At 33.9% G+C, this 72,089-nt stretch overlaps 1 protein-coding gene and 1 non-coding gene across 2 annotated transcripts; one reads left to right on the plus strand and one right to left on the minus strand.

The window, feature by feature from the left end:
• Window positions 1–5,786: 5,786 nt before the first annotated feature.
• TRNAD-GUC (transfer RNA aspartic acid (anticodon GUC)) lies at window positions 5,787–5,858 on the minus strand. Its single transcript has one exon. It is a non-coding gene; the product is annotated as a tRNA-Asp (tRNA).
• Window positions 5,859–12,111: 6,253 nt separating this feature from the next.
• HGTX (HGTX homeodomain transcription factor) lies at window positions 12,112–56,867 on the plus strand. The gene is made up of 3 exons (XM_085190022.1): window positions 12,112–12,546; window positions 24,519–24,714; window positions 55,426–56,867. The coding sequence occupies exons 1-3, from the start codon at window positions 12,236–12,238 to the stop codon at window positions 55,624–55,626; spliced, it is 708 nt and encodes a 235-aa protein (XP_085046148.1). The 5' UTR covers window positions 12,112–12,235; the 3' UTR covers window positions 55,627–56,867.
• Window positions 56,868–72,089: the final 15,222 nt, after the last annotated feature.

The raw sequence follows: 72,089 nt of genomic DNA on the forward strand, positions 1-72,089 counted from the left end.
TAAATGAATGATCTGTTAATAAGATATGTGAAAATTCGGTAATCTAAATTAATAAATCAATTCAGCTTCACGTTAGGTAGACTACCTTTAATTTAACAAAATTAACAAATTTACATTAAATAAACAAATCCATATATATAAAATTATTACTTTTCACCCTAAACCCACACAACAGGATAGGCAGAGGGAACCCAGTGTTAAGATATTATACTGTTTTCTATTTTCCGCCGAATTCTTGAGGCATTGCGTGTCGAGTGGCGGAACTCAACGCCACGCTTTTCCTCGAGTACAGAGCGAAGAAAATAGAAATTTTAAATATTTCATTACCTCGAATTGGAATTGAACCCACAACCTGTCGCCCCTGCGCCACCACTGACTGGCCTTAGTATTCCACTCGACTATTAATTTTTAAATCAAGTATACTCATATAACACCGACCTGATCCTACACTTTGGTACATGAATACAGATTAAAGTTATAAAATTCAGGCACAATCAAACGAGGCGGGTTCATGGCTCTATTATTATTATTATTTTTATATCTTTTATTATTATTCGTTCCTTTATAGCGCGCCGTGTTGCCATATTTAAATTTTATTCGCCTTAATGTTGCCACACACGCTACTCCATGCAATCTCGTAACTATAATCCTGCCAATTTCGAAAGACAGTCTCTAGGTGCTTCTCACTAAGCGATAGAGTCGCATTTTGCATTGAGCAAGGTTATATTAATTTGGTATCTTATACAGATGTTGGTAAAATAGAAACATTTCGGAAGCTATGTTTTTATTTAGAACGAGGCCATTCCGCCATGAAACCCTCCAGCGTTTGATATTTACCTGTGTTTTGATTCGATCGCCATCAGCGACTTTGTGGTTGTTATTCTTTTAGTTACAAAGGATTTGGTGGGTTGTGATTTTGTATGAGGTTTCTTTTGATATGGGAAAGATACTTAAGTTAAGTATAGTAATATTTGTGCTAATATTGTCTGTGCAGAGCGAGAAAATGAAAATAGTAAATATTTCATTTCGATTGGGACTCGAAACTACAATTAGTCGCGTTTTGCAGTGATACGCTTAAGTTCCTGCGCTACGACTAGTGAATGAATGAACTGACGGAATGAAACAATCTGTTATAAAAAAAAAATAATACATATAAAAGAAAATAAATTAGCCATAATAAAATAAAAAAATATTGAACGAGCCGTCAAAACGACAGCAATAGTTAAATGAGATGCTAATTATCCATATCGTTAAGATGACATCCAGAGGTGTTTAAGGCGTATTTTTTCTCTCTAATTAAGGGGGGGAGCGCCGCGTGCGGCTGGCGGCGAATAAATCATCTCCACTTATTAAAACTACGCGACGAATCGAAGACCTAAGAAACCCACCTCCGGATCCGGGCACTGGGTACCACCAAAAAGAACTCTACAGCTATAAGGTAGAGTCGACTCTACGTTTCACAAGAGAGAATTCAACCAATTGTTTGTAATAAGATTGAAAAAATAATTCTTTTTAATACAATCTGTAGGTGCGACTGTGAATGATCGTCGTCGGTGGTAATTTACGGCTTTCGAGGTACTTTTCAATATTAATTTTTCTTTGGCGATGAAACGTTATGACTTGTTCACTTTAGTTATATTTTTTTATTGTTTTCTCGTTTTATGTTTAATATAAATCTAAAACGAAAGATGAACGAGACATATTTCATGGATCATGACGATTGTGGGTTTAAATTCAACCCGGACTAATATTTATATGAATAAACTAGAAAAATTAAGCTTTTAGGCACACTAAAAATTGGCTTATCGAAACGTTAATTAATGAAATGAATAAATTAAACAAAAAAAAAGTTCTAATATTTTATCGTTTTGCTCTTGCTCTTTTAAAAGAAAAGCAAAACTTTAATATAAGACAATTGCTTCATCAAATTAGTTTATTAATTTTAACTTAGTTATGTTTTTAAAGGCCAAACAAATAAATAAATAAGTTATGTTTATTTCTTTGATTACCAAATGAACATAAGGTACCCCTAGCATATAGTAGCAAATCTAAATAACTGCTCTACAAGTATATAAGTGATTACAATTATTAAGGAGTAGTAATGAGAGGGGGTGGGAGGGGTCGTCGAACATTATTAGCCACCCTGTATAAATTACTGCTTCTGATCGGAAACAATCGTTTTGTACAGGGTGTACATTTTAGAAAAACATGATTTTTCTCTACCTCTGTAGAAAAATCATACGTTCTCAGCAAGCAACGTCAAAATTGCCTATTGTAAGTTGTTAGCATTTGTAGACTGTATTATAGGTATATATATGTTTATTATTCCTACAGAGATGCTAACAACAGACATACTTGTAACAATCGTATAAGAATATCGACGTAGCTTGAAGAGAACGTATGGATTAGTTATCAAAGCGCTTGAATCGTTTCTAAGAGGAGCAGGTTCAAATTTTACGTTGAAATTTTAAAAAATTTCCTAAATAAATATTATAGTATTTAATATTTTAATTAAATTACGATTTTTATCATGCCCCTTTACTTACTTATGGCCTTTTGTTTACCCAGTTCTAAAATAAAATGCAATAATAATTATATTATTAAATTATAGATTACGAAATCAAAAAATCTTCTAATATTACAAACATGAAAAAATTGTGAGTATGGATGTTTGTGGGGTTCTAATATACAATTATAAAAAAAATACTCTTATCCACACCAAGTAGGTACATAGAGTGTTACTTTTCTCTAAATTATATGAGCCGCAACTGTAGTAGTTACTAGTAGATAAAGCATAGCACCCTGTATAAGCCAATCGCCGACCCTCATTCGAGCATATTTTCATAAATGCAAACATTCAAAAAGAATTTCCTTCGAAAGCTCATAAATATTTCCCACTTTTACTACAACTTTGCAATTTACACGCGACAAATTATACTTTATTGTGTAATAAATACGGTCGAAATTAGCTTTTTGCGTGTAAGTTATAAGCGCTTTAAAACAGAGCGGAGAGGAGGGAGAATTAAAGATTAATCTGAATCCCCAATAAATATCGGAACGAATTCGTTTTGGAATTGGTTTTGAAGAATTGGAACTTATTCTGCATCCATTTGGTAGATGAGGTGTTTTTTTTTCTGTTCTCCGATTTCAACGGCGGACTAACTGACTATATTTTACTAATTGCCGTTGTGAAGTATCAATTTTGTAAATAGCCCTATTTTTTACTAAGATTTAACTCTTTTATCGCGATTAGTTTAAGATTTTGGTAAAAAAAATGCTAATTTTGTTGAGAGCCTTTTTTCTGAAGTTAAAAGAATGGATGTTATTTTGGCGCCAGTTCGATTAATGATTTCTGTAATTAATTGGTTATTGGATTTGTTATTTATCATCTGTTACTGACATTAGAAAAAAAGTGACATTTTTTTCATAATACTAAGATTATACTACATAAGATATTCGAAAGTCGTGCCAATACAAACACTAACCGTAAACGCGACGGATTGTGGGTTCGATTCTCACTCGAAGAAATGAAATATTTAACATTTTCATTTTCTCGCTGATGAAGAGGCAAAACGCGGCTTTAAATTCTGCCATTCAACACACAAAGCCTCTAGAATTCGGGGGAAAATGGGGAACAGAAGTGTTTTAATGAGAACGGAGTGTCTTAACACTAGGTACTCAAATACCCTCTGTCTACCCTACTATGTGCAGGTATATACTAGATACAGGTGTCCGGTGTCAGGTGCATTTTAGAAGTGGAGATGTCCTTGACAAAGAGATGGACTAACTATGGATGGATGGAGCCAGTGTTTGGGAAATAAAATAAATTTATTTTCTCAAAAAAATATTTTTCCCTCAAAATGATTTTGGTGGCTGTACAAATTTATCGTATAAATGCTTCATAATATACGGGTAGGTCTATAGGTTGACGGTGCGGAAAGATAAAATATTTACAAACTTCGATTTCGTCTCTAGAAATATTTCAAAAAGAACAAACACGTCATTGTTGCACCAAACCAGCGATATGTCACAAATTAGACTACCCGCAAAAACACTTGTAATTTAGTAATAACACGAAAATAGGATAAAGTGAAGTTTGCACAAACAAGCCGTGAGTTATGGCGACCGCTGCATTCACGGTAATCAAAAAATATGTTCCCTACTTCCATTAAATGTGGATTTGGTACCATTTCCGCAACCGCAAGCTTGGAACACTTAGCTCTGTAAATTGGGTTAGAGCTGGTGGTGAGTGGTGTGGTAGTGTCGACAGGCGACGGCGCCGAACGTGCGCGCGGACGTAAATCCCAATTTGCGCCTAGACATCGACGTGGGGTTTATAGTGTTGTAGAGGTACAGAAGTGGCGTTGGAGTACAAATATTACCTAAAATATATTTTAATAAGATTTAGCATTTTATAATATACCTATTAATGTCTTTCGAGGCCGTTGTGCTGTAGTGGCACAGCTCCTGACTGTAAACGCGACGATTGTGGGTTTGATTCTCACTCGGGTGAAAAAAATATAATTACATTTCCTCACCCTATGCAAAGTACACTAATGAAGAAAGATTTAAAATAACATTTTATTTCAGGCGCAAGTGAGACCTAACTTGTTAGGATCCATTTGGCCTCTTCCTGATTATGTATGAAGTTCTTCTTTTTGTTTCGGTGATAATTCTACGATGAAATCAAAATAATAATGTTCCTAATGCTACTACATTTGGCAAGGAAGATAGAGATAATCTTAAGTCAACCCTATCGAATATGCGTGTGAAATAAAATTAGATTAAAAAATAAATATAATAATTTGATAGCAACAATACATTCGCTCGAATGGAAATGGTACCTACGGCTGTCTATATTGTGTCTAATAATAAAATTACTTTAAATCAATACTTTACAATTAAAAATTATGATAATACTGGCATAAAAGGAGATATTATTTGAAAAAGTCAATAAAGTAGTAGTAGTGTAGTTTGGGAGAAAAAAATAATTTAGCATAGTACTTTTTCATCTCTTTCATAGCTGTAGAATAACGCTTTATAAAAATGAAAATATATAAAAAGAATTATGTACTTATATGCTATTCTGTAAGTTCATAACTCTATGCTATCGGCTTTTAACGCTTCCGGCCACTTAGAAAACTCGAGGCTTACAATATTGCTAATCGTAGATTTTCACCATAGTCGAGGGGAAAAGGGGGATTTCTCCGAAGTACTGTGCGCGAGCTTTTTAAATTGTGCCAATATTTTTTAAATGTTACACATTCTTCAAATGATTAATTTAAAATTTTAAGAGCATGGAGCATTCAGGCCATCATGACGCAAGGGCACAAGGATGCGACTGTATCGCGACGGTTGTGGATTCGATCCTCACTTAACTAACTAACTAAAAGCCCGGCGTTGAGTTCCACCACTGAATACGCAATGCCTCGAAAAATTCGGTGAAAAGTGGGGAACGAAGTGTCGTTAAATTAACACTAGGGTCCCCTACCTTGCTATATGCAGGGTACAGCATAAACCTGATTTAGACCATGGAATTTATGTACCAGTAGTATTTAGCCTCTGACTGTACGGTCGATGGTGAATGGTTCGATTTCTACTCGGAGGAAATAATTATGTTACTGCCACAAACTGACACCAAGGCGACGCGCAGCGTTGAGTTCCGCCATTAAACACACAATGTCTCGAAAATTAAGTGATGCGTGGAAGTGTCTTAATACGATAAAATAAATGTAATAATAGTAATAAAAATATTATATTTTAATCATAAAAAATAAAAAGAAATCCTCCCCGGCGGGGAATCGAACCCCGGTCTCCCGCGTGACAGGCGGGGATACTTACCACTATACTACCGAGGATGGTGACTGACATTGTAAAAATTTACTTCAGTTGATATTAATTTTTATATTAATACTTATTAATTTTAAAGACAATATTATTATAATATTTTAAAATTGATATAATCTATCATGCAAATAAAGTTATATACATAATATACGTTATACAAACATAGCTTTTTGGTGTTTGGAATAAAGACAAGTATCGGTCCATTCGATAGTTGCCCGATAAGAAAATATCATATAAATAGGAAAGAAACCCGTATGATTGAATTTACACTCTATTTTTTATTTTCTGCCAGAAGTTGTGTCTGTGTCTTGACAGGCGGATCTCAACCCCGTGCCATGTTTTGCCAGGACAAAGAAATTGAAATAGCATATTTAATATTTACCATTTCCCCATGTAGGCTCTGTTATTTCAACCATAATAATATCACGCATTCATAGGACAAATTTCAATTCTATGCATTATTTGCATAATTTCCTTAAAATATTACTTACACGTACCTATAAAATAACAACCACACTATACAATAGAAAAAGGTCGTCAATTGCATTCCCGCTTGAAGCAATTATCCTAATTGACTGTGTAAAAGGGTGCGATTCATACGCGAATGTGAAGGGTCCCTAACTAAGGGTGCTACAGGGACCCTTTTGACTATTTATTATAATACTATTAATAAATTGACCTCCATTTAAACTCTGATTACGAAATTCTGTTTCCGTTAAGCAGAGTGTTTTGAGTTGTCACGGAACGTCGTTAACGAACTGGCGACCACCGTAATGTAACCGAGGTACATTAACACTATTGAACTGTGTTTAAGCGAACAAACAGACGATAAACTGTAGATTTCGGGACGAATGCTCCGTAATTACGGGTCTTGGGTGTGTTGAGGAAGTTATTCCTTGCTAATTACTTTGGTGTTTACAAGGAAACTTAATTTTAATGTTATGTTTCTTATTCTTTATTATGTGTTTTATTTATTTTTATTACTATGTAGCTGGGTAGGATGAGAGAACCTAATTTTAAGACAGTGTGCTCGCCCTTTCATCGATAATACGGGTATAGTGGCGGAACTCAATGATGCGCTTCATCTTCTAGCCAGTGCGAGGAAACGAAGATATTTCATTCTCCTGAGTGGGAATTGAACCCACAACGGTTGCGTTTACACTCGGATACTATCCCACACCGCTACGACGGCCTCTAATATATATGTATCTATTACTTGTTACAATATTTTCTGTGTATTTTTGCAGAGTGATTGTGTACTTGCGATTCAAATTCTATTACCTAAGAGAAATGTGTGTGTGTTTTGGCTCTAGATACTGTGTCTAAGTTAGAGAACAACGGAAGATAAGTGAAGGTAAAAAATAGTCCATATTTTTAATATAGATAGTTTTTCTAGGAAACATAGTAGGTGCCTACAGGGTTCCGTAGCACTGCCCAGAAAGCAATGTTATAAAATAGATCAAGAGATTTATTAACATCTTGTTTAAGGCGATTTTAGTAAATAAAAATTTTGTTAAAAACTTCGTCTCCCCTAAACAATAAATAACAAAAATCCAATAACCAAATATAGCGCTTACAATACACAAATATAATCTAAGTCTTTTCTTCCAGCACCCACCATATTTATGAATATATAAATTTTCCATAAATAAAAATACTTTTGTAAGTTTTTTAATTCGCGTTAAGTTTCTCCCAAGAGCAAGAGGCGAGAGGGGCCCTACCTCTTGGATATAATATTTATTGTTTTTCATTAACCAATACCTGCGATTGTAACTTGTGCTGCGATCATTTGCTACTACGATATAAGTGCTGGCTTTCGACACCTGTACAATAGTGATGGAGAACTGACTAATCGATTTTTGTTTTTTTTTAATCTGTCACGCAGTTTAAAATACCGCAGTGGCTTGTGGGTTGGATCTTCAATCAATATTTCTATTTATCTGCAAAGCAGATAGATTGAAATGGTTTAAATATAATTATGAGATAGTAGACATAGTCTTCTAATTTGGGCAAAACGTGGAGAACAGAGTGCGCTGGGTTTTCTCTATTCACCTTGTAATGCAGAAAAATGCGTGAAACCGTAAAAATATGATATTTAAATAAAACGACAATATCGACAAATATAGTGTCGGACCACTCAAACTCCGCGGTGTCCATTCGTTAATTGTGCAAGTTTTCCAATACCGTAGCACCTGCGTCCCCGAGCCCACACACCCCCGCACCTCTGTACCCCTGGGGGTACCTACCGGGGGTACCTACATCAACGCCAAGGTAACCTGACTGTTTATTGTTTCGACAACTCATAGTTAGAAATAAATGTGAATTATACTTTATGTTTGTTGGTTTTGAAGATTTTTTCCCCTTTAGTATAATTATGGCGGGATGGGTGAGGAAAATGAGTATTAAGGTACACCTAGGTGGAGTGACACAAGGTGTGACTGTCAACGCCGCGGTTGTGGTTCGATCCTCATTTTAGGGAAAGAATTATCATTACATTTTTTCGCCCCAACCATAAACAAATACAATCTAAAAATTAAATATATAGGTAACATAAATAATAAATCTAGAAAAAACTTGTTTATACTATAACTTCCAATTCAAGGCACATCTAAATCCATTTCATTACCGATGTTACCGAGTTTAATCGGGTGGAACAATTTCATTTGATATTATAACTCAATAATGTTGGTAATGTCGTTATAGCCCTCCCCCTCTGCCCTCAGCCCTCAACCCTCGGAGAGGGACCAGTCAGTTTTGACTCCCAACTCCTGACTAAGTGACGGTATCTCGATGTAATTAAAAATTAATAGAATAGAAAATATAATGGCTTTCACTTATTTATGTTTTAATGGTATTGTTTTGTAATTGTGTTTGTTTTTAATGTAGTTATAATATGTTATTATAGCTGTAAGTATTTTAGATGATTAAATGTAAAAATAGTGGTGCAGCGTCCGATTGTAAGCTTGACGGTCGTGGGTTCGATTCCCACTCGGAGGGGAGAGTCAATAGTGAACGTTACAATGAAGTAGTCGATAAAGAGTCCACCTCAAGTAAAGGAAAAATATTCAACCTATATTTTTTTTAAATTATTGAAATTAAAACAACATCGTTACCTTCTTGTACTTTTTTATAGGTATTGTGGTAAAACGAAACAATTATCTTGCTCTACATGTTTACAGTTTAATAAATAAAATAATAGAATAAAACGTTTAAAAAGCTTTATCATACAAAAAAAAGCTCTTTTCGTTGATTATAATTTATATAATGAGAGTCACCATGTTGATGACCGTAATTTATTATAAATATTACGTGTGAAATTTTCTTTAATGTTATTTCGAAATTTCTGTAAACGTTAAAAGTATCATCACAAATTACATCATTCAACAGCACGTCCTCTCCGTTTCACAGCTGAAATTCATCTGAGCGCAACAAAAACATGCGGGTGACTCTACGGGGGAGGGCGGGGTTTATTCACAAATCTTACCAATCACAGCAAGGAATTGTAGTCCATCTCGCTCGCACATTTTGTGTCTCTCTCCAATACGTAGATTGGCGTAGTCGATTCCTCATATCTGTGAAGTTGATATTTTTTTATTTTTAAAAGTTTGAGCGCTGGCGTCTACTGTATTGTATTGTATTGAAAAATATTAACATGTATGAAATTTTATATTTTAGGTTTGTAATGTGTTTTAAAGTAGCCTCGTACTTTCTTTTATAACTATATTCTTTATAGTGTGTAGTTATAACATAAGGTTTGGGAAACGAATTTAGCTTTGAGGAATGGTTAATATTGAAAAATCATGTTTTTTTAAAATTTTAAGTCTCATATTTTATTCCTCTAAATAAGCAATATCTTTTCGTGACTAAGTAGACTATTTGTTAATGTAACACAAAGTTCTTTAAATTGCTAGAATATTCGTAAATAAATATTTCATAAATATAACAATTCTTACATGAAATATACTAAAATATTTCATATTTCTTATTTAAACAATAAACTCACAAAAAAACCGAGTGTATTTCTTATTAGTGTCCTAAGAACATTGCATAGTGACTAATAACTTTAGTATTTCCGAATCCTTCCTTCAATATTTTATACAAACAATCTCAAAAATATTTTTACATGATAAGAGTCAAATATTAATTGAGTCTCGTATATTTATTAATTATTTTAAAAAAATGTGCTAGCAAGCGTTGTGGGCGCGACCGACGAGCATCAATATTATATTTAAATTTAAAATAAGAAAAATAAAATGATAATCAGGCTTGTTTAAATTTTTGTCCGGGTGATACAAATAGGACATATATAAGCTGGATCCATGTCCCCTTGATCCCCCCATGATCCCTTGTCACTAGTTCCTGTACGTAAAATCTGTCTACGTAAAATATTTAAAATACGATTTCTTGATTCATAGTGGTAAAAATGATTGTAAAGTTCACAGTAATCCAAATGTAGAGTAGCACATTAAGAATAGAAATTAAACTCTGCAGAGAAAAATATTCTCGGGATACATCATTTTATAGATACTTTACTGTAACAACCACTATTCCGGTACAACTGCCCCACCGGCCCCGCACCACACCGCGGCCGCACACTTCCGGCGCAACAATACCTGTCGGCTTCATTGACTCCACTTTGTAAAGCCACTCGTGTCCTTGACCGGTTGTTAGCTTTGAAGATATTACGCATTGTACTCTTATATCTTTGCTGTTGAAAAAACGTTATTTCTATTTTATTGGGAGAAATTCTATTTTATGAGGTGATCAGTGACTCTGCTTTCGTTAGGTAATGAAGCAAAAGATCGTCTAACCAGACTAACGAAGAAGATATTACACATACCTTTATTATATTTTTGTTAGTGAAACTGAACCCAAAACAACACAACTGTAATACAGTCAATAAATATATTTTTTTCACTGTTGAAAAAAAATATTTACAAAAGAAAAACAAAGATATCTCGCCGAACTTTTTAAATAATTTTTAATTAAATACTTAACACGTTTCATTGATAGTAGGTATAAATATATTTTTTTAATTATACGTGTAATGACAACAAAGTAAATACTCTACGGTTGTACTAAATTTCCAATTAGATAAATATAACTACATTTCACGCTCAAATTATATTCTTTACATACTTTTATAGAAACCACCCTTAGCATTTACAGTATAAATTAATACTTATTAATCCTATTTCAATGGTTTTGTTATCTTTATTTACGCCGCCATTTTTGTATGGGGAGTATGTTTTTAATTTTGGTTTATATCACCCATTAAGGGATTAAAAGGGGCTTAAAATCGACTCTATTATTGTAACATTTTTTGTCTCGCCTCTGCGATGTGAGACGGATGTGGTCATACTTTTTAATTTGATATTAGAGCTTTGATAATGTCTGTTCTGCTTTGTAATTTATTTATATGTAAAAGTTTTAAACTAAAATAAGGCAAATTTACATATATTTTTTGTAAATGAGACCTGAAATGAGCATATTACTATATTCTAATGCTTCACGATTTAGATGCAATAAAAAATATACATCAATATAATAGTGGTTTCTTTATTATAATAAAATAAAATAAGCCTTTATTCACTTTTTTTCTTTATTATATATAGCTTCAAATTTGAATGAATGCGTCATACTAATTGCTAATAATCAGTTGTAAAATGAAAATTCTCACAATCACAAAGGTGCAAAATGCAATAAAAGCATCAACAACGCTCGTGTCTGCGCTCTCCGCCCTGAGCAGATGTAGAGTTAATGCTCTGGGTGTTTTATTTCCACGCATCGAGTGTCAATTAATAAAATATTTGTCACATAAATTATCACGACAAATAGATCCTTCCGGTATTTAGCGAGGACCATAAAATAAACTGCTCTATTCACTTCGGGACTTATTATTCCGTACAATAGTATGTAGCGGGGGGGGCCGCGGGAGGGGAGGGGGGGTACAGCTACGGGCCGGGAGGGGAGGGGGGCGCACCGCAAAAACTGCACCCGACTTAATTATAAAGAGACAAGAAGCGCCATTAAATAGCGATTCGTTAAATCTACGCTCTCGTGTTAACACTACGTATCCTCTATCCCGCTCTGACGTATGCGGGCTAGAGCGGGAAGGGGACAGTTTGTGCGCGCGTCTACGAGGAGGCGGGGTCCGGATATAAGGTTTAGATTGACTGGGCGTTCTCTATTCAACGTTTTTTTTGTTTGGTCCCAGCTTTTGAAGCTTTTCATTTGGTGTCGGTCCGCGCGCGCGGTCACACGCCTGCCGCGAGCACTGCTCCTCGAGCTGATAGCTGATATGTGCGTGTGTATCTCAAACTAAATCACTTATTGTGTATAGACTATGTTTTAAAATTTCCATTTTGCCTGTGAGTGAACTTTAAGTATGTCGGAACTTCGTGGTTCTCCACCTCTATCTCGGGCTTTGGAAGGAGGATTTGGAGCTCCCTTGGCAGCTCTGAGTTCATTGGCCGAGGCACCTCCTCCAGCTCCCAACCCTCACGGGATTGACCACATACTCTCCCGTCCGTCAGTTGGATCTCACATGGGAACTGGTCTGCTTACCCCGAGGTTGTCACTTGCAGCAGCGGCGGCGGGCATGGCCCATTATTTGCAACATAAGCCACTCTACTGGCCTGGCTTCCAAGGCTTAGTTTCTAACCCCATGGCGTGGAGGGAACGATTACAATCAAGTAAGTAGCTGTTATTGCTCTATAAACAAATAATGGTTTTTAGAATGCGCATAGAAAAGACATCAACGAAATCTGTACTAGATATCTGGAGGACTATAATTGTTTGCGATATATGTGTGTCCACATACATATTGTTTGATGTAATAGTTGTTAGTTATTTACGATTATTTAGTGAGTAGGAATTACAAGAAACAAGGAAACTTTCACATAAAATCCCATTAAGTAATTAATAATAGTAAGATTTTGTTATCAATTCAGAAGAATTCAAACTTTTGAAGAATACCTACATAGTTACTATAATATTTAATATTTTTATATATATATATATATATATATATATATATATATATATATATATATATATATATGTATTACATGTGCACCTTTTGCAATGCTAATAATTAATAATATTAGTATAGAAAATTGACTCAATTATCCTTTTGCAGATTTGAAATTGTTTTAACAGTGAATAGTGATATTTTAAGCTTATTACATTTAATTAAAAATATTTCCTATAATAAGGCTAGGCGCCTTATTATAGGAAATATTGTTCTTATTTATATTTTTGTTACAATTTAAATTTACTTAATCCTCCTAATGGTTATTATAATGAAATGTATGTTATTAGAACTAGTCCATTTGATGTTTTTATTAGGTCAATCAATGTTTCTAAATCTTTAGTAGTATCATTATAAATATTAAAAGTCTACTTACTTAATATTTAAAGTTCAAGTTGGATCGCTAAATTATAATATTTATTATTTCTGATGTCCTCGTATTATAAAAAAGGTGACATAATAAATTATATTATAATAATTTGTTCTATTATTATGAGCGTCGTTCATGTTACAAATAGTTTCGTAAAATACATAAGTATACTTAAAAGATCTATTATAATAAAATTTAATTTTCTAATTTCATATTTTATGGATGAATACAGAATAAAATTGTGTTTCTTGTGTATTTTATAATAAAAAAGTTTTTTATATCCCATCCTATATACAGCCCTTCTAAATGGAAGATTAGAATTCAATGAAAGCTTATATTTTTCATATAAAATAAAGTTTCTAAATAACAAAAGAACCTAAAGGCTCTATATATGAGCGTCGTTGTTGTCCGTCGGCCGCGTTTAACGTTCGCACGTCGCTTCCGGTGTACCGTCGCGTCGCGTCGGGAACTATTACATGCCTATTATATAAAATAATTTATTATTCTGTATATATTTTATACCTTTATATTATCGTTAAATATGTTACGTATAATTATAATATGTTATTCTATATATTCATTACTTTTTATATATGACGATTCAAAAGTGCTTACAAAAGTCTATTAGAATAAAAAATATTTTTATTTTGAATTTAAACTTAAAACTTTAACTTTAACACCAGGTTTACTATGCGTATATAAAAATATGAAGTTGCTTTACTTTTTATAAAATTATGAGTATACCATAACTAGTTGTAGTAGTAGTATTTTAATAAAGACAATATATAAAGTAAGTAGTTGCTATGTAAGAAGGTAAGCTGTTTTAATAATGAATCGTGCCAATCTGGAGTATTTATTATTAATAAATTAACAGTATTCTCTGAAACATGCCACTGCCGATATAGATTTTTGTTTCAGTATATGCATATGCATAGGTAGATGTCAGAATATGATATTAGATTTTTAGTTTTTAGTACAGAGTCCATTAAATATTAACAATAAAAATTATGTATTTGTATAATTTTGAAAAACATTTTAGTAGCAGAGTTTTATCACTCTTTTAGTATCTGTTATATTAAATTTTGGTGTTTGGTGAAAAAACAATTGTTAAATATCATTTACATACTAGAGTAGAGTAGATAAGTATCAATGAATATTAATAAAAAAATATTAGTATAGTTATTAGCTTTTGTATAAAAAAATAACATTGAAAAACGTTTTAGGTACCTACATAAAATAATATTAGTATTTTGAATCGAACTAAATAAGTTAAGTAGCCATCAAAACTTAGGAAGCCTGAAGGTGAAAAATTATTTTAAGCTCAATTATCATTAAAGACAATAGTAATGTTAAAATCTGATGCTTTTTATTCAGTTAGAGTACCTACCTAATTGTGGCTTTACGTAAATAAGATGAAATCGTGAGGTTAAATATTTTACTGACTAAAAAATGGACGTATCGGCTTGGACTTGCGGCGGACAACGCCGTGTCGCAGCGGCAGTAGCGGACAAAATGTCTTGAAAATTAGATGTAGATCTCACATTACCTACTACGTGATGTATATAAAAATATAATAAAAAATATATACTATTGCTTGACTAACTTGGTAATTGCAGAAACTATTGGTTCGAATTAAAAAGTATGTGTTCTATAGTCATTTATTGAGGGAGGCCTTAGTCTAGTAGTTTAATATTACATTACCTAACTGATTCGAACCTTCCTGCGATAAGAATTACTTCAGACACTTGGAATGTGTCATGACATGATATGACATGACACACAACTATGAAATATTTCCATTTGATCAAGCGGTGAAAACTTCCCGCACATTGCTGGCGAGGCAGAGGGAACCTGACAACCAAATATCCAAATATACCAAGACACTCCCACAATCTGTCGCGCTTACAGTCGCAGGTTTGTGGCCGCATGTGGTGCCATGAAGGCGTGAGGCTTTCATTTCTTTTTGCTATTTTTGACCTGCCTCTGTAACTAGCTCTAACATAATATTATTTAGAAATAAAAATGATATAATAATTTCATTTACACACACAACTAGGGTCACGGGTCTAACTGGACGCGCGCCAACGAGCGACGCCGCGTTATTAATAATGTAAATGCGTTTAGAAACAGCCATAAGATACATGATAGACGAAAATGTAGCAAAAAATATTATGTGTTTTTTTTCTGCTTCACGCTGTATCCATTATGTAACAGGGTAAGCAGAGGGAGCCTAGTCTTAATACTCCACTCCTGACTTTCCGCCGGACACTGGAGGAATTGCGTGTTGAGTGGCGGAACTCTACGCCGCGCTTTGCCTAGACACTTAAGCGAAGAAATGAAAATATTAAATATTTCATTTCAGTTTTCTGAACAGGATTCGAACTAACAATTGTAGTATGTACAGTTGCACTACTGTGCCTCTGCACCATGACGGCTTCATTTATTTGGTATAACATTTTTAATTTACAATTAGCTGCACGCTACATATAGCATATTAGCACAGTAGAATATCTTTTGAATATAATATGTAAAAATGTATGTCTAATATAAGTGTATAATAGTTGTAAAGTAACAAAATTGTAAAAAAAATTGTCTTTTAAATAGGAAGAATCTGTGCACATATTACTGCACCAAAATAAACATTAATGTTTTAAATGCTAAAGCTAAGAATCAAAATCTATATGTGATAGTTGAAGGTTCGAATTCTTTCGGGGGTTCCAGATATAAGTTTTTATTTTCATTTACATTCAACAACAAAAATCATACAAGTCTAGTTTTAACTCAACAATAATATTAAAAAACTCAACAAACACAAAGTAATTATACGTAATACTATAATTAGAATCAGTATGGAATATGAATCCCTACCACCCATAGTGACCGTCGCCGCCACTGCGCCACGAGTACATACTCGTAGGTAATATAAGCTTTTCTAATTAATATCTATGAAGCTTATCGGCATATTACAATATTACAGCCGTAATGCGTGTAGTCTCTCCTAATCTCCCCACTCGAGATATAGTTAATTGCGTCGCGGAATAATACCTTATCAGTTATCAGTTCGATTCCCGCGTCGCGGCGGGCTAATAGGACAGGTGTTTTGTATGTTTGTTGTGTTATTGATTTTTTTCAATAAATATTTATTGCTGGGGAATATTGGCTTCACACTGTATCTCGTGTATAGCAGGGTAGGCAGAAGGAACTTAGTATTAGTACACTCCGTTCTTATTATTTTCCGTCAAATGCACGTTGCGTGTTGAGTAGCAGAGCTCAACGCCACGCTTTGTCTTGCTTCCAGAGTGAGAAAATGAAAATGATTCCTTCTCCTGAATGCGAATGAAACTTACAAGCATCGCGTTGACAGTCACAGTCTGTTAAGATTCGTTGTTTTTATTATTATTAATTATTAATATAATACTGAGACACTATATTCTCCTTTCACTATGATTTGTACCTATAATTTACATATATTGGTAGGTGCATTGTGTATCTTGTTCTCTTATATTGACACGTTTTAATTAACTCGTCTATTTATGTATCTTAAGCAAATTTATATGATAACAAATGTTTGTTACTATATAAAAACGGCGTTAAGTTACGCAATTTAACATGCATTACATTTAAAAATAGTGGTGGGTGTGGAACGGAATTTTCTTTGGTTACCTTGCTAATATATGTTAAAAAAAAACTAAAGAGGCTTAATAAACCTCTACATCATGAAAAGCCAGCCATTACAGCTAGTCAATGAGCCATTTCCACGCTACAATAGGAAATTTAATTAGCTTTATAAAAGCTTACAGTCACGTTTGATAACAAGATTGTGAGCTCCATCGCACGCAATACACTGATAACAGATATCTGTTATCACACAATAATGTTCTAATATTATATTTTTCATTATATACATAATATATAGGTTTATCTTAATTAGTTAAAGGATTCGGGTTTATAACACCATAGCTACCGCCTTATCGCTTATGTTGGTGTTCATACACTATGTATAGAGGTGTTTTGGATTAATTAAAACATTATAATATACTTTTATTTGTTACTTGTGGCCTCCACCTGGCTTCGACCGCCACAGGTAAATACCGCAATTAAAACGGTTAACGGTTGTGAACGCACAGATAAACACACAAAAATTTTAAAAATCATGTTTTGGGATCTATTTCGTTAATAAAGGCTCCTAGTATTTTCTTTTTTATATATTTTCCATAATAATCACATAATTGTAAAAACTGGAAAAATGAATATTAAAACAAATCTATTCATTTCCCTACAATATTCAAAGATAATAAAATTATATGAAATGATACTTGAAACAGAAACGAACGTATAATAACGTTGGATAATCTGCGATCCCGTAACGGCGCTCCTGTAACGTCGCTCTCGTGACGGCGCTCTCGTAACGGCGCTGAAGGAAACATTTGATGTTTATTAAAATCACAAAACCTTCACAGAGCATTTTATTGGGAGCCCTGTCGTCCACTCTAAGCTATAGCTTTATGAGAATCATTTAATGTCATTTTTTACAACAGTAGGCTTGGGGAACTTGGGAACGTAATTTTAAGATACATTTCATTGGTATAGGCATTTTAGTTTCAAGTTGCGTATTAAGTGGCGGAATTCAACGCCACACTGCGCTTCGCCTAATTAAGAAAAAAAAAGAAAATTATAATTTCAAGTATCATTTCCCCGAGTGGGAATCGAATCCACAACCGTCGCGCTGACACTCTCACATGTTATGATTATTATATAATCACATTTAAAATTGAATTATTTCATTTAAAGTTATAAAAGCAGACATATAGATTATTATTTTTTTGTATATGTAGATTAATTACTAAGAAAATATCGTATATCCCGTATATTTTTCATTTTGACTACATATATGAATAAACATTATTAATTTCTTATCTCAGCTGTTCTGTTTAAAATGATCTAAAATAACACTTATCAGTATAGTTATTTATTATAGAGACATCTAAGCACCTAAGTTCGACTCCAGCTTAAGCATGTTACAGTAAAGACGTTTAGCTTTTTAAATAGATAAAGAACTACTTACAATTACTCTTTTATGTGTTTAATAACATACTAACAAATTACTTAGTTAATGTGCAATTAAAAATACAAACAAATTTACTTTTTTGTAAGTATTAGATGTAGTAGTTGACAACACAGTTAAAATGTCTGTCTCTACATATTTCCGCATATCCCAGCTTAGAGTGTATGTAGATTTTATTCCGTCGGGTCGGATATTAATTAGTGCTGGGGGCGGGCTGGGGGCTGCGGTCGTCGTTTGGATGAAGTGGGACACATTTTTTTAATTACCCGACCCGGCCCCCGGCCCCCAACCCCCCACTCCCCCCCTCAGCAGCATATGTCCCGCACTGCACGTTGAACTCGTATGCTCTTTTGGAGGGTGAGTTTTGACGGACAATTTGGCTCTAGAACTTTTATGTGGATAGAAACAAATGATATAGATATTCAATTTAATTGATTTGTAGAGAAAAAGAAGGTTGTAATCTATTCATTTGTGTTTAAAGTTTTGATTGTTTTTGCTCTATAGTTCATTAATATTTTGCTTTTCACGGAGTAAATATAGACATTGTTAGTTGAATGACCTAATATTATACATATTTGAGGCCAGGGAACGGGATAATTGTGACTTGGATTATCACTTGGGGAAATATGCTTTTTTCCATTTTTTCACAGAATTGAGTTCCGTCGTTCAACACTTTTTAAGAAAGATTTTGGCGTAAAGTCTACCTATTGTGCTATATGGTCTATATACTATACATCATGAAGCTAAAAAAATAGCACATAGAGACCATAATATTTTTAAATAATATCATTCTCTAAAATGAGATTTGAATTTACAAGACAGATATTTGTATATATGTTATCTATGGTTAGGACATTTGAGTTTAATTACATTTAAAGATAATAAAGAATATTTATTTGCAACACATTCTTTACTTGATATAAGTTGCCTGCTATCCTTCTGGCATAAGACATTCCGTTCTCCACTTTCCACCATTTTTTTTGAGGAATTGCGTGTTGAATGGCGGATATCAACGCCGTGCTGTACGTCGAAATCAGAGCGAAGAAATGAAAATCAATTGAAAGTTCATTCCTCGAGTGGGAATCGAAGCCCCAACCTATCGCGCTTACAGTCACACCTTGTGCCGCTGGGTCATGACTAGTCTCAAAGTTCATATCTATTTTCAATTAATTAAAGAAAAAGCTCTTACAAAAGCTTCATTTCAACTTTTCAAATGTAAGTATTTAAAGTTATTTAACAGTAGTAACACAAGTGTTTAAACCGAGTCGTAACGCTTTCAATGGGGTGTCTGATTGTTCGCAATAAATATTATAATTAAATCGCTCCCACAGCGCCGCGCCACACCTCAGGGAACCCCGGGGACGGTCTCGGGGACGGTCGGCCCCCAGTGGTAGATACTTTGTTTGAAAACTTGGATTATTAGATGATTTGATAAAATTATTGATATTTATGTTTTTTTTATTTGTTTTTGTAATAGAGTTCTATTACAAAACAAAAACAAAAGAACAAGAATATATAATATGCCGTTATACAGTATTTGAGAAACCTCTGCACTCTATATTATGCTGTGAACCTGTCTGAATCAAGTCTGAGCCCGTTCAGATGATGACATAGGAATAGAATTTAAAGCATGGTTATTTTTTACTTACATTCTGGTTACTGATCAACCAAAGTAAAAATTGATAATTGTGGTAGATGATTATCTGTTTCAATTCTACATATAAGCTTTGGGGAACAGAGAGGGGAACGGAATGGATCAAAGTGTGTTAACACTAGGTTTCCAGATTCTGTGAAGCTAAAAAAAAACAAAGTATATATATAATTTATATTGATGTGACAAGGAGCCATTACAAATAATGTTCTTGATGGATTAATTTTCGATAAATTATTATACTTCTTTAATTGAATTTTCAGTTTCAATATTAAAACTTGTACTATTTTCCTATTGTGTAATTAAAACAATGATTCATAACAGTAACTCTCTATGTAACACCCAGCTACATTCAAAAGTTTGGAATAATAAACATTTTGTCACACTCATCTACCCTTCAGTAGATCAGAGCTATCTCGACGACGACGAGCTCTCAAACCTTTGTCGCTTGAGTGGCCAATAACAATTATAACCGGCACGTTATCCCGCATTGTTATCCCGGGATAATTATTCGAGACGATTATCCCGGTACAATTATCCCGGTAAATCTGTGCCGTCCCGTGGGATAGCAATTTGTATCTAACGAGGAGCCAACGAAGGTTCTCTCGAAGGTATATGTAGGTACGTATGTAGCCCTATGTAGAGACGGGGGTGGGGTGCGCGAGGGCGTCGCGTCGGTGAAAATTATGTGCGTATGTTACGACTGTTTTCTATGTTTAAGTATGTTATTCTACGTTTTCCTTTTTGTTTTTATTTGCTTATTTAGTGTTGTTATATATTTATACTATTGTTGAGCAGTCGAGATGTATTTTACTTATTATTTATTTTATTTATTCTATGTTTAAAATACATACAATATTATGCTTAAAATACTTTTTATTAACTTTTTTCTATCTTCTCGGCCACGTGATAAAAATAATTATAAATTGATTTGAGTTTGCCCATTTAATATTTGATATCAAAATCCACTATATATTTCTGAAATATACTTGAAATACAATAAAATAATAATTTTCGACATTATTTTGTCCTAAAACACTTTTCCATACACACACAATAATACATAAAAGCTCATTTTACTCATCAAAACTTCCATGAATTAATAAACATAAGAGGCGAGAGTGATTTCAATAATTTGTATAATCCCTCTGAAGTGCCCAAGTTTTATTATCCAAATACAAAACAAAAGTTGTGACAAAGCCCTCTGCCGAGGAAACCGCGACACGCCGGGACAATTAAAGCTGCTGCTACTTTATTCTAACCCTTTACGATTACGAGCAACTTGCTATTCTCAAGACCACGACCCTCGAGGGTAGCGGGTGGGAGTGGTGGAGATTCTGGGAGTCTTTGGGGTGTTTCGGGAGGTATTTGGGGTGAATACATGATGTAGCGCAGATTTCGCGAACGCATGTTTCCTTGTCGACAACGTGAATCTTGAACGTACTACGTGTTTCATTATGTTGTTATAATCGTTTGTGTTGATTTCATATTCTTATTTATATTTACTTGTGTTGTGTTGTGTTGACTCTTATTATTTTTATGTGCTATGTTATAATATGTTAGAAGTGCTCATGATTGTATGTTTTATATGATGACTCCTTTATGTAATAAGCTTTCAGTTTTAATTTATAAGTTTGGGGAGTTATAGCAAAGCTTTGATCTTTTTTCTGACTGACTCTTTGATTTTTTGTGACTGTTTTTTTTACATAATTTCTTTCTAATAAGTAACTTGGGAAAATCGATAGAAAACAAGAAAAATCATATTAACCATAATATAATTTAAAAGCCTTACAGAAGATTATATAGGTACTGTAACAACAACACAATTTCATGATATCTAACACCAATAGCTGACCCAATATATAAACAGCCTACGCTGCATCCCTCACGCAATAACTTACCAAACAAAATAGTTAAATTAAATTAAGCCTTATTCAACAATAATAAAGTAAAAAATGGCAAAGCAAAATATGTAGAGTGAACTGTCAAATTAATTGCAACCATACGTTAAGCGGGTAGAGTTGATGCTCGGTCGCGTGCTGCGGCTCCGAGTGAATCGATGTTGTGCGGGGCCTACGTACAGCGGAAATGAACAAGCTTTATACATAGAGCTTTCATTTAGTATGGGAAATGGGTGGTTTTTATAAGGAAGTCGCCTAAAATACATTGGATTTTTTGAAATTTTATTGTAGAAAGTAATAGATGTTTATTTATAAGTAATGGTTGGTGGTAATAGATTTTTAAGGCTTTCATTTTCATGGCTATTATTTTGGAATAGATGGAAAGTATGCGTTTGTTCAAGCTAGAGCCAGAAATAAATAAGCTTGGATCATGAATCCTTGTTGGATCATGAACTGGTTTACCTAAATTACTTATTAATGATAATACATTAAAAAACGCCATATTTAATTTGTGTTAAATAACTCAAAATGATCGAATATAGAATTCCGCAACCAAATAATTAAACCGATGCTAATAAAACACTAATAATTTGCTAAGTAAAGTTACATACTCGTAACAAATACCACAAAGCTATTCCGTTATCACATAAAGCATGTGAGTATAAATCGCCGTCCATAACTCACAAGACGGCGATACAGACCGGCCGTCCGTACATTTGTAGTACATTCCGCATAAACAAACTATCTCTGCGCAAAATTATATTAATATTAATGCAGCATTCGATTAACCCTGTCTTGAATTAAATTAATATCTGTATTTGGTCTATGGAGGGGTTACTTTTAAGAGATAAATATTTTTCTCTTGATTTATCTTTTTATGAATAACACAATATTTTGTGGAATTGAATATTATTATAACTGGAATATATAATATACTAGCGGACGCGCGCAGCTTCGCTTGCGTATTTAGGGGGTGAATTCTAAAAAACCATGAAACACATGTTCAATTAAATATTTTTAAATTTTTTTATAATAATCGGTGGCGTTTTAAAGATTTTTCCATACAAACTTTCAACCCCTATTTCTCCCCTTTAGGGTTAAAATTTTCCAAAATCCCTTCTTAGTGGATGTCCAGATTACGAAAGTTAACATCTGTCCAAATTCCACGTTTCTATGCACAGCGGTTACGGCTGTGCGTGCGTCTTACCTCAGTCAGTGAGGACAAGTCCTTTTATATATATAGATAAACATAATGTAGCAAAGAGTGTCGCGTTTGTATTTTAATTAATTTAGTTGTTAGAGGGTAGCTTCACCATTAACATTTGTACTGCCTGAATAATATTAACATGATGAAATATGTGCGTTTTTTGAAGAAGAAAAAAAGAGTTAACGGTGTCATGAAAAACTTGATACCAATTCTGTATCTAAAGTAAGTCAAAGTACAGTATGTCACATAGAATATATACTATATTAAACAATATGTAATTTAAAAATGTAATTTTAAATTATTCAACGATATAAAATAGAAAATTTATTGGTCAATACTAAATTTAATTAACATTCAACCATAATTTCCTCCTCTGATTGTAATATTGTCACAAACAGTATCATAGCGTCGTATAAAAGAACAATAACGGAGGCTGCAGGGCAAACAAAAAGCGTATCACATTCAATTGTTATATTTTTCATCGCGTACAAACATTTTGATGAAGCCGGGAGCGAAGTCCCGGGGGTCTGGGCGGGCGGCCTGGGGCGGAGGGCCAGGGCGAGGGCGGGAGCGCGGTCGCAGGGAAATGAAATGAAAATAATGATAAAAACGTCGACACTGCTGAGGGATCGAATAACTATACATATAAATGCCTTTGTTTTTGCCATTTGTCATAATTATCTCTCTTTTTATTTTTAGGCGTCATTCATAACTTATCGTTCTCCACTTTCTATTCATTGTAGTAACATTGCATCGATTCCGTAATTCTTTTATGAGACAATGTGTATGTACACTTTAACAATATGTTACCAGAAGACGTCCGAGAATGAACGGAGTGTCGTAGCACTATTTTTCATCAACCTAAACAGCTATATGCTGAATACAGCGAAAAGCTAAAAAAAATAATGTATTGCAATAAAAAAACAAAAAATACACCATCATATTACGTTACAATATTTATAATATTAATTATTATTATTCCAATTTTTATATATTTTAATTTATTAATATTTCAATAATACAATAATGAAGTAGTAGCACGGTATATAAGAACAAGCGTTGAAATAACTTCAACTTAAGCAGCTGCCTCTGTAACGAAATACAAGGTATTGGTAGGTATAGAGTTCCTATGTAATAAATAACCTGAAACCATCTCGTCACGTATGTAATTAGCACGCTGGCGGGATTGAGAGGACATGTAATCATGTTGGTGATAAATTAATGATTGGCGATGTGCGATTTAATCAATGATTATTTGGTTTATATAAAAGTTTTTAGGTTCCATTACTAAACATGCCATGCCTTGCAAACTGTGCGGTGCGTAGGAAATGGAATGTTATAAAAGTTCCCTGGCTACCTTGCTATATAAGGAACACAGTGTGAAACTTGAAATTTGAACAAATGAAAAATTTATTAAGATACAAAATCGTGTTGTTCCAGTGAGCAATGGCGCACTAAGTGCGTGCGCGGCGCAAGCGGGCGGCATGGACAAGGACGGGAAGAAAAAGCACACGAGGCCCACGTTCAGCGGGCAGCAGATATTCGCCCTCGAGAAAACCTTTGAACAGACCAAATACCTCGCCGGCCCTGAACGAGCCAAGCTCGCGTACGCCCTCGGCATGACAGAATCACAAGTTAAAGTAAGTGACTCTATTTTTTTTTTTATAAATGATATATAATTAATCATGTAATTATTTCAATATTGAAATATTATCCTTTATTATTCAATTATTTTATATTTTTTTGTATTATTCAATGACTAGTGATGTGTACACAAAATAGACTCTTTCAGTTTTCTAACATTAGTAGTGAATAGAAATATTAATATGTGATCATCATACCGTCCTCCAGATACTCTCACACACAATATATAGTACTAATATGAATATCTGATCCCTCGATTGTTTCAAACAATTAATGCAAACAATGTACCAACATTGTGCGCGATAAAGTTTGAAGATTATCTAACGGCCGCTCTAATGGGCAACACCTATGCGGCCTTCACCCCTCGCACCATATGGGCATCTACGTACCCGGGATAATACACACTAGTTGTATGTAAATAGGGGTGAAAACTGTGTAAAATGAAATGTAGAGCCGGCCGTGTCCATAATCGGATTACAGAGATTGAAAAGTCAATCACTTAGTCGGCGCTATCAAACGTTTCTCTATAACGGGGGATTAAACATAACATGTGGACGCGCTCGTGTCGCTGCAGGCCGCGCCGACTCTACAAATATTTATTAAATATGCACTTTTATGTTTTATACACATGTACTAGTACAATGTGGATTTGTTGATAATACACATATCTACATACAACATATTTATCTTGTGTTATTCGTATATATATCCATTTCGTATTATTTATTGCTATTATGTTGCTTTTGTTATTATAGTCCATTGAATAGTCTCTAGTAGAGTAATGTAAAAACTAATTACATATTTAAAACTTAAAATTTTATACTTATACTTGTTAAACGTCTAAGAGCAAAGTGGATATCTTCCTTTCAAATTTTTATAAAATATGATGAAAAAGAAAATATATAAAATAGTAAACAGCTTCACGTTGTATCCCGCACACAGCAGGGTAGGCAGAGGGAACCTAGTGTTAAGACACTCCGTTCCCCACTTTCTGCCAAATTCTGGAGGCATTGCGTGTTGAGTGATAGAACTCAACGCCGCGCTTTGCCTCGACACCAAAGCGAAGAAATGGAAATGTAAACGTTAATAAATATTTCACTTCCTTGAGTGGGGATCGAATCCACAACCGTCGCGTTACAGTTAGTCCCTTGTGCCACTGCGCCGCGACGGCCTCTAGAAAATATATCAAAATATTATATCCACCAGATTTAATAAAGACCAACCCCGACATTATTACACAAAATATACGATAAACAAAAAATAAAATATACACACACACGTGATATAAGACAATTAGATTAAACAATAAAAAGGGGGCGAAAAAGCACCATTTGATTTTAAAGTAATTAGGCAACCCCTCCCGTAACGATCGCTAAACGCCGGCGACATTAGCTCTACATTAAGTATTATTATGAACGGTAAACACAATTGAGAGCGAGAGATTCACACATACGACTCTTACATTGCTGAAAATGTATACAAAAGCTAACAAAGACTCTTGTTAAAGCTGCAATGGATGCTGCGGGTCTCATTCATTCGAGATAGAGTGAAGTGACGAGGGTAGAGTCGGCGCTGCGGTCACGCACGTTTGCTGCAATAAGGGTCGCTTATTGAAACGTCGCCGGCCGCTGTTTTGTGTATCGTTTAAATTATATTTTCGTTTCATTTGGATATATTTTTGTTATATTTGGTGTGATTTTGCTGTTTTGAATTAGATTATCAAAATAGGACTATAAACGTGACTAGTTGTGGGTTCGACTACTACTCGTGGAAATGATACACTTAATATTTTCATTCCTTCGCTCTGGAGTCGAAGCGAAGCGCGGCGTTGAGTTCCGCCTCTCATCGACTTAATGGGATCTCAGTGCCTTAACATTAGTTCTACTATTTCCATGTAAGTCTTGTGTTCTTTTTCGAGGATCGAAATGTTCCCAAATATGTGTTTTGTATGACAAAACCATAAGACAATGTTTCTTTTTTAACAATCATAATTGGTATACGTTTATTTTTATCTACTTATTAATGTAACAGTCTTGTACTTACTGTCTTTTTATAGAACTACGCCCAGACGAAACTACTGATATACAGAGTTGAAATTTGGCATGTAGGTAAGTAAGTTAGGAAATGTAGGAGACACCAACAGAGGGTTTACCGAAATTCTAAATGAAAATCGAAAAAAAAAAGATTTTCCATTTTACTCATTAAAATCCACCCAAACAAAGTTAGTCGCGACGATTAGTAAGATATAAAATAATAGTTTTCATAATCATCACAAGTGTAAGTGTAGAGTGTCACTTTAGTTACGAATACCATTACTCTCGTGCATTCGTAAGTGTACAATAAATAACCCGAGGGTTCCCGCGGACGTCGCGTCTCGTCATCGCGAGCAGTTAGCGTTTAATTCCAGGGGGTGAATCGCGTTACACTAAGTGGTACGCTCCATTTGGGGGGCTCTTTATTAGTGACAGGATTCTGTTGTTGCCATTGACTTTTATTCGTTCATATAATTATTTTTTGTTATATTAAAATGTAGTTGTTGAAATTTTATATAATTTTAGTTTTAAATCCGCTATTTTTTAAATTTAAAACTTTATTTTCCCATCCAACTCCAGTCAATCAATAAATAAAACACTAATATAAAAATCACAAGAAAAGGACAGACTCAAAGTCCACATCTTGAACATTCATTCGTTTGTCCATTACAACAGCAAACAACAACAAAATCGAACCCGCTATATTCCTTTTATATTGACATCTGCAATACTCTCAGAACTCTCTTTAGAACTATAAGAGTAATAAATTCCAATTTCAATACAATATTTATCGTCAACTGCGTGAACGCAGCGCGCAATGGACCGTGTAACTAGATTAATGTATCGCTTCGGAACTGCGATCTGTTACGTCGCGTTGTGCTATAATGTTATTATATTTGCTTTCATTGTACTACGTCACTACTTTGAGGAATTATATTTATATCTAAATTTATATGAATGTTGTAAAGAAAATTGTTTGTTTCATTGAATACACTAATTTCAGGAAATAATTTAAATTTAAAGATTTTTTTTTGTGTTTATCGAGAAGGCTATTGGCCATATATTATTTTTATTTGACCACAGGAAAAGCTAAATCTTAAATAAAAGCTATTAAAGTAAGAGCATATAGTTATGGTATTCCGTTGAATTATTTAGCTATACCAATTTTTATATCAAAATTGTAGGTTCCTACAACTTACATTAAGTGTTGCTATGTTCTACGTAAGTACACGATATTTAAAATAATATAAAACATATACATATATTATGTTTTGTGTTATCAAGTTTCCTGCATCAATATTTTATGGGGCAGGTGTTAACACCATACAAAAGAAAAAATGTGTTCAGAGCTGACTGAGTGAAGGGCATTCCTAATTCGTCGCGTTTTTAATTTTATTAATGTATGCATTTAAATAGCTACGAGCTACCGTCTTACGTGGCTGCGCCATGAATTAATAATATACTGTAAACTTAACTTCTGGCTATCTAAATTTAAGAAATAAAATTAATATTAATGTTATAAAATGGAAATTTTATGTTTTTGGTTACAGCATGTTATAGTTGTATTTTATATATTCTATTTCTGTAATAGTAAGGTATGCAGATCGGACCTAGTGTTGAGACACTCCGTGCCCCATATTCCGCCGAAGTTTGGAGGCATTGCGTGTGCGAACTAATGAAAATTGTAAATATTTCATTTCCTCGAGTGGAAATACAACTCACAACTTTGATAAGAGCTTTAGATTTAAATGTGGAGATTATTATTATTATTATTATTATATAGATGTAAGGCAGTTGGACAGTGTTAACGCGATGATTGTAGGTTCGATCTCCCCTCGGAGGAATAATTTTATATTTAAATTGATTTATTTTTCCCGCTCTAGCCTACAAACTAGTTGAGTCGAGATTTTGAGTTCTGCGACACATAATCGCTCAAAAATTGTATGCTGCTTGGGGAATGACGTATCTTCTACTAGGTTTCTTTTGCCTACTCTATTTTGCGGAAAAAAGCGTGTAAAATAAAATCTCACGTAAAAATAATAAACATATTTTCAGCACCACCTGCCTGAAATCACAAACAAAATCTATATACTCACATACACATAAAAATAACTCCAAAATCAACAAAACCGTCCGCACAATAGAAATAATTTGTAACAATTAACTAAATACTGTAACTACACATTCGAACCAACAAAGCGCAATCCATAATCCTTTGTGCTAAATACCTCTTAGCTGCAAATTGAGCTCAAAAGGCAATCTACCATTGCCCTCGTGCACTTAGAGCTGTTGCAATATAAACTCTATCCACTCGTAATAGAGTCTAAAAGGAAGAGTCGTGTAAAATGCGATACTTTTATTTCCCCCACGATGTCATACCTCATTTGGTATTCGATAGAATTAATGAAGGGTAGATTACAAAGGACGGAGGGCGGAGGGCGGAGAGCGGAGGGCCGGTCGCGTGTTTACACATGTGGTGCAGCCGGTGCATCGTGCTGTTTAATGCAATTAATTATAAACTTACTTTGCTGTGTTTGCTCTATATTGTTCGAATGTATTCATTTAATATATCGTGCATTCGGTGCTACAATGACGTAATTGCACTTTTTTATAAGTTAAATATGTTAATGTATGAAGAAAGATTATTTACTAACTTTTATTGTTTCTTTCAATATTTGGAAAAGTGTTGCATCAATTTTGCGAAATATAGAAAAGTTATATTCTAAAAAACTTTTTGTTTTCTGCACTTCGCGAAATAAACAGAAACAATCTCGTGCAAGATATCTGCCTACCTACTCTGAAAAGGAAAAATCTCACTCACTACGTCTGAAATGAAAAAAAGATGTCAGATATTTAAAAAATCACCACTTTTATTACCTATCAGTCAAATATGGTCAATAAACACTAATAACACTATAATATCAAAACACCATAAGATTTATTTCCCCCCCACATTCTCGTAAAGCATCAAAAATAGAAAATCATAATTTAAATCCTATGATTGATTTACAAATGTCATTAATTTCAACCATCATAAACAGCATACTTGAAGATCATTCTATTCTATCGAAGGCTATAAACCGTGCATTCGTGGGAATATACAAGGCTTGGACCCTATGCTTTAGCTTTGCACTATATCCTTCATAAAGCAGGGAAGTTAAAGGGAACCTAGTGTTAAGACGTGCGTTTTTTCTTGTTATCAAGAAATGAAAATATTAAATCATTTTTCCAAATGGTAATCGAACCTACAATCATCTCGTTCACAGTCACACTGCACCATGACGGCCTCAACTAATTCTCGTCGGATTTACGGCTACAATAAAAGGAATGATAGAAATGTACAGCGATTTGCATTTTGTACTCGCGCTACAGTCATAGAGGCGGAGAGACGGGCCACTAAATCACGGGGCTGTAAAGTTTTAAGGACTTGAGCTACGACTGCGGTGCGTGCGCTGTTATGTTTACGATGTTACCATTTACTATAATACTATAGTGTTGTTGGAGATGCTCTAATGATAATTAAAAGGTTTATTTTGTATATTATTTGATTACTTTTGAGTAATTTAAAATTAGGTTTCATTGTAACTAACCGTTATATTTATTTTAACACCATTAAAAGTACTATTTTCACAAGTCACAAAGAAAATATAACCCTAAAAATATACTCGATTAGAAATAATATTTGGTTTGTGAAAATGTATAATATTTGTACATTACATTTATACACCAATAAAAACCCCTAAGCAGTTGGGAAAAAACTTAGCAATTGGAAAAAATAAAGCATTTTGTAAATTAAATAAGTGTAAAAAGAATTAATGTCCATAAAATCAAAAAATAAAAAGTTAAAAGATCTAAACAATGACATAGAGTAATATTTTAAACCCGCGTCCCCCACTATCCCGCACTGTCCCGCACTGTCCCCCACCAGACAAGACAGACGACACTTTAAATCCGTGTAGATCACTGATCGAGGGGCGCATATTAAATTATACTGATGGATTGTTATTATTCACTGTAATGTGCTCCCACTAAATACTCTACAACGCGCCAACGTAACGGTTAGATATCGTTATTTTTAAATTTAATCTTAATCGTTATATCATTTGCTATGCATTTTAAACGGTGTGATCGATTGAGCTATTAACTTGTTTTGAAAATTTGTATACAGCTGCTCTAAATAGTGTAAAATATATCACTTTTTACAAGTCGTCGTAGAACATTCATTGATATTTTTTCGAGAATTTTGTTTTATATTTTAGATTTTATTATTAGAATGAGAATTAAAAATTTTGTGAAATATCGTGGATAATTTCATGAATACCAAGCTTATTTATTATTCTAGTCAACGGACTCTACCTCCAGTGAGTGTTTAACGAAACACTCACTGGAGGTAAAAATCGCCCTCTGAATAGACTTCAAGTCGGTTTGCATTATGTTACTTATGTATAAAATATGAGGCTCAGTAAATTTCAACAACACCAGCTAAAAGTTCTCAATAATAGGTCCCATAGTGAACGTGCAAAATATCGACATTATCATCTACTATATGAAATAGAGTCGATAGAGACATAGTGGTTTAACGTTTTCTGTATGTGCGACGTTTATCCAAAAAAAAATAAACAAATAACTAAAAGACGATGTCACAATTGTTTTCACAGGCGCGTCCACTCATTAGCGGAGCCAATCTCAATCATCCAAACCAATACATCCGACGTCATTCACATAATACTAACTGACGCACCTAAATTCACGCCTAAATCTATCCGACAGATTCATGCACCCACCCTGTATAATGTACACTGTTTTATATGAAAATGGACTCTATTGTAGAGCGAGAAGTATCCAATTCCGATACTTTAATCGAGTAATCAATCGATTGTGCCGATGACAGCGGAGAGCGCACGTTAATCGACGGTCATTAATCGAATGTACGAGTGAATCGTGAATGTGTTCTCCGGTGATGATGATGAGCAATGGCCAATGGGAGAAATGAGTCAGTAGCCTTAATTTGTTAAGAGAACATTTGGTAATTAGTATTAGAGTTGCTTCAGACTGTAGAGTTAGTTGTTATTATAGTAGTTATCCAGGTTTTAAATCTAAGAATTAAAATTTTATAATATTTTGTAGCTTCATTCTATATTTTCTCCCAATTGCGAATCTCACACGTTCCCAGATTTGTAACCAGATGTAATCTATACAGGACATAGACACTTAGACAACCTATGTTATTTCCTGATTTTTAAGCTTTTATCTATTTATTCAGCAGTTTGTACATTAAAGAGTTACAAACAGAAAGACAGACAAACTTAATTATCAATTTTGACATAACATAGCGTTATGTCAAAATTGAGTCTATATTTAAACAAGTAACAATATAATATATTCAACAGACTCGTACCTTGCGTGTCTTCCCGTACATTATAGGTATCGGTGGGCGTGGAGGCGGAGCAACCCTAACTCATCACCGCCGCGTCGGTACGACGTTCTGGAGGCGGTTAACTCTTTACAATGAAATACCTATATCGTTTAAACTTAGTATTATTATACATTTCTCTGTGAATTCTTCTCTTCTGGTGTCTCCAAATATTTTTTTATCAAATTTTCTATTTTTAATTGAAATAATAATAAAGAAGTCATGGCTCGGTGGCATTATGTATGACTGCAAACGTGACAGTCGTGTGTTCCATTTTCCCCTAGGGGTCCAGCTTGCATAATTATGTATCGGGGTACCTCTATTCTATGCTCCTACAGACAAACTATAAAAAATAAAGTTTCTTAGATTTGATTAGCCATATCTATAGTAACAGTGGCACATGCGTGTGACTATCAGTCAGTCAAACACGACTGTTCGTGCGATTTCCAGTCGAGGAAATTAAACATTTAATATTTCCATGTCTCTGCTATCGAGCTAAAGCGCTACCACTTAACACACAATGCCTCCAGACTTCGGCGGAAAGTGGGAAACAGAAATGTCTTAATGGGAACGGAGTGTCTTAACACTAGTTACCTAGGCTAAAAAGAATATAATATAAAAATATATTCAACAGATTGTCTGTAGTAACCTTTAAAACTACATTGATAAATTAACACGTAGTCAAAAACATCATCAAATGTTGTAACCACGTTACTTCTCTTTAAAGGTAATCTGTTATTATTATGAAACAAGGTTAGTTTTATGAGATATTGAGATTACATATTCATAAATTAAATGTCTATTAAATGAAGTGTTAATATTATATGTAAAAAATAGATGGACGAGGCCATCGTGATGAAACGTGAAGCTGTAGACGCGACAGTTGTGGGTTCGATTCTCGTATGGGGAGTGAAATATTCATTCCATCGCCGTGGTAACAATGCAAAGTGTGGCGTTAAGGTCCCCAACACGCAATGCCTCCAGTAGGAAACGCAGATCTGTTCAGATCTTTCTGCTATTTGTTGGATAAAGCGTGAAGCTACCGTGGTCAAATGAAAATAACTAGGAGTAGATGGAGGAGAGTGACAATCAGTGCTCGTTGTACCTCTGATCGCAGGTATTGTGGGTTACACCAAAACGGTTAATGATGCAATATAGCCTATAGACTTCTTTGATAAATAAACCAATGAAACCAATAATGAGAGCACAAGCGGAATATCTTAAAAATAATTCCCTCTGCCTATCCCGCTACAGGATACGATAGGAGCGTGAAGCTTAAAAAGAAACAAAATAAATCAAACATAATCCATTAAACCACTATATCTCCTAAACAATACACTATAGAGATATTATTACAAAAAAACCGCATATGCGTAGGCGTGTCGAATGGGACCGCGCCGCAGTGGCTGTTGCAATATTAGCAACAAATGTGGTCACATTATCATGACAAAGGCCGATCTGACGCCGCCTGACGCCAGGTCTCTGCCGACTGCCGAGTGACAGATGGACGGACGGAATATGCTACTAATTGTTGTTTTATTGTTGATCGATTAGGTCTTCATGGCGCTGGAGGAATCTGTCAGTTGTATATATGCTGGTCCATCTAGGGGACAGAATTATAAAATATACGGCTTATTATAGCTAGCCTTAGTCTGTTATATATTTTTTATACATAACACGTGTTTTATTTCGCAGGTTCGTACATTTTTTTAAATAATACATCTACAAAAAAAGCTTTACAGATTCTGTAATAAAATTCAATTCAATACAATAATAATTATTATTTACCTCAACTCAAAACACATACCAACACAATTTCACCAAATCCACGCAACTCGAAGGAACAGAGCCAGTCGAAAACAATAAACGGTGGGATCCGGAAACAAATCCCGCAATAATAAGTCTGAGAGCTGCGTGATTGATACGAGGATCCCTCGTCGACACGGCCATTTGCATTTTTATGGCGTCGCCTTCCCGCCCTCAGCCCTCCGCCCTCCTTCCGCCTCGCAGAGAGAATGAATGGAATTGAATGATTATGTGTCTGTATGTATGATTTCGTTTAGTTTTCTGTATTGTTTTATTGTCATAATATTTTTATATTATTTTCCTACTCTGAAAGAGGGGTGTGTAAATTATGTTTTAAGTCTAAATGCAAGTAAGACAAAGATTCTGATATTTGAAAAAATTAATAGAACGAAATGTAAGATCAACCTGAATTGTAAGATGTTGGAACAAGTGACTTAGGTGATGTATGCTTGGTAGAGATGGAAGATACGAAGTGGACATACCGACGCTGTTATACGGCAGCGAAATGTAGGTTTTACAGAAGAAAAATAAAAAAAAATAATGCTGTGCATATACATAATATTTATTTCCCCGAAATCGAATCGAATCTACAGCCATCGTGCATACAGTCAAAAGCTGTGCCACGATGGTCTCAGGCAACATAATTATTTAATATTATTCAAAGATATAAAATACTAAATGTACATTTCACAACGCACATTTTATAGCTAACTCGTGGGCGTTGAAACACTGTAATATATAATGTCACGTCGCTATAATCCCAACACAATTCGATAGAAGAATCGAAACATAACTTTTAATTAACTTTGTCAGTCGCCGAGTGACACTTCCTTCTTCAATACAAAAATCGATTTTTAATCGACTTAGTATCGCTTCTATCGAAGCAATCCTCTTATTAAATCAACCGTTAAATTGTTTTAGGCTTCTACGATGACTTCGATATGAGATTGGATTAATCTCATTTATATGTATGGGAATTTAGAATATTGTATTCTATTGGTGATGGATAAAAGACAGCTTGAGAAAAAGAAACAACTCATTATTTTTCGGCGGGAATACAATTTTATTGTTATGAAATTCCGCTTCTCACTTTCGTTGCATGTTGGGTGTTGAAACTCAAAGCTGAGCTTTACCTTCTGGAGCAAGAAATGAAAATCATTTAATTTTATTTTTTCCAAATGAAAATCGAGCCTTCACGTTCACGTGCAGACATGTGCATAACTATTTCATTGACCCGAGTGGAAATCGAACCCACAACCGTCGCGTTTATAGTCCCACGTTTATACCGCTGCGCTATGACGGGCTCATATGGACAACTAAACATGGTTACATAAGTATTTGGTAACATAGATATAAAGCTTTACGTTTTAATTGCCCATAAACAGAGACTTTACTTGAAAATAAATAAAACATAAACTCTATACTAGAGACTATAAATAGCACATTGAGTATTGACTCTCACATAACTCCACTCTCCCATAAAGCGTATATGAGCAATATACGTCATTGGCGCATCTTTAACCAGCTTGTTATTCGACATTACAAGTGCCCATCAAATAAAGCGATCTCACCGACTCTCTGACTCTCCGACTCTCTGACAGCCGACTAAACGACGGCACTCCAGTTTTACGCAAACAATTATTTATTGCACTGAAAACAACTAAGCACCCTATAGACAATATTATAAAAACACAAAACAAACTCTAAAATTAAAGAAATAGAGTCGTTTATCGCAAAACACAACAAAAAGCTTGCTCTACCAAGATTAATAGGGCATAAAACGTAAGATAATACAATATACAAGAAGACACGTTGTTAACCGTTCTATTTGACGTCGTGGCTGAGTACATAGGCCGTCTCGCTCTCGCTCGTGTGTTCCACGTATACCGGTCCCGCTCGCACAGTTTCAATTATCTGCGTAATCCCTCAATTACGTCGACAGATGTCGCCCGCGTCTTCGAGCTTACGTGCGACTTTAAAGTACCGTCCGCAAAAGCAATTACCGTTGATCGATTGCTCGAGATGCTAAAATAAATTGATTTTATTCCAATATCGATATTAATATCGATACTAGGATATATTGGGGATGAAGTTGTATTATTTAATTTATTGCGCCAAATCGGTTTCTTGTATAATTTTTATAAAATTTTCTAAAGATTCTGAAAATACCTATGTAACTGTAAATTTTTTTCCAAAATTTTTGTCATTACCAGCAATACTACAAAAAAATTGTGAGTAACAGGGATTTGCATTTAGTTTTGCAGTTTTTTCTTGAAGATAGAGTTCGTTGTTTATTTTTTACTTGGAAATATTATAGACAGTTAAGGAAGTAAAAATTGTTTAGAAATTTAATAGTTACATTACAATTCTACCTTATTTGTTGAGCTTCTTGCATACTTCTTAAATTCCTAAATACTTAAGACATTAACTTACTGTGCTAAATTATTTAATATTTAAAAAAGTAAGCATGTAATTTCTTATTTTAAATAAAATAACTTGACCTTGACTGACAATTCATATAATTTTTTAAGACAACATAAAAAACCTATAAAAAATTTAAAAAAATCTCAACTACACGTAACGTTCTATCCACATATATTTAAAGTTAAACAAAATATATTTTCATATAATTAATAAATTAAATACTAATTAATTAGACAGATTGAACAGTGTTTTATCATCAGTACAAGTGAGGTCGCATCCCTCAAGGGCCGGGAGTCGGGACACGAGTTAGCTAATAATTAATATTATAATTAATGTTGTAATAACGCAACCGCAGCATTAATCCCGCCATTTTGTTCAGACAACCATCTATAATAAACCTTTTGTTTGAATATTTTAGTTTATTAATTATTTAACTTTGTAATTTGTATTTTGAAATAAGTAACTTGATAATATTTTCAAGTAGCATTTCAAGTAGGTGTGAGAAATCACTAAGGTTCCTTTAATTTGGCAATAATGTGAGATGAGTAATATTTCCCGATGTATCCTGCATATAGCAGCATAGGAAACCTACCTAGAATTTTAAAACCCCGGCTCTTTCGGCATTTTCCGCCCAATTTTGAGAATTTGCGTGTTGCGTGGCAAACTCAACACCATCCTTTGTTTTCATATAAATCAAAAAATTAAAAGTATAAATTCAAACCAAAAGAAATAAAGGTAAAAACGTTTTTTTTTATATATTATAATATTTGAACCCACAACCAATTGGCATTAGGTCCCAATAGCTTCTGAACAGATAAGTAAATAAAATAAAATATAAATGTCATTTTGATTATATTATCTATATCAATGATGCACTTGAAAGTCTGAGAGCTCTACATTTCAATAATCAATATTTTTTGCCGTCTTAATTTAAACTGTCAATTACATACATATAAAAAAACAACAACAACGGGTAGTCGATATATCGATATTAATTAAACATTTTCTATATTCACACTTACAAATCCGGCCATTGAACTCCGGTAGCTCTCCCTCACTAAAGCGTCATTAGTGTCGTTGCTTCTAATGACGTTAATGAAATCGTCGGCCGCTACCGTACTGCTGTATCAACCGTATTATGACATCGATTAATAATGTTACTGTGCTACTTGATTTTGAATCTTATGCGTTGGGATTGAGGTTGATTTTTGGTTGTTGTGGACGTAAGATTATAGCAAGGCTTTGTATTTGTAAAAGTTTCATACGATTTTGTCTATATAGAGTAGGTTCTGTGCATTTAATATGATTTTATGAATGTATTATTTGGTTTCAGCACATGCGTCTAAATATGATATTGATATTGATGACATATTTTTCAAACTTTTCGTAAAACACTCACATGTTGGCCGTATAACCTGCACATATACATACGTACCTACGACCGAAAATTTGTTATTATTGTTTGAGACATTTTATTCATATTTCTTGGCATCGAAAGTATAACTTATGCCTTTTAATTGTTAAAATATTTAATAAATAGATGTTTTGTTAATTTCGATAACACGAAAATATTTCTCAACAGAATAATTATATGCAACTGTAAACACCTACCGAACTCTAAAACCCATAAAAATTTAAAACGTAACAAGTTCATAATTAATGTTTAAACGGATTTAGCGGCCATGTTAACGGGCGTAGAGATTAATTTAGGCCGCTCTACATTTTCCCAGATAATTATCGAAAGTATTTAATTTGTCGGGCGGATCCTTTCATTAGTCAAGGCGATGGACGGACGGACGGACGGACAGCTCACCGATGTTATGCCTGCGAGTGATATATTAAACCTAGATGGTATTAAGATAGGTACTCTATTGTAGAGACGTGGCCAGGGCTCAAGTTTTAATTGATTTTTTAAACGTAGCGCTTTGATTGATGTCGTAATGACACGATAAATATCTATAAGTGGGATCACATGTTTGTCAGATTAGGACATGGTCTCCGTATGAGTCAGGAGTTTGTCTTTTTTGATGGTTGACCACCATCTCTGTGATGAGCGCGGGAATGTTATAAAATTTATTGAATTAGGCATACTTTCTATGGCGTTAGTTGGTTATTGTAGTTATTTTGTTGGGAATTTTATTTATTGTAAATGAATAAATTCTACTTTTGTATTTGAAAACCATGTTAAGGATAATAAAAAGATATTTTCGAATTATAATAATCGTGGGACACACTAATAGTGTTTTTTTATTACTGAACATAATAGAAATAGAGCTCAACATAGAGCGTTTCTATAATATTTTTATATATTTAAAACCAAGTTCTTATATCTATTATACAATATTGAACACAAAAAGACCTCAACCATCTATTTACTGCTCTACAAGTACGTATGTTTCTAAGCTCTACTATTAAATTCAAATCTAATATAACGCTATATCTAATTCAGACGACCGCACTGCAAACGACGAGCCAATCCTAAACGCATTATCCTATCGATTTCGACCGCTACATGTGTCTAGCGACTACATCTTCTCCATAGAGGGTGGGGGGTTCCCGGGAGGTTCCCACCCCCATAGACAGCGCAAAGTCAATATGTGGAAATAATAATAAAGGTTTGCGCGCGTAGCATACGTATCGAGGCATTATCGGTGTAACATCGGTAACAGTCGCGGACTCTATACTACTTTAGTTATTGCTTACTCAGTTCCGATTTATTATATTGTAGTGTTTCGTAGGCGACGGTCACTAGGTGGGTACAGCTTTGGTGAATGGACTTTAGTGTCTGTAGAGTTTGTATTAAGCGTTCATCTCATTGTTTTGAGACTAAGATATTAATTACAGCAAATCTTTTCTGTTCATAATTTTCGACTCTACATTTTCTGGGAATGTATGTAAATAAGATTACTTGCTTACTTCAAGTTCACTTCATTGAACCACAATTGATATATTGACAGATATTTTTTTAATATAACGATGTATAATATTCTTTATTGTTATTCAAGAGATATATAATTTCGAAGACGATTTAATACATATAAATATCGACATCAAGTTGACTTTTCGGTTGGCACGGAGAGAATAGGGTGCAACTATATTCTTCATCTTTTATATTTTTTAGCGGCATTTTAAGTAAGTTTAAGTAACCATAGCGTTAAACGCTGTTTTCTATCTGGCTACCCCGCTAGGTAGACACGAAACAAACACGAAAGAACTCCTTAAAAACTACCTTTTTCCACTACAAAACAATAAATTCAGTAAAATGACACTCCAAAATCACGGCTCTATCATCCCATACAACTGATACTTCAAAGAAAATAGCACGAACAAAATAATAATACTGAAAAACAATCATAAGAACAGCGTATAAGAGAGATGGAATAATATATATTCATGAATGGGTTCCCAATCGCGCCGCTCGTTACTACGCACATCAAATTTCATGTGATATCGCTCCTTATATACCGCTTTGACCTGGTTTTGTCTGTGTTAAATTATATTAAATCCTACTACAGTAAGAAAGTAATATTATACTCGTATTTCTAGAAGTTTTAATAATTTCTACGAATTATATTGTAAAATGTATGTAGTATGCGTACTTATATTTTAGTTCGTCGTGGTACAGTGGCACAAGTGTGAGACTGTAAGCGTGACAGGTTGAGAGTTCAATTCCTATTCGAGGGAAATATTAAATATTTTAATTTCCTCGCTCCGATAACGAGGTATAATGCGGCGTCCAGTTCCACCATTTAACACGCAATGCCTCCAGAATTCGGCGGAAACTGGAGAACGGAAGTATTGTAATCGTAACAGAGTATCTAAACACTAGGTTCCCTCTTCCTACCATGCCTATGCTGCTGCCTATCATGCATGGAAACAGCGTGAAACCAATAAAAACCACTAAAAAGCTAACAAGTCTAATATTTGTTTCTCACAACTTGGACAAAATACTCCATTCTCGAGGAGTTCGTAGCGCAGGCGCACGTTGACTGTGTCTGGCTGCAAAACACGATGGGTGTGGGTTCAATCCTCAAAACGTAATAACTTGAAAATTAGATAGAAAGAACGAGGTATCCTTAACACAAGGTCTTCCCTAGACCAAGTCTCCTCAAGTTGAGTTATTGCATGAAAAAACAAAACACAAACCACATCATTTGTACTCTATAAGACTATAAGCTATCGGCCACGTGGCCTCAGCAGCACCCACGGGAGGCGGACACGAACATTGTGGTTTGCAAAATTTCAATTATAATTTTAATACAATGGCTTATAATACTTAAAAGATTAAAATTCAATGAGGAAACTCATAAAAAATAATTGAGAAGCAATTAAGGTCAAGGCTACATTTTAAGTTAACGTTATTTTTAATGTAGAGTTCGAGCAAGTTTTTGTGTCGTGAAGATTTGATCTTTAATTAATTTTAATGTAACAATACAGTTATTTTATATGTTTGCTTTATAATAGTGATTGTAAACGTGATGATAGTAGGTTCGATTCCCATGAGAATATGTTTTCATTTTCCTATACTGATAAAATGTATTTGGGTGGAGAGTGGAGAGCAGAATGTCTTGTATAATACGTATATTTTTACATTATAAAAACATTTTTATAGGGTCTAAATGTAAACATAACTATTGTAGGTTCGATTTCCACCAGGAGAAATGAACAACTTTTATATCGAGAAAGCTCTGAAGACAAATTGCGACAATTTTTTACGCAATTTTCTAAGGCACGGATGAAATGTGGAAAACGCAGTGTCTTAACTCCAGGTTTCCCCTACCTTTCTATATAGGAAAAAGCATATTCCTCGCATTCTGTATACCTATAGGTATACCTAAATTATTATATACATTATAACGGTATAAAAACATATTTTACTAAGCAAAAACAATGGAAAATCGCTTATTCAACGTATCTATTCAGTAAAAACCGAGCATGTCCCACATAGTAGTGGAGACGGGACGCAGGGCGCGCGTGGGGGTGCGGGTGCGGGGAGGCGCGAGGGCGTGGACGCTCTACGAGACTACGTAGCGTAAAACTTTCGCAATAACACGCGACTACACGACGACACGCCTTTACACTATACACTGCGTGACACTTAGTGTATACACTTTGTGTAAATTGTTTATGTAAGTGTTGGTGTACACTATTATAAAACTGTTTGTTATGCTATATTTAATTTTGTGAACTTGTTTTTAGTATATTACAGGTTTTTTTACATTTTGGTTTTTAATGAATACATATTTTTGTCTAAACAATATAAAAATTATTATTGGGAAAAATCAATATTTTATACTCCATGGCAATGAAGCTGCGGGGTTCACTAGTATTGTGTAAAAATATCAACTTAATAATATCAATTCTCTTATAAATTGGGGAACGTTTTTTGGCCTGCAGTGTAGGGACTAAGAATATTAACAAGTTATTGCTATCGCTTCGTAAAGTGTGTCATAATATACCCTTATTTCGCTGACCTCATGACCGTAAAATATTGAAGATGTAAGCATAGGAACTGTTTTAAATACTTATTTAAAAAAAATGTCTCTTAAATCTTATATTATGATCAAAGAGTGCCACTTAGCACGCAGTGTTTCAAATACAGAAAAAGAGCGGAGTACAAAATTATCACTATGTTTTAGTTCTAATCATCGGTACAGTGCGTGTCTGTAAACGCGACGATTGTGGGTTCGATTTCCACTCGAGGGAATAAGTTTTTTTAATTTCTTCGCTTTGCTGATAAAGGGTGAGTTTTACCATTTAAAGCACTATATTTGGAAAATACTCTACGTTTTCATTCCTACCCAGGCAAAAGGAACCTAAGGTGTGGCTGCATTCCGTATATGCGGGATGCTGCGTGAAGTTAAAAAAAAGAGATGTTGTAGAGATGCTAGTCTGTTTATCATGTACCTACGCTTATAATGTTATCTTTATTAATTTATAATTACTATGTTGTTAGTTTAGTTAAACAAAAGTGAAAGAAGAATAATGACTAATATAACATGTATGACTGCTCTTTAAACGTATGCAGCGATATTACATAAATACGAGAAACAGCTGGAAATAAAACAAAAATCTTTAGATGGATAATTTTTCTTCCAAGTACGTAATCTAAAGGAACTATATATATTATAGTATAATAACATATGAGGTAATGAAACTATAATGTAACGCGCAGTAAGCAACTCGTCGGCGCGAGGGACGTAAAGCGATCGTAAACCGGCAGCAGCCAGGAGCTGACTGGTGTGTTGTATCGGCACAACACTTTTATATATCTAAAACCTTGTATCCTTTTATATTTTTATATACTTTTGAGATACTTTGGGGGCTTAGGATACATTTTTAATATGTTTTTATTAATTTATCGCATTTTTAATTGAGTTCATATTAAAAAAGATCTGTATGGTATGTGATATTATTGGAGCACATGTACTAAATTTCGTATACGAGTATGTAAGTGTTTAGGTTTGTCTACAAATTACTCGGTAACTATAAAGGCATCACGAGGTGATCTTTTTTGATCTAAATGAAATATATATGCAACATATCAATTATGTTGCATGTGGTATCCATACATTTATAATATAGATAATTATTAAACTTCATTTGTTGGTTTTTCTTTTTATTTAGTATACTTTTATTTGTGAACAAAATGAAAATAACGTCAGATGACAGGATTTTCTTCTTTTCTCATTTAATCCTATCAACATTCTCCAATACTATCAATCAAAATATTATATAAATTATGAATTAAGCCCCATACAAGCCCAGCACCGCACATAAAACACATTTGATAAACCCGATCAATCCCGCAGTGGCCGTAAACAAATTCGTAAAAACATAATTTATCCCGCATAGCTGTCCCGTATCCTGCATCCCTGTATCTGTGTACATTAATAACGGGCCTTATCCCCTAATCTCGCACTCATTCCCGCTTTCCACGGCCGATTCTTTTCGCGAAAAAACGCCGGCTCTGTCGGCAGATTTATGGGGACGGATTAAGAGCTTAATAAATAATAAAATACTGCCAAGTATTGGTTTTATGGGTTGTTTTCAATTTGGTATGGGATTCGATTATCGGTAGGGTAGCGGATACCTCTTGAAGGGTTGTGTGAGCTGTCTTTTCGTTACGGTTGGAATAAATGGTCAATTTGACAATTTGTACAATGTGGACACTACCGATATTTCTATGTAACTTGATTGAAAAGTACTTCTAATGGGCTTATTAAATTAAGAATACTAAGATTATTAATACAGATTTTTTATTTGCTTAAATATTTAGCAATAAATAGTGGCAGTATAAATATTTCATTTCATTTTAACTATAAACGCTGTCGTGGCTCAATTTGCATGTATATTCACGCCTTTTCCCGCACATCAGGGTAGACAGAAGACTCTTTATGTTAAGACAGATGCTAACATAGATCTTAAGACTTACGTACGAAATTTTCAAGTCGTGCGTATTAAGTGGCGGAAATATAATTTGAATTTCACTTTGAATCTCAAATCGCCTTCTTCAGAATTGTCTTCAGAATATATATTCAGATTCCCGTTTCGTCTTTCAATGAAAGAATAAAAATACCATTAGTTTACATATATCTACTTACCTTTCAAATCTATATGTAATAACTCTTTCTGTAATAAGTCACTGACAGGCAACGAACAGACGTAACTACTGAAGTTTAAAAGTTAAAATTGTCCATGTAGGCAGGTGTTATTGAGAAAGGATTTTTACGGGAACGGATAGAAATGGTAATGGTGGTACCGTTGAGTTTGTTGCACTGATTCTTCTCAGGTCTGAGGCATTAACTTTTGTAAATCGGCAGTAAATTATTTAACATTAAAAAATAAAGCTTGTAACTTATTATGTTGAACCAAGTGATTTGAATTTGAATTTGCTGATTAGAGCATCAACAAAAACAAAACTATTTATAATAAGCAAAAAAAAACAGTAAACAATCTCAAATAAGTTTAATATAAAGCTCAGCCAGGGTTTAGAGCACCCCATCTAGTCGCTGCATGACGATTCTCATGCGTCACCGCGATTACACCGTAAAGCCGGGCTACACCCGCGATAAGGGAAACGGATGCGTGTCGGTCTCACTCAAAACAACGTATAATGCCTTCATTTAAATTTAAATAACAGTTAAGCCCAGTTGCGGAGGACGCAGTGCTGTGTCACTCTTATCCACGATATTAAGGGATGAAAATATGTACTAAAATCGTATTAAAATAAGTTGTATATGGGGTGGTTATGTTAAAAGTTTAAATAATGATTTCTTAATACTTGATATGTTTTTTTAAAATAATCATCAATTTAAATGTAAATATACCTACTATTAAAAAAATAGGTTCGTAATACTAACGTGTTCGAAATACTACTTTTTCATTTTAGTAGTACCTGTTTCATTTGGTAAATATTATTTTTTTGAATTTCTTCCATAAAAACAAAAAAGAACTATTTTTACAGAATAATTTCTTTTAGCAAAGCAAAAAAATATAAAACGTAAAAAAATATGTATTGATATTAATATATGCATATTTAAACCATAATTTTTAATTAATAGTAATATGTCACATGTCATGCATGGCTACAGCTACGTGGTGACATCGTCACATCATAACAAAAGGGTAATTTTTCCATCGGAGTCCGATGACGAGTGGTTTACACGCGATAAGGGAGGATTACACCCTCATTTAAAATTACCGATGAAACAGATAGAGGGATTAGTTTCGAAATTTCTGAACCGTTGTTCTCATTTAAATCGTTATCGCCTATCTGCCCCACACCTTATTAGTCACGGTTGAATTTATAGTGTTCTCCTTAGATTCTTTTAAATATTTTTTATGTAAAATAGGCTTTTTAAGTTTGAATCGCTTATGTTTTTGTAGTTATTATGATTTTTGGCGGTAAATTATGTAGATTTCGCAGTTATGTAATATGCCTACAAACATATGTAAAAATATTATTATCCATCTTAGCACAGTCGTAAAATAATAATATACTTCTTATTTAGTAAGACCATAACATAATTAAGCTAATCGTACAAAAACAAAAAAAAAAACAAAATTAAGAAAACGAAACGAAAAATAAAAAACAATTTATGACAAATCATTAAAACTTCCACAGATATCAATCTTGAAAAAAGTTAAAATTAAAATAAAACGCACCGCCCATCAAGAATCTCTGGCATTTCATTAAGTTCTCGACTTAAAAAAATAAAAAAAAAACAATGTCACCAAAAGAAGAGCACAGATTAAACTCTAACTACCTTCCTATAATTTAATTAACAAAAAGCGCGGGCAGAAAAAATGAAACGTCAAAATTACAACAAGATTTCGTTTAATTATCTCGGGGAGGGTGGGACTAATTACATTTTCTTAATTTGTAAAGTTCCGGTCCCGTCCCGCTGGCCGGCGCTGTACGACCAGCACGGACCAGCACGAGCACGTGCCTGTCATTTCATTTGTATGTCTTGTTTTTGCTGTTACAAAACCGATTTAAATAGGATTTTCCTTTTCAATGGAGTTTTGAAGTGCGACCGTTAATTGTTTTTCTATTTGTTTATGTTATTATTTCAAGCGTTATATTGGAGTAAATGTTATAAGTATTTCTTCTGGTAAGAGAGGCAAAGGAAGGACTAGGTTGACCTTTGAAAACACAGTATCGATGATATTGGAGGAAGGTCAAGTAAAGGCATGAGTAGGGACAGTTGTGAAAGTCTAAGCCCACACATGAAGTTAGTCCATATAATAAGAAAAGTAAGCTCGATCTGGACAATATAGAATAGAGTAATTCGAGACAATGTGTGTTGAGTGACGGCAGTCAACGCCGCGCTATGTTTAGATTAGCAGAGGGGAAATTTAAATAATATATGCCCTGATTACAAATCGAATCATAGTGTTGCCTGAACAAAGATCCTAGAGCTTCCAAAGGGCCAAGAAAAACGATGTGAAAGTGTATAGGGATTAAAAAGTCAGCTTCATGCTGTGTCAGTTCAGCTGAGTAGGCAGAAGGGTTCCTTCTGTTAAGATACTCTGTTCCCCATTTTCCGCCGAATTCTGCAAACCATCTGGTGTGAGTGGCGGAACTCAACGCCGCGCTTCGCCTCGACACGAGAGCAAAGAAATGAAAATAAAAATTTAAATAAATATTTCTATTATGCATATGCATATTTTTATAAATAAAAATCGTAGGTAAACTAAGCATTTTAATTTTCAGTTTTTAACAAAACAAAAACAACACAACACAAGGAAGAGTAAAATATAAGCAATTCAACGTTATAATATCATTAGATGTTTTTCATTAACATTTTTATAAACCTTCGAAAGGGGTGCTCGGAGGAGGTTGGGAGGCAAATTGTAGATAATTAAGTTTATCGTTTTAATATCTTTTTGTCTTTGAAATTTGCAAATGAGTTTTTTTAATAACGCCAAATTAGTAGCGGCCGCTCTAATCCTTTTATGATTTATGAGACTTAAATGCAGATAAAGGATAGAAGTTTACTGTTTATGTTTTTTTTTTCATTTTTTTACGAGATTTCATTTACATTTGTTTTACTCTTACTTAGATTAATGTTCATTATGTATGGTAGGTCTAGACTTGGTAATATTTTGATATATTCAAGGGACACTAGTAGAAAACACTCGACTTTCCGGCTTCTTCTAGATATATCGCGGGTTGAATGTCGGAGTTTAACGCCGCATTAGGTATATTATGTTACAATAGAAATTGATTGCTCTGATTACTACCAAAATTAATTTTACCTAAAATTAATGAAATCTATCATTTACTAACATTTGTGACGAAGCACTGTGGTTATAGATTGAAATTCTAATAAGTTTAAATTATTCTTATATTTAAATTTTTTTTTTGATAAATGCAAATTCTTAGAATAAGTAAGTTTAATTCTATGGATGCCAATAACAAAATATACATATATAATGTACATTCTTTGTCCGTAAACCAATATTTTAGAGGCCATCCATATTAGGATACTGATATGGACACATCAATAGTTTCCCTCAAAAACATAATGCAGAGGTAGAGGTACCTATAAAATAAAATAAGGGTGTTTCCAAACATTCAGTGGTAGCATCATTAGCGCGCGTCATTTGTCACCGCCTTATCGCGGCTGTTAATAGTCGCGATTTGTGGGTTTGCGAGCTAAATCATTGTGTGAGGTGTCACTTCGGATTTGAGGAAAGAGTTGTGATGCAAAATGGAAGTCAGATAAGATGAAGCAGTGGTCAAAGGATATATTATGCGAGTGTTACCAGAAGAATATAAATAAAATAAATGAACGGACCAATACTAACTATCGATTTGAGGTAAAATAATGACAGTTGAGTCCTGCCATTGCTGTCCTCTTTTAACACAGGGTTCCTAGGTACCCCCTGCCTACAACAGGGTGCTATGTGCGGGATAAAATGTTTTTATACCTATCATGTTAAACAGACACAATTTACATAAGTATAACATATCTACTTATTACTTATAGTTATCAAAAAAATATTAATAAAAAAAAGTCACCACTTATCTGCAAATCCAGATTACATATTATTAAATTATATTTTATCTGCACAAGATAAAAACAATTACAGATTATAACACCAATATAGATTATAGACGTCCCCACAAAATGCAGATTAAAAAACCGCGCCACGCGCACTCAATTTACTTTTTTATCTTTATTTCTGAACAGTCGTTTTGAAGAATTTGTGGCCGATAGGTAAATTGGAATTGTGTTTTTGATCGATGGCGCTCACTAATGGGCGTCGGATAAAAAAAATAAAATACACGAGTCGGCTGCATTTTATTCGCGAGCGCAAAATGGCGGCTTTTTTGATTGATGACTCGATCTATTGTTTGGACGTCGAATGGACTATATAATGGATGTCATAGTTTACTTTTGTGATATTCTGATGTTTTGTTTAATATGGGAACAACTGTTAAATATCAATTAGGAGCTGCATCTTTTGTATGGTTTGTACTTACTTTTGAATTGAAACTAAATCGAAACTGAACAGTAAGTGTTTATCTCTCTCTCAGCATATAAATAAGTATATTAGTTACGCTGGCCATTTAATGTAGATCAAAACTGTCTTTTCTGTTTTTCATTTTAATAAGTACTTTAGAAGTTGTTACAATATCAAAACATCCTTGCTGCGAAACGCGCCCCGCGACGTTTTGCTTATACAAGCGCGTCATGAGCAGTCTTCGGTGGTTCAGTGGTAGAATGCTCGCCTGCCACGCGGGCGGCCCGGGTTCGATTCCGGGCCTATGCATTCTATTTAATTTTCCTCACAGGCAGCCACGTCGTGCTTGCTTTTCATCAGGGACAGAATACCCTCTTCAGCATTAGCCACAAGCTCTAAAAAAAAAACCTGCCCGCTATAGAGGCATAGCAACGAAGATTTGCGTTGCGTTGGACGTGCGTGGACGTGGACGATGCGTTTGCACGTATTGGATAATTGGAGTTGAATGTATTATTTCAGCGCGATATATTTGGTTTGATATTTTTTGTAGTAGTTATTAGTAGGTAGGCTTTTGTTTATAATTTCTTCCGTTTAAAAATAGTCATTTAACTATCTAAAATTGTCATTTAAATATATTTTAATAAGTACTTGAAAAGATTAGTAGCACAGATTTAAAATAACGGAACCTACTAAAAAATTCATGCCGAGTAAAACAATTGGCAAATTCTTATTGAAACTACGAAAATGCGGGTTGCATTAGGGTTTAATTAATTTTCACATTATCTTAAGTGCTTTGCAAACATACATTATATGAATAATCCAGTAGTAAAAGCGGGCGAAGCCGCAAGGGGGTCGCTAGTTAGCTTATAAATCTTAAAACTGCAGATTCATCCAAATAAGCCCAGCACCAGACAGCTTACAAAGCTAGATCATCTTTTGATTACAGCATAAAGAATAATTATTGCTAATCCTATTATATTACCGCCATAATCATTTCAAACACAAAACAAACAACGTCTCATTCAAAGTAATGACCGAAAAAAAACATGGCCGCTAAGACATTATTGAGAGTTACCTATCGCTGTTACGTAGGAAAATAATATCGTATAATTACCCCGGCCCTCCCCGCGCAAATGAAATGGCAATAATAATACTTAGATGAGAGACAAAGACGGCTGTATGTCTCGCGGTTCGTCTTTTAGTACTTAAGTAATTGAATACAGGGGTTGGGTAAGTTGGGGAATAAAGTATCTATAATAAATGTAATAATATTTCCGAAGACATGTTTAGTTTTCTCATAAATATAATAATATAATGTCAGTATGTTTGATTGTACGGGACGCGACATTAATGGCGGCGATGCCACTTTGTTCCTTTCTATTATTTACTACCGGTTCTTTTGACGCGACCATATTTGATGTTCTGTCATTGAAATGTAAATATTTTGTCGTTTGAACTGAATTTAATATTATTAATATTATAATAATGCGAGGGGTTCATTTTTAACTTTAGATTAATTAATTTAAATAATTGAACTAAAATCCAGAGAATATTTAAATAGGCTGTGTATTAATTAAATGGTATCTAAAAATAATATACAACATTTCATAGAACTACGTTTTTAATTAACACATGTTTTACACGTTTAGTCGAAAGAAAAATTATGTTTATATTTTATAGGATTTTCATACTACTAAATTTTATGTTTTTTTCATAGATTTTTTCAAAGCGAATTTTTTTAAAGCGAATACCAACAAATTCTTCCAATATTTTACTATAAAAATTAACATAAATGTATAGTTGTTAAAGTGCCCGTATCTCTCGAAAGTAATTAAACATACATATTTTTGTACTTAGCGCTAACTTTGCGTTTTAATTAAGTGAAATAACACGTTATTTTAATTAACGTAATTCAGGGAGCTATAAACTTGGAATGAAAATAAAAAAATATTACAATTTCCTTATTAATAATAAATTCTACCTTCGACTTTGTAATCTTTAAAATGATATAACCATATAATTTTAATTATAATTCTTACCATCAGCATTGTACAGTTGAAATATATTCAAATTTTAATAACACATCTTGTTCTTGATAAACGTGGAACATATTAAATTTAATAATAGAATAAATATTTTTAAGAGATTTCACAGATATAAAACGAATCCTGTGTGTGATTATAAACGCGATAGTTGTGGGTTACACTCGAGAAATAGAAACATTTATGATTGTAGCAACCCGCGGCGTTGAGATCCGCCACTCAAGGCATTGCACCTCCAGAAGTCGGCGTTAAGTAGGGTGCGGAAAAAAATAAATAATATTAAATTATTTTTCATTTAAAGGCTTCATGAACGGATAATGAATTCTTAACCATAGTTTTCAATAAAACATATTTCATCTGAGCCACTGTAATCTATAGCGTCCAAAACTAAAGAAAACAACAAATCCCCATTAATTTAATCATAAGCTACGAAATTGGAGGAAACTTCTGTTTTTTCATTATTTTAGTAAACAAAATAGTAAATAGTAAAGTTGAACAAAGAACATAAATACGGCATTCAATGTAAAAGTGAAACACAAGCTACATACGAGCACGAGTATCCGCCTCTCGTAAAAGTAAATGGAGCAATGATAATTCTGTAGAGTGCGCACACTCTCGCCTAAATTGTCGCGAATACAGACTAACTAAAGTCTTTTTTTATTTCATTTTATTTATATAGCAACACTGTAGACGTTGTTCTATATATTTTTTATATGTTGATAATTATGTAGGTATAATATTCTTTTTTGTTTTCTTATTGTTTCCAACATTTTAAAAGTGTGGTTATTTTGTTGTTTTAAATCCTCTTCACTACGTCACATTGCGCACATAGCTAAACATTTACTGTATACAATTTTAAACCGCGTTAAATGTAAAACTAACACCAATGGGCGACTACAAACTTGACATTATGTTAAGTCCAATAAAATTTGGTAACTTATTCAAACTACAAGAATTAGCTATAAGATGACAAAATTAAATAAAAAAATAATTAAATCTGCTTCACGCTGTATCCCGCACACAGCAGGGTAGGCAGAGGGAAACTAGTATTAAGTAACACTCCGTTTCCCTCTTTCCGCTGAATTCTGACAAAGTGGAATTAAACCGAACTTTACATCGGAATTAAAGCAAAATTTAAAAAACGATTTACGTGTTCTTTTACCTATACGTTCATACACTAAACGAAATTCGAATTCCATACAACCAAATAGAGCTACTATAGTGTGTATAATACACCAGTAGGTATAAAGAGAACGATCCAAATACAAGGTGAATGTAGTACTAAATCTTGTTTTGTTCGTACGCTTTTTTATTACCGCCATGCGCTGCCATGTTGTGCATTAGTTTTATTGGGTTTAGGAGATACGGCAGTGACGCGGAAGCGATGATGATCAATGCCCAATGATATTAGTTCTGTTCACTGTGCCGTAGAAAGTTAGTTTTTCCTCAATACACTAATGAAAAACTTTTATTATCCTATTAAATCATAAAAAATGTACGTTTCTTCTTAAAAATATTATGTTTTGTTTTCCCTGTTTTCTCTTTTTTTCAGAATGTTAACGTTACATGTGTCTAACCTAAATTGAAATTATATTCAACAAATATAAATACTTTGGCACAGCGACAATCATACTGTATTACTTAGTATAATTTTCATTATTAAAATAGTATAAGTTTATCTGACTACAATGCTTTAGAATCCGGCGATAAATGGCAAACTGAAGTGTCTTAATCAGAACAGAGTATCTTAACTTTAGGTTCCCAGGTTCCCTCTGTCTATCCTGGTATGTGATATGGGTTACAGCGTGAAACAGAACATCGTCTTTATTTTACTTAACCACCAGTTCATCAGATTAGCACGTTCATCCAAACAAACTCTACAATTTTATAAGTTTAGTACAGATTTATATTGAAATACTAACATTCCCTCGAGACATAATTTAGAAGTCGCATGCAGGAGCTAGTCTCCATATAAATTATCTTGGTTTATTATATTCTGGGAATCACAATAAATCCTCTGCACCTCGCAGTTTATTAAACCCTTTATAGCAATGTTGTTAACTCGGTATTCAGTATTATAGCTAAATTTTATTATTTACAACCTCCGTCCCCTGTACTTTGAGTTTTGCTATAAAGTAGATACTTATTGTTTAATTTAAGTGTTTGTCGTCTTTATGTTTGTAGCACGTTGTGGCTAATAGTGATAAATCACTATTATTTCTATTTTGGTATTATCCATCTTTAGCACAGAGGCGGGTTCAGTGTTCAAGGTCAGAAAAGGTTGTGGGCATGGGCAGTTTCCATTAGCTAATATGTAATAATTAAAATTTACGTTAGGCTTTCGTGGCGCCGTGACACAGATAGACAGAATCTGAACCACACAGGAATCCCACAGGTCGTGGGTTCAATTCCCATTCGAATTTTTATTTTAGCGCTCTAACTACAAGACAAAACGCGACGATGATTGTTACCACTTAATCCACAAAATTTCGAAATTTGGGCGGAGCGTGGGGAACAGAGTGTCTAAGCACTAAGAGGTTCCATCTGCCTAACCTACTATATGCAGGAAGAAATGTAAAACTACATAAGAAAATAATACGCACAAATACGTATAATAATCATTAACAATATTGGTACACAGATACCTCGATACCGCCAAGTTAGTACAAACTAATGGATTCAATTTATATCGTCATCATATCGTTATTATACAAACATCGACGACACCGGGCGGCGATTAAACCTGTTAACTGTTTAGTACAATATGTTAAATACTTACCTACACTCTACAATATGTTAGAGGGTGGAATTCTCATGCTGAAGTGCTTGGAAGTTGTAATATATGTAGAAATAGTATGATAATATATGTATGAATAGTATAAACGGTGTAGAGATCCGCCTCTCTACACGCAATGCCTCGAACAATAGGCGGAAAGTAGGAAATGGAGTGTCTTAACACTGTACTTAATGCGAGTGACTATACATACATACCTATGCATGTATGTATACATATTGTATGTATAATCGAAATTATTGTGGACGCTTTAGTGTCTTTTTTCTTAAGCGATGGTTGTGTGTTTCTACTTGAGGATTTTTATCATTTCATTGCTCTGGTAACAAGATATTCCTCTTTCTATCCTGCTGTATCCAGAATACAGCGTAAAGCTAAAACAATATAGTTATACATATTTTGTATTACATAGGTACGTAGCTAATACTCAAATATGGACATCAATCAAACAAGTAGTAACTGAGTATTATTTAGAATTTGGAAATAATACATATTATTTTTAAACTTACGTTTCATCCCACTCATAGCAGGATAGACAGAGAGAACCCAGTGTTAGGATACTCCGTACTCGTCTTTTTGTCTGACTGAATGTTCAGAGGGAACACTGTGACAAGTTTGTTGTTACCAAAGTGCCAATTGAAATATTTTTGCCCCCTAGTGAGAATCGAACCCACAACGTACAGTAAAGACTCCGTGACACTTCACAAGTAAACCAAATTAAGAATACAAAAACAAAGGCTTACTTTTGGCCATAAACCAACGCCTCCATCAATACGGAAGAGTCATTTTAACGGCACTCGAGATAACGACCCGAATAAAAACAAAGTGGGAAATAACAAAGGACTTAACTATCTTATTGTACATCGCGTTATTAGACCCGTCCATACCGGCCAGTGTAGTACGCCCGACGAGTCGTGGCCGCTCTGAAGTTAGCTGTAGATGACTGCTCAGATTTCACTTTAGGAATTTTCCTATTTTGGATTATTTTCTTTGCAAATGAGAAGGAGAATTCAGAAAGGCTAACTTCAGAATGACCACAACTCGTCAACCCTACTGTACCAGCGAAGATTGGATCGACGTCTAATAATGAAAATGTATTTATGACCTAATTAAACCGCTGTCTACCGAACGTTAGAGCGGAACAGAGCTATAGCATCCCACAAGTGGGAGCGAGACACAATCACCCCATCTCAGTGATTAACGAGTGTTATATGGCTGGTTAAGTACCGTGTAATTTGCAAAACGAACCCTTAATTACCGTAGAACATGGCTACTGTTGCCGTCTTTATCGCTCTCAGCCAGATTTTATGCGAAAGAAAAGGACGTACGTCGGTTCAAGTTGCTACTTGAATTGTATTTAATGAGGCATTATGATGTCATAGAGATTAGGTGAACATGGCGGTGTTGACCCGCTCTTTATATTTGGCTTCCGGTGAAACAAACATAGAGTTAGTGGCTCGTTTCCAAACGTAACGCTCGCTCTCTCTGCCGAGTAAGCACCTCTTGTTTGAGTTTCGGCCAAATTGTGCCGCGGATCTAGTTTGTTGGGTTGTTTTAAAATTATTACTTGCTAGTGGCCGCCTCTAACTTCCTTTGTGTGAGATATGACATGTAAAATGTCGCTTTTCTGCTTTCTCGTAAGAATATCGAGAAATATCCCTCATATTATTACTTTATTACAATATCCTAAGAAAAAAGAAATTCTCTCTTATCTTTCTCTGAAGTCTGTTTTACTACGTTGAAGGAGACTTCAGTAGCTAATCAACCTGAATTCTAAATTTCAGCGTTCTACGCCATACGTGTAGCTCGGCTGACCGGTGTCTGCCAATCAGTCAATCACGCAAGAATTTTATACGAGTACCTACTTCACATTATACAAAGTTATTTTATTCTAAAACTTTCAATAATAAATATTTTATATATTACATGTTATGGATTATACAAATATGAGTAAACATACAAGAATTTCGTCATTTCAACCAGCTAAGATTATATAGTCCGGTGAAGAAATAACATACATATGCATTTGAAGAATTAAAATAAATTATGAAATAAAGTAAAAATAAGTTATACGTACACAATGTTAATATTATGAATCAATGAGAAAGAAATTGAAATATAGTACTTAAAACAATTTAAATAATTAAGTTAAGCTAGATACTACCGTACCTACAGCTAAGCTACAAAATTTACCTCAATTTTAATTTCAAATATTTTTTCAGGTATGGTTCCAAAACAGAAGAACTAAGTGGCGGAAAAAGCACGCGGCGGAAATGGCGACAGCGAAACGCAAGCAAGAGGAGTTGGGTGAAGAGTGTGATGAACAGGAGTCTCACGAGGCTGACCCTTGCAGTGATGACGATGAGGCCAAGAGACCTCGTCTAGACGCTCTTCACCTCCACATGCCCCATCACCGCCAGTGATCTAATTCCAGCGCGGAGGCAATCGACCCAACCCACCGCGCGGCCTCACTGGGTCACGGGCACCCCCAAAAAGACATTGACGCAAGTGCCAAACAAAGTGCTTATTTTTACTACAACGAGTATAGAAATAAAGACACACATAACGATACGCCATTCGATCTATCCAACTGGCAGAGAGACAACAGGTTCGATTCTCGGGATAGGTACGAAGTGAGCGAAACGAAAACTAGTGATAGTGATGAGTTAAATGTTAACGATAATGAAGACCAGCCGATCAATTTCGCCTATTATCATTTTTAACATGGATACCGCTTTTGGTAAAAAATATTACATTTTGCGTTTGTATCTAAGCCAATGAGTAAAAGATCGATTAGTTGTTCTGACATTAGAAAACCATCGTCTATTAAAAATGATGATCGGTCGAACCTGTTTTGCTGGCTAAATCTGTGGTTCCGTACATTAAACGCTTTGTAATTTATTAGCCTTAAGTAAAACTACTGTAAATACACTTAGCAATGAAAAAAATAACTTATTATAATTAGATTTTACATATTCATGAACTATCTAGTATTTAAATCTGTATATTTCAATTATAAGATTCTCGGTGCCAATTCTACTAAAATTGTTAGTTTAAGATGACGTTTCTAAGTAAGATATGTTATTAATAACACTAACATAGATAGGTTTAGCTTTAAGTTAAATAATTTATGTAATTGTAAAAAGTCGTGTTTACGTAAATGTCACATGTTAAAAAACATTTTTCCCTAAATATGTTTCTGGAAGTAGAAAAATAACTAATCACATATTTAGACCGAAAAATTAAAGCTTACGAGGTGGATACTTAATTCACTGCTATATCAGTGAACGAGTTTCATTCATAGAGGGGTCTGGTAGGCCGTGTCCAGTAGAAAATAGTCTTAAAAATAAATCTTTACAAGAATCTGTCTGTCTGTTCAAAGCTAAAGTCCAGGCCTGCCCTAGAAAATATCTCTACACCCACCCATTACCCCACTTATTCGAATTAGTAAGAAAAGTTACAATACATAAATCAGTAACATAATCATATATCATTTTGATAAGGAAAACATGCCATTTCAATTCTACAGTAGTTTTTAATTTTTTTATATCCCTAATATCTTGGATAGATCTTCTATACACGGCATTAGATCCGGACTTTGCCAGGGCCTGCCTTTTGACTCAAGCTACGATTTTCAATATCCTCGGTGGATAGTTCATCGAATGCTTTGAAGGATATTAGAGAAATATTCACTTAGAAGATTTGTATAAATAACATAACAAAAAGAACATGGTACATTTTTCAAATACAAATTCACGACCACGATGACAAAGGAAATAAATAATTTCATTTAAGACCATCATAAAAGCATTTTAACTTTAAAGATATGTAATTATAAACAAAGGCTAAATGTAAATAGTATGAGAAACGTCACTTATTTACTAAGTGTTAGAACACGCATTGCAATATATAGTTATGTATATTATATGTAATAAGATGTATATAGATATTTAAACGAATTTACCTATTGTAGATATGACCACGCGAAAGTACCGACAGCAACAACAATTTGTACATTTTTATTTTTACTAATAACAAATTACTTTTATGAACTGAAATGATTACTTTGATGCTGACGGTACAAGAGACAGCTCAGCTGTAAATAGGCGTTTTATTTAAAATATAGAATTCTACATTGTATTTGAATCCAAACTTAAAATTATATAAAAAGCTTTACAACAGTAATAATCATTTAATAAGCAATACTATTATAATGTTCAAAATAAACGCTGTGTAATATTTTTTTGTTCTTTTTGCTAAAATATGTTATAATTTTTGACACATCTAACTATGAATGAAATTATAAATTATCGTAAACAAAGTCGAGTGTGCTGTATGTATGTAATGTAAAACAAAAACTACCAATTGCAAAGAACTTAAACATTTGAAATATATTCTAAGAATACACAACACTATGAAAATAAATAAAATGAAACTAGTGAAAAGTAATAATTCAATTCTAATAAAAACTTATACTTACATATAATTTTAATTTCTTCACTCCGCTTGACGAAACACGGCGTTGTGTTCCGCCAAAGTAATGTCTCGAAAATTCGACAATGCGTCGGGAACAGAGTGTTTTAACTCTGCTTATCCTGTTGCGTGGGAAAAAGCATAAAGCTTATTTATTATTATTATATAACACGTTTGAAAGCTTTTTAAAGAAGTAAATGAAACTTAAATTATTGTTTAAAAAAACATTGTATATAACAATATGGCCTCTTCAACGATAAATAGTATATAAATAATGAAATACTTGAGCGTGGAGAATCTACGTGATGTGGTTAAAATAAACAGTTAGTAAAATATAAACTTTGTCTTTTCTTTCACCCACTATCCTTTGAGTAAAATATATATAGACGATAAAATACAACATGAACACAATAGGGTAATTTTTTTATTGCTTTTAGGGTAGGGTAGGCAGAGGAAACCTAGGTATCTAAAGTTAAGACACTTCCATTCCCCACTTTTTGCTAAATTCTAGAGGCTTTGCGTGTTGAGTGGCGAAACTTTCTCTGGAAATTGAACCCAAAATCAGACACACCCTTGTGCTGTATTGTGATATATTAACATATAGTACAATACAAAACTTAAACCTGCACTTAATCTAACCGAGTAATGGGCTATCCAATATAAATGCAATATATAAATATTAAAAATGATATAAATAATTGTTGTAAAGTTAAAACGAAGGTAGTGTGTTCGATTACCACTCCTTGATTCCTGACTCCTGAAGAAAAAAATATTTTTTTTTTTTCGAACATGTGGATAGTGCTGTTAGCCCTATTGGCTTTTACAGCGACACCGGTTGGGAAAAAATAAAAATATATATAAAAAATGTATTTAGTTATAATTTCAAGAAGAACTATTGTATAACCATTTCCATACATACAATTTCTTTGTTGAAGTTACATTAAAAACACATTTATTACAAGACCTTCATGACGCAGTATGAGAACGTTTAACTGGAAGCGATGGTTGCGGGTTAATTTTCCCGCTCGAGGAAATGGTTGCAGAACGGAATGCCTCAACACTATTTTTTTTCTATTTACCATAATATATGGGAAAAGCGTGAAAGGGAAAAAGAAATCCAAATTTATTTTTATATAATAAACTGAATTACACATAATAGAAGACTAAATGAGAAAGAAAATAATATGTGTGTATTTTCAGCGCGAGGGCGACACTATCTCGAGAACTGTCTCTACATTTGAGGCGCTACTATTTATTCACAGTGACGCCGTTTATCGAACTCATGCCAGGGTTTGAACACTAATATATTTGATATAAAATAAATAATATATTTTAAGGTTTATTGTCGTGTCTGTAAACGTGATGGTTGTGGATTCGATTCCTTTTTTCATTCCTTTAATAAATTTGGGCAATGCGTGGAGGACGAAGCCTTAACACTAGGCTCTCCTTGGCCTTCTCTTGCATTCTGTAGAAATTAGAATAGAACATAAAGCTAAAAAAAGTACATTAGTTTTTATTCAGCCCGTCACTCGACAAAAGTAAAACAGAATAGCATATGTTGAAAACATTAGCTTATTTGGTATTCTTAAAAATATATTCGTATTACAACATTCATAGAAACGATTTCGCCAAAGAAAGTACCGGTATCTATCTATAGTAAAGAAGGAAACTATTTTTTTTAACATTCCTTTGAAAATTACATCCACCCAATATATTTGGTGTACCCTAATAATTTTCCCCGCGACAACCCTATAAGTATATAACAGGCACTTTCCACTGCAAGTGATCAGAAAAACCTTCGCAATCGAAGGAGGCAAAAATCGCGACGCGACCCCCCGTCACTATGGTAACCACTTCACCACTCTTACAAACAAAAACGTAACCTAACTCCGCGAATACAGAGTCTATATTTGATCAAAATGAAAATGTAAAGTTCAGGGCAGAGCTCTAGCATCGCGAATGCGGTGTACTTATAAATGTAAAACAGAGTTTTACTGTTTCAAGTTGAAAAGAGATGGCCAATTCTACCCCTACAAGGGGTTGGGGGTTGGAGAGGGGTATTCTTTCATTTGTTGTGGCTTTCGCGATAAGGTGCGTCTACCTTTTATTTATGACTCCATTTTAAAGTGGGGGCCAGTGTGTTAGGCAATTCGGTGTGTGATTTCTTACCGTTGGGATTTGAGGTGAGGTCAATACGCACTGATTTATGTATCGGGATTGTTTTGGTAATGGGATTTAGTTTTTATGATTAGAACTTACAGTTGTTCCAAATATATGCTCTATAGTAGTACTTACTTAATTGTAGAATGTATTGGAGGATATTTGTCGGGGGAGAAAGTTTTTGATAAGAAATTATAATTGAAGCTTTTTTAATTTTAAAATTAAGTCTTTGCAATTCTATGTTACTAAGATATTGAATATATAAATTAATTATTACGCAATGCCTCCAGAATTCAACGGAAAATGAGGAATGATTTTTAGGTTTCCTTTGCCTACCCTACCCTAGCAATGACAAAATAGCTCTATTTTGGTCTATATGTGTCCATATATCATGGTAAAGGGACCTTACTATTAAGACATTTCGTTCCCCACGCATCACCATATTTTAAAGACTGCATATTAAAGTAGCGGAACGCTTTCACGCTTAGCGTCACGCTTTGTCTATAAGAACGCGAAAACAACACGCCTATATTTCCCCGAGTGGGCATTGAACCCACAACGACCGCCTATACGTTACCGCCGTGACAATTTCATGACAGATTAATTTTATTTACATAACTAATCTATCGATAGCGACGCACGCAGTCCGCTGAACTAGTAAATGAAATATAAAAACATAATAAAGCCTACACCGCGCACATATCGCCTTATAGTCACCACGCTGCTCTATTTGGCCACACACTGCGATTGGAGGCCTATTCTGGTCTCCATATTGTATCTGGACCCGTCTGACTGTAAGCACGACGGCTGTGGGTTTGATTTCGACTAGGGGGAATGAACAACATTTTTTTCGCTCTGGTAACAAGACAAAGCTCGGTGTTGAGCGCTGCCATTAAAAACAACCAACAATTTTATGTTTAGGCTATTTTAGTACAGTGATTTAGTATTTGACTGTAAATGCGATGGTAGTCAGTTCAGATCTCTCTTAGGGCTTTCCCTGAATTGTCCAATCTAATTATGAAAAATGATTGATCGAATTCAATTATATTTAAATTATTTGTATTTCCTCGCTTTGATAAGACAAAGGAAGATGTCGAGTTAATTCGAATTTTCCATAAATTAAAGAACAGCGTCTCTTAAAGCTAGAAGCAGTGAATCTGTTGCCAAAAATGTCAATCACATAAAAAAAAATGTGTGTCGAGGATACTCGAGGAAAGCACGTAAAAAGCATCATAGCATTAACTTATAGTACTTCCCTCTGGTTACTCCGCTAGGGAAGTCAAAAAAGTTTGATATGCGAACTGTTATTTGGCAAAATTGTTGAATTATAAGCTGTTCTATTCCAGTTTGTTTTGTATATTTTTTCCTCCAGAATAATACCCTATAAGTTGTGAAACAAGTCAAACTCAACGTGCATGAGTGATTCACGTCAGTAGATTTATAGCGTCCGTCTGTCTGTGCGTGATTTATGCTTTCACCCACACCACATATATCTCTATAGCAGCTAGCACCCACCACGCCTAATTAATATACGATATTTTATTGTTATACATATTATAGGATTAGAAAGTCATAACAACTTAATGGCTAAAATTTGAGTATTTTTTTGTATTATGGAATCAGATTTTAAGCCGTGCTATTAGGTGTGTTGGAAAGTTCTTTGATTTGAGTGAAATCTTATCCGGGGCCGTTGTTGCGCAGCGGCACAAGAGTGCGATTGTAAATGCGACAGTTGTGGGTTCAATTCCCAGCCTGTGAATAAAATATGCAATATTTTTATTTCTAAGCTCTATTGACCAAGCAAAGCATAGCGTTGAGATTCCGCCATTCAACACGCAATACCTCTATAATTCAGCTGGAAGTGGGGAACGATCTTAGTGAGAACGGAGTGTTATAACACTAGGTTCCTAGGTTCCCTCTGCCTGCCCTGCTAGGTGCGGCATACGGCCTAAAACTAAACTAAATATGAGCCTCATCGAAAACGCATTACATGATTTTGTGCGTAAATTATGGAAACGGATTTGCAAAATTTAGAATAATCAGCTTCGAGTAAAGTGTGTAAGTATATTTTGCAAATTTCCCTAAACATTTAGTGCTAGTTTTATTATTAATAAAACGAATTAATTTTGTAGCACAAGCAGACGAAGCCGCGAGTAAGTCGATAGTATAAAATAAAATCAATTAAATTTAAGAGGTTAACAGTACACTTCCAAAAAGGAAAAAGACCAGAATAAAATAAACGGTTTTATAGCCGTACACAATAAATGAAGACGTCCACCTGATTGTGACTGATTTAAAACAAAGCGATATAAAACAAATTATGTTACGCCCAGACAAGACAACAAGTGTTATATTACTACTATAATGAATCTTTTTTTAGTGTAGGCAGAGGGAGACTAGTGTTAAGACACTTCGCTTCACACTTTCCGCCGAAATCTTGAGGCATCGCGTGTTGACTGGCGGAGGTCAACGCCGCGGTTTTTGGAATCGATTCCACAACTGTCGTTTACAATCGCACCTTTGTGCCTCTGAGTCACAACTGGCTTCAATATAATCATGATCAATACAAATAATGTAAAAGTGACTTTGTTTATCTGTTATGCTCTGGGTCGTAAATTATTATTTAACCGATCTATATGAAATCTTACAAAGTAGAGTACAATATGAGATAACGCGTAATAGTAGAGAAGGCAAAGATGATGAGGATTCTAACATTCCATCCTATTTTCGAGACATTAATGGTGTTGAATGGTGGAACTCAATACTACGTTTTGTCTTCTTGCAAGATTGACGAAATGAAAATAATTTATTCAAGTCACAATCGAATCTAAAACTGTCTGGCTTATGCCAAATGCTGCACTACGGCGGCCTATTTACTTTCTTTTTACATTTTTTTATTTATTTTACACAATATTTAATTTGATTATAGTTGTTTAAAATTAATTTATTATCAATAACATTCACATTATATTGATGAGAAAGTAACATTAAAATAAAATGTAATACTTCCAATAACAAAATGTTTATAGTGTCTATAAAGCACTTGTTTTTTGTCACTCCGCGGTCGGTCACTAGCGACGTGATTTAAATCAAAGGACAAAGATTCATCAAATGATAAAGTTTTATGGACATTCCTTCATATACTTTTATATAGCCAGCTAGTTGAGGAAACTTTCTGTAATTTAGTTTTGAAGTGTTTAAGTAACTTTATTATTTGTAGTTCAAACCACTAAAAAACAACTGTTATTTTTTAACGCAATATGATAAAAAGAGTGATTTTTCTCTCTCTGTCTACTTACTTAGTTACAGTAGGTAAAGTATGCAGGAGAGATTGAGACAAAAATACAAACAAAAATAATAACGACTATTTGTTGGTGAAAATACAATTATGTAGAGTACTCTTGCCAGCTCAACATGATAGTTAATGAGGGCCGGGTTTAACGCCGCGCTTTATTTACCAAAGTGAGAAATGAAGAAGACTTAAATATCATATCCCCAAGATTGGATCGAACCACATTCGACATCAACTTCGCCAAGAAGGCCTCCAAGTATGACTAAAATAAAAACAGTCAAGTGCGGTGCGAGTGAGACTCACCTATAGAGGGTTCTATAGCCACTTCAGGATTGTAGGTCAAGGGGAAGTAAAAGTAACAAAATTTTTCAAACTGAAATTTGGACTACATCTATAAGTATGTTATACCTATAAATTTTGTTTTTTCCTGTTTTTTAATAATAAGTTCTCTCTTCGTACCAAATTTGATAACAGCTATAGGTCCACGGAAAGTACTCTATACGTTTAAATTACGCGGAGCAGAAATAGGCGTATCTTTCGCTTACGTTGACTTAGAAGCTATATTTCTGTTTAAAAGCCAGTAAACTTCAATATTCGATATAAGTTTCACCTCGATACCTCCACGCGATCTCGAGATAAAGGATCTTGATAGACGGACAGATGAACAACAAAGTGATCTTACAAGGGTTCCGCTTTACATTTTTAAGTTGCGGAACCCTGAAAAATGATAAACATATACATTTACAGCATGGTGGGTAAAGGTCACGAAAACATTTATAGCACATGTTAGTGTTAAATTGGAATTAATCAAAAATTGAAACGCGATATATTTTTACAGCGCAGTTAAAGCCATTATGGGGCAGGATTTTATTGAAATTGATAAGTTCGCTTGTAAACCAATAAACGCAATAAACACCAGCGGTACAAGTGGTAGAGTGGAAGTGGAGATACGAGGCGGGCTGCGGCAACGAAGGGAATTGAGATGTCTGTCCTTGTTGTCTCATATTACTTAGTATATCTGTAGGGAACATTATATATCTATATAATATCAAATTAAGGATTTTTATATATAAATTAAGGGATTTTGTATATTAATTAATCCCGCACAGGAACCTTACAACCTGCAAGGTGCAGGTTACACATACCAAGGTACACATACCTGCAAGGTGAGGTAGCCTAGTGTTAAGACGGTACCCCACTTTCCTCCGCATTTTCGTGTGGCCACACTGAGGCCATGTGCCACAATGAACAACGACGGTTATTCTTATAAAGGAACTAGCGACCCGCGCGCGGCTTCGTCCGTTCTTACTAAACTTTCTTACTGAATCCATTCAACAACAGCACTACAAATAGCTACACTCACAATTTTTCACATTTCTAATACTAGTAGGATATTATAATTAGCGAGCAAAGAGTAAAATCAGGTGAAGAACTAGTGAATACAATTGATTGGCAATAAACAGGCAGCGCGAGGTGCAATAACACGTATAATTGACAATTAGCGATCATCCGCGACGTCCGCGGGCAGATGAGGTCTGGAATTATTCCTTTTATATATATACATACGTCTATAGGTATCTTACAGATATGTATATAATAACTTGATCGATATTTTATTAATTTGATTGCTTGAAATCGCATATAACGTGATGTCAATTACTTTTAATTGTCATTCTTATAATAATAGTCAACTAATAGTCTAAAGATTTATTTCTTTAATAAACATTCTTACTAAATTAATACATACTGATACAAAATAAATTATACTATTTATTTATTTTTTATTAAGTTTTAATTTGCAATAAGTTTAGGTATACGTAGTATATGGCAGGGGCACAAATGTGTGACTGTAAGCGCTACAGGATGTGGATGGGTTATCCACTCGAGGAGATGAGGAAGTAGTTAATACTTTCATTTCTTCGCTCTGGTGTCGAGGCAATGCGCAGCGTAGAGTTCCTCTACTTAACATGCAATATCTTCAGAATTCGACAGACAATGTTGTACAAATTGTCTTTGTAATAAGTTTTCTCTGCCTACCCTTCTGTGAACTAGATACAGCGTAGAGAAACAAAAAATCTATTTATCTATGAAAAGTCTAAATTATATAAATTAAAAAAAGTTCATATAATGTAATATATATATGTTAGTCTATTACATGACAAGATTAGTAATAAAAAGGTTTAATTACAGCAGGTGAAGCCTCAACTCATTTAAGTAAATATTGAAACATTATAACTCATAATAAAACTGTCTATCATATATATTATTTAAAAGCTTTAAAGTAGTTAAATTTAAAGGAAATAGTTTTCTATAAATAATAGTTATCTCTTATTTTCGTAATTATTACTGTGTATTGAATAATGGAACTCAACGCTACTCTTTGCCTCGTTACCAGCGCGAGGAAATGAAAATATAAAATATTTCATTTCGTCGAGTGGGAATCAAACCCACAACCGCCACGTTCGCAGTCGTTCGCAGATATAGAAAATTTGGAATGTAGTATTAAAATCCTTTATTACTACATTCTGTCTCTATTGTATCTGGAAAAAGAATGAAATTGGAATCTAAAAACTTATTAATAAACATAAAAAACCATAAGTTAAATATATAAATATTATATACGAGAGAGAGATGTATCATATATAATTTATATATAGACATAGTTGATATTAGATTGAAAAGCAGCTTCGTGTTTCACATAGCAGGGTAGGACAGAGGGAACCTAGTGTTAACGTACTCTGTTAATTTACCAGAGGAGAGAAATTAAATAAATACCTCACCTTATCTTACCGGTGGGGTATTTTTGTTTAAAAATTATATTTTTCTAGGGTAGAGATGAAATGAATAGATATTCATACTTAATTTACCGGCAGGTATATTTGTTTAAATTAATAATATTTTTCTCATTATCTTTTAAAAATATATTAAAGACACGTTAATTGACACGGCAACAAGTCGGGAGCACACCGTGCCACCGTTGTACTTCTATTTCACATGTATTGGCCAATGTATTATTTTATTTTATAGCTCCAATTAGGGTTGATATAAACAATACATATATAGATTTTACTGTTTTGTTTTATAGTTTTACGCTGTATCTTGCACATAGCAGGGTAGGCAGAGGAAACTTGGGAACCTAATGTTGTAGGTTGTATCGCGGCGTGTTCCCACTTCCGTTCCCAAATTCCGCCGTATTCTGAAGGCATTGTGTGTTGAGTGGTGGAACTCAACACCGCGCTTTGCCTCGTTACCAATTCCTTCTGCCCTTCCTGCCTTGCTATATTCGCGAAGCTATTTATATATACATTCGTCAACCCTACTTTATCATGTTAGTGTGTCACTTTAGTCACATTCGCTTTGCCACTTAAGAATTATTAGATAAAATCGGTTTTTATTACCAATATACAGGTTGAAAATACGTTCATAAAAAAAGTAAGTAAATAACTTCATTCTACTTTAGTACACGAGCCTTATATTTACGATCAATTAAAAACTATAGCAAGTTAAATATTCATAGGAATTTTTATGGGTAATGTTTATTTAACTTTTATTTTTTATAATTAATTGGTACAAACAAATGAATAGGAACACTGTATTCAAATAAATACATTTTGTATAATGCAGAGAAGTAGGATGCAGTGTGAAGCTAAAAAATGGGGAAACACTTTAGACTATTCTAGATTCAAATTAAAAATATTCTAAATAATTTAGTTTCAGTTAAAAAGTACTACCTACTTCCCTACCCAGTGACGAGTCTCGCTGCTATTAACTCACCATCCTGTTTATAAATATCGGGTATGGAATTAGTTTGTATCACATTTGAATGAATATCATGTAAGCACATACATATGTATGTACATGGCACTCGAGTAACCCAGCACATACATATCATCAGCACATGTCCTCGTCCACTGCTGGAAGTAGGATTTCAATGGCACGCCGCTAAGCTCAATCTTCGTCGAAGCCAAGAAACTTCGATGGCCTTGGGGCAGTTGAAAATGTAAAAGCACCCGGAGGAGAGGAGTAATGACGGAGTTACTAAAGGCTAATGGTCTCAGTATTATAAACTAAAAATATTTTTTTTCTTATATTAATAAGGTACTAAAACAATATTTTTGCTTAAAATATCGAATCTAATCTCTAATCAAATTCTTTGTGTAAATGTTAGGGCACTTTGTTCCCAACTTTTTGCTATATTCCGAGATATTTCTTGTTGAGATGAGAAAATAAAAATAAGCCATTCCCCTGAGGCGGTATCGAACCTGCAACTCCTTCCTACCTTATTATTTTTAAACAAGTGACCTTCCACCATAGGACCAAGTACGAACCAGACAATACCTTTGTCTTGGAATTCCAGCACCATCAATAAAAACATTGATAATAACACCGAACCCACTCTAACCCGACCCGAGTCCGAGACGATAAAGCTTTAAGCATTAAAACATTTTAAAATGTCATAAATAAAGACGCTTAACGACTGAGACATGATCCGCTATTAATCACGAGTTCTCTTTAATGGTACTTTTTATTACATGTAAATGAGCGAGGTGTGCACGCAGCCTTATGTGGTTGGGGTAACTTGTTGGGTACGATACGATTTTTTTAATTTCGCGCTGGATCCCGCATATAGGAGGGTAGAGCGAGGGAACCTGGGAACCTAGAGTTAAGACACTCCGGTCCTATTAAGAAACTTCCGTTCTCTACTTTTCGCCTAATTCTTTAAACGGAGTTCAAATGTAAGAAATGTATTTTTTGAATAGTGTCTTAAGATATAACTAATATATACTGGAAACTGGTAAAAACATGGCTCATTAAATTTATTTTATATCAACAAAGATCAGTTTCGCGCTAGTCGTCAAATAATAAGTAGACAGATGACACTTCGTTATTGAATGCAAAATAGAAACGTTGTAATATAAATTGTATTTATTGAAATTCGAGACTATTATAAAATTAGTAATTCTGCTACTAATTAATTTCTTAGGACAAAAGGCAACCTGGCTTTTTTTAGTAGAACAATTATAATACGAGTATGTCTCAATTAACAATATAAAGAGATAGACACGATAAAATACACCATATTTTACTTCTGATCACTTAGACACACACATGCGTCTATACCATTTTGGAGAAAAAACCTCGCAGAAACGAAAAAAATAATATGTAGTATACATATTGTATATACTTACATATACTTACAACATAAAAATCGTCTCGTTGTAAGTTCAAACTTTTTTTAGACTCTACGACAAATTGTATGATCTAAAACAAAACCTATAGAATTCCAAAGTAATTAACAATCTCGTACTATTTTTCAATAATTATGCACATACATATCAAAACACACTTCGGTAAGTAGGTACGTTCGGCAGCTTTGGAAATGCTGATTTACGACCAGTGAAATATAACGAGCAATTATTACGGCAGCTGTTTTAGAGAAACGGCTAAATTTTAGAAAATGTCTCATTTTTTAATGTAGCGAAACTTGAACCCACGCGCCTCTTGCGAGAAGTACCTCGTCGTTTTCTATTTGCATTATTCGTAAAGGGAGAAGGGTAGAGAAGCACAAAGAGAGATTTTTTCGAAACTCCTGGGGGAGGGGATAAAACAGTATTTTACCAAATAAAATTATAATAATAATTAAAATTTAAACGAAATAATTAGTACCTACATATATGTAATGTATATTACATTTTACATATAAAAAATGTCATTCAGAAACAAAACAAAAGTAAAAATGATGAATAATTTAAAAAGCTAATTCATTAATATATCATCACGGCATTGTTTTCTAAAAGCTATCGCCTTTTTTGAACAGGAAACGGATATTTGTACTAACGTCGACACGACAGCTCGCTGTCACTGCCTCGAGCAGGGACCCGGCCCGGGATTGTTGATGTTACCATTTTAAATATTTTTTTGTTTGACGCCTTTAAAATATTAAATTATCAAAGTGTTTATTGAAATATGAGGAACTTACGTGGTTGTTGGTTGTTTTTTTAATATTTATTTAAAATAATGCTTAATTGGTGCATTTCTGGTCTGAAACGAAATTTGACTTCATTTTGAGCCTAGTAGAGTGAGATTAGGAGAGTCAGTTTGCTAATTTTCCATCAACGTTTGTGTTTTTTTTACATCAATGTTTTATTTAAAAAAATGCAAATACCTCATCGCCTTTGCATTAATTCTCAAATTTACTGAAAATTACTCATTATAATTCCTACTACATAAACGTCATAAAAAAGCTTCGTCCTTACAGCTCTCATCACGATAGTGAAGCAATTAAAGGTACATCACTAGTAAAGTAGAATAAAAATAGTATAGTGATAGACATCAATAAGAAGAAATTACGTACCAACTAAAAACCCATTAAAGAGATACGAGGGACAAGTCATAAATGAGGTACGTATAAATAAATACATATAAATACGTATAAATCTGGTTATTTATGCTGTAACGCGCGATGGGCGTTTAATGACATGGCTATGGACAGATGGATTATTGTTAGTGACAACTAACTATACACTAAACACTAATATTCGTGTCTGTTATTTTGAATCTGTCAATTTCAGCTTTCAGCTTTTCTCCAGGCGGAGAAAATGATTAATGGCTGATTTAGAGATTAGAGATAACAGGCGCAAAATAATCTGCTTGTGTCACATATACCATGAACTGATGGAGATGGTATGATGTCAGGTGGACTGGTTGAAACATTAAAATTTATATATTTATTTTATTAAAATATATTTGTGAACATTCAAATATTTATTTTTAACAGATCCTTGTTTTGAGCCACACCATTTTTTAATTACAAGTCATATAAAGACAGAAAATGCGGCTATAGTTTCTCTTAAAACAGAATCTTTGTTCATCGTGTTGGGAAGTAAGAAAAAAATATTTTTACAATATTTATAACTATTTCGGCTAGAGGAGAGACAAACGTACGGTGGTAAACGCTAGAGGTTGTTGGTTGTTGTCGATTCCACATGAGGGAATAAAATATTTAATATTTTCATTTCGTCGCTCTAGTGACAAGGCAAAGCGCGGGGTTGAATTCCACCACTCAAAGAGCAGTGCATTGAGAATGCGGCGGAAAGTTGGGAACGGAAGTGTCTTAACATTAGGTTCCCAGGTTACCACTGCCTGCTGCTATATTTAGGATACAGTGTGAACCTAAAAAAATAATAATAAATATAATGGAACAGCCGTATAGCAATTTCGTCTTGGCTGAACGTAAGCGGATTAACTGGCTATAATAATAAAAAAATATATCTTTTCTATAAATAAAACTATGTTAGCTACATAAGTACATAATATATTTTAATAAAATGAACCGCGGGTAGAGTCGCGGGTAAAGTTAAGTGTTTTATATTGGTTATAAAGTGATTCAGCCATGCTTCGAATGGGCTTGTATTTTATTAAAGACCTATAAGTGTTGAAATATATACTTTAATATTAAAGAATAAGCTCTGTTTTCCTTTGTCATGTCTTTATTACTATCATAAAAATTTAATTAGTTAATTTTTTAACTATCAGTCTAATTTTATTGGTATTTTTATTCATAGTTTGGACTTATACTAAATTTTACATATTTTAATATAACACATTTTTTTTTACTTTAGATGTTTCTAGTTGTGTTCAAGTACCTAATAAAAAGCTGAATAACATAGGAGAATAGAAGTTAAATTTAAAAAAGTAAACTTTAAGTATTTTAATAAAAATGTGCAAAAGTAACTTTATTTTAATAATGATAAAATAGTAACTTTAAAATAGTAACGACATCACCAAAATCACTGGGTCCTGATTACGCACATGCAAATTTAGTAAAATAGACGTAATTACTTTTTACCTGTATCAGTATCCTTTCACAGTAAGTAACAGAGGGAGGAGGAGATCTCGGTTCACCTTTGAGAAGGCAGCATCGATGATACCAGAGGGAATTGATGAAGAGGTTGATGACAACGGACAAGGCGAAAGAATTTTGTAGAAACTACGGTCTCTATATATTTCTTTCCTTCGTCCACTGCCATCAACCTCTTTCCTCGCTTACAGAATCGACGACGTACCTATAGGTAAATTTTTAAGTGATGAAATAAACCTGTGATAAAGCTTTATTTAGGTTAGTGACTAACCGAAACAACAAAGGATATACCAATTAGTATTTTATAAAAACTATTTATTTTGGTTGTGAATTACTTTACGTTTTTTGATTGTGGTTTTGTCTCCTACTCGGAATAATAAATTAGGCGTCTTTCTTCTTTCAAGCAAGACATTTTTTGACATTCAAAACTAAAACGAAATATTAAGAGTTTTGGGGGAAAATTGGGAACAGTAGTGTCTCGTCCCTTAGTTTTCTCTGCTTACTCTATGGTGTGAGAACCGCAAATCTACTAATAAAACTGACCAAGATTGAACCTACGATAGTCGTTCCTACACAGTAGCCCGACTTTACTAAACATCTACCACCACCACCACCACCACTACCTCCAATGTGATTTATAACACAAAAAACGCACAATACCTCAGCCTGCCTCATTAAGGCAGGTACCCAACTATATCCGGTCAGGGTCCAACAATACACACATATAAATAACTAAGTTATAAATGGACTCTTAATAACCAAAAAACTAAATTATATTACAAGATTTGAAGAAATGATCTATGAGCATTTTTGGGATTAATAAAAAGTGGTAGAACCGGTAGCTAAAAAGGATTAAGGTTCGATTCTGGCGATGACGATTAATAGTGATGTGTTAGAGTAGAGTGATGAAATTATAACAGGTTATAATAAAATATTGAGGGTATCGTGATGCAGTGGAATAGAATTTGACTGAAAATGCATCGGTTCTGGATTCGATTTCTATTCGATGGTACGAATTGTTTTTGTTTTTGTTTGTAAAAACAAAAGTACGGCGCTAAGTACCGCCTTTTATTTTTTTTTCTTATTATGGACAAGGATAA

Source organism: Heliconius melpomene, chromosome 9, assembly GCF_056956725.1.
Source record: "Heliconius melpomene rosina isolate 202511_hmr_F chromosome 9, ASM5695672v1, whole genome shotgun sequence".
Classification (NCBI taxonomy): Eukaryota; Metazoa; Arthropoda; class Insecta; order Lepidoptera; family Nymphalidae; genus Heliconius; species Heliconius melpomene.

What these genes read in the sequence shown, in the direction of transcription:
- HGTX (XM_085190022.1), top strand. Translation starts at nt 12,236, where the DNA reads ATGTCGGAACTTCGTGGTTCTCCACCTCTATCTCGGGCTTTGGAAGGA. An exon ending in GAACGATTACAATCAAGTAA is followed by an intron (nt 12,547 to 24,518) that starts GTAGCTGTTATT and finishes TGTTCCAGTGAG; the next exon opens with CAATGGCGCACTAAGTGCGT. An exon ending in TGACAGAATCACAAGTTAAA is followed by an intron (nt 24,715 to 55,425) that starts GTAAGTGACTCT and finishes ATATTTTTTCAG; the next exon opens with GTATGGTTCCAAAACAGAAG.